Below are 72,089 nucleotides of genomic sequence, written 5' to 3' on the forward strand. Positions count from 1 at the left end.
GGCTCCACCCTCAGCACAGAGCCCCGGATGTGGGCCTTGATCTCAGGACCCTGAAAGCATGACCTGAGCTGAAATCAAGAGTCTGACGCTTAACCCACTGAGCCCAACCAGGCACCCCTTCAAGAAACTCTTGATGTAAGTCTTGCATAACCTTATACTACTGGCACATAAGTTTAAGGGACTAGGTCTTAATTGAATTCTAAGTCTTTGTGTTGTGATGAAACAGAAGATCTCATGTTTCTCTTTCTGCAGTTTATCAGACACAAGGGACAAAAGCAAGATGTTGAATTCCTTTTCTTAAGGATGAACAGAGCAGCTTCCTGGTAGAGGTAGCAGTAGAGTCCAGCCTGCTGACTTCCAGGCCAGTGCTCTTTTCTCTGTCTCACTTGATGCTTGTGCCTGATCTTCAGCTCATGCTCAGGGACTGTCCTTCTGCCAGGCGCGAGGCTGAGCCTGGAGGTGCCAAGCTATGAGATGTGCTCTTTGCACAGAATGAATGAATGAATGAATGAATCAATCAATCAATGAACGAATGGCATGAATAAAAATATTTATCTCTGTTTACCTGATAACTAAGTCAGTCTTTGTACATGTATTAGTCTAAAGCAAGTGAAAGGTGTTCGTGAGTTTTCCTCGCTCACGTGGAATGAAAGGTTGGGCAATGTCAAACACTTCATTTACTAAGGGCCATTTATCCACAGGGGTCTCCCCTTATTAGACGACGGCACTAGAAAGTGGTGAAAACATTCAGGTAAGTGTTCTACTGAACACCCAGGCATTTCATAAAGGAGCTCAAGAAGTCTCCGGCATTAGAGCTGTACCTTTCAGATGAGAGGGTAGGAATCTCAGGCATTTGGGGATGGGGGGCAGAGAGTGGAGAGCATAAAAACCATGGAGTGTCAATCCAATTTTACTCAAAGATGATTTGAAAGGAAAAGTCAAGTAAATTCAAATGCATAGTGAGAAAAGCATTATTTGTCTACTGTTCTAAATACAGTAGATATTGTAGAGAATGCAACATTTCCCCGATCTTAAAGATAAAAGATACAATTTCACAGAAACTGAAAAATTGCATTGGTGCATAACTTTCAAAAGTCCCAGAGCTTCCGAGTTTGCTTTTCTCCACTAGTAGAATTTTCCCTGGCGCCTCTGCATGCTGAGATGTTCTTAGCTAGTATATTTGGCTTTGAACGTCAAAATCCTTCTTGGTGACTCAAACAGGAAACCAGGATCTGAAAAGACATTAGTAAGTTGACCTTGTAGTTTATTGCCCAACTGCAATACTTTGAGAGTGAGAGTGTTTCAGTAATTACGTGGTTGCAAACAATATATGTGGTCTCTGAGCCCTTACTCACACATGTTCACTTTTTATTAAAGACTAACTTAACTTACAGTAAGTATTTTAGTGGCCTGTGAAATGTACACACAATTATTCACTCTTTTCCCATTGGCTTCCCAATCTGCATAGGATTTTCTTCTCTCTCTCTCTCTCTTTTTTTTAAAAGATTTTATTTATTTGTTTAGCAGACAGAGATCACAAGTAGGCAGAGAGGCAGGCAGAGAGAGAGAGAGGAAGGGAAGCAGGCTCCCTGCTGAGCAGAGAGCCCGATGCAGGACTCGATCCCAGGACCCCAAGATCATGACCTGAGCCGAAGGCGCCCTCTTCTCTTTTTGATGATGTGACAAATATCTGTTTCCTAAGATGGTGATAGGTTAAAAACTCCCTCACTTCTATGCACCTAAGCCTCTGATTTCCCTTCTCATAGAGAATTGTCACTGCTGACAGCTTGGGGAGTGCCCTTCCAGGCATTTCCAATGCTGTATTTCACAGGATCTCTCAAAGGAGAGACGGGTCCTTCAGCTTCATTGAATCTGATTGATGTCTATTGTCTGATGTCACAATAATATTGATAATAAGTATAAGTATATGGCAAGATTATTAGTTCGCCAGTCTTTCTCTTAGCTAAATGGCACCACGGAAGTGGCTTGAAATGACAGAAATGTATTGTCCTACAGTCCTGAAGGCTAGAAATCCAAAAGCAAGTGTTTGTGAGGCCATGTTCCCTCTGAAATCTGTTGGGGAATCCTTCCTTGTCTCTCCCCAGCTTCTGTGGTTTGCTGGAAATCTTTTGCAGTCTTTGGCTTGCAGCCACACAACTACAGTCTGTGCCTTGTCAACATATGGCATTCTTTCTGGGTCTCTATCTTCACATGGCCATCTTCTTGCAAGGACACCAGTTGCATTGGATAGGGGCCCACGCTACTCCAGTATGACTTCGTCCTAACTAATTACATCTACAACACCTTATTTCCAAATAAGGTCATATTCTGAGGTACAGGGAGCTAGGACTTGAACCTATCTTTTTTTTTTTTTTAGGAAACAATTCAGTCCTCAGCAGTCAATAAACTTTGTAAACCAAAAAAGGAAGGCCACTGTCTAATAGGGATATCCAGAAGCTTGATTCTCCTTCCTATGTTCAAGAGAATCTATGTGGGCAATTTTTAAAAAAGATTTTATTTATTTATTTGACAGACGGATCATAAGTAGGCAGAGAGGCAGGCAGGGGTGGGGGGAAGCAGAGTTCCCCACCAAGCAGAGAGCCCAATGCAGGGCTTGATCCCAGGACCCTGGGATCATGACCTGAGCCAAAGGCAGAGGCTTTAACCCACTGAGCCACCCAGGCGCCGCTATGTGGGCAATTCTTGATAGACATAGAGAATGAATGAACTGACTTCAGCTAATAGAACCCCCAACTGTTTGACAAAGATTTATTTGCACTAACCTTTTCAAAAGAGAAATCATTAACAAAAAAATAATCAGATATCATGGGCATAAATTTTTATTAAATATTGAATAGATACAAAATGGTAATTACAAATATGTGTCTGGTAAGAAGAATTCTAATATGATAAACACCCATGGCCCTACCACACAGGGTAAAAAATAAAAATTACCATATCTTTGAGGTGTCCTATATGGAATTTTTTAAATGATAAAACTTAATATACTGACACACTCTTTTTGTAAAAATTTGTGTACAATTAGGATTCTATGATGTAAAAATTTGAAGTCTTTTCATGTCAGAGGTACCCTCTGGACAATGTAACTTATTCTTTGTAATAAAGGAAGAGAGAGTTTCATGGTATGTCTTTACCCTAGTTGATATAACCAACGATTGATGGAGTTATTTCCATTTTTTGCTTTTACAATTAATGCTGCAGTGAACCTCCTTGTACATATAACTTTGCACACTCATACAAGTATATCTATAGGGTAAATTCCTCGAAGTGGAAATGTTGGGTAAAAGTCATGAATGTGTTTTTTACACTTACATAATTTGAGTTGGTTTTCTGATACATCGTATTAAAATGCTTCCAAGTAAAAGAATTGTTGCAACAGTCTTGAGAAAATGAGAACAAGTTAGAACTTAAACCCAGATTTAATATTGTGGACTGTAACCTAGTTGACTATTTTACATACAAAGATGATCTCAGTTCACCAAGGACATCAGGGAAAGCCCCATGATGTGAGGCCACTTGCTGGAATTTTCCTGGGGCAAGTACTCTACTATTATGATCACCAGTGAATTATTCATTTAACAAACACACCACCTATCTACATCATCTTCATATAGTCCATATTCTGAGTCTGATCCCTTCACTTGGGAACTAGACACATCCTCTCTCAAGAACTACTAAAGGACATAGCTCAGCAATTTTCTCTTCTGGCTCCTATAACATCTATTTTCTAGTTCTACTGGGATTGTTTGAATCAATGTACAAATATGTTATTTCTTCATGCACCATTTCTCTATTCACCTTAGTAGTAAGATCCCTAAAGTAATTTTCTGTACCATCTGTTTTAATTTTTCTCCTCTCATTCATGCTTGAACCCATTCCAATTGGGTTTTTATATCCACCTTCCATTAAAATAGCTTTTACTAAGAATGTTAGTGACCTCTGTATTTCTTGCAAAATCTTTCTCTATTGTACTCATCACTACTGACATACTCATATTTTAATTATACTAGTTTATTGAATATCTCTCCCTACTGAAAGATAAGCCCCATAGGGCAAGGATTTTATCTGTGTGGGGTTTTTTTGTTTGTTTGTTTTTCATTTTACCTCCAGCACTTAGAACATTGCTCATAGTAATAAATCAATAATACCTGTCCAATAAATATGTAAATTGATTTAGTTGAGCTTATGCTGTACTTAAGGAAAGACAGTAAGTAAAACAAGCATAGAAACATATATAGAGAGTGTCAGATGGTAAAATATGCTATCAAGAAAGAGCAGGTAAGAAGAATGGGAAATAGGGGTACTTGGGTGGCTCAGTGGGTTAAGCCTCTGCCTTTGGCTCAGGTCATGATCTCAGGGTCCTGGGATCGAGCCCTGCGTTGTCCTCTGTGCTCAGCGGGAAGCCTGCTTACCGCCCCCCCCCACTGCCTTTCTCTCTGCCTACTTTTGTTCTCTCTCTCTGTGTCAAATCAATAAATAAAATCTTTTTAAAAAAAGAATAGGAAATAATACGTCATACTTGAGGGTAAAAGCATTGTTATTTTATAAGATGATCTGAAAATGCTTCTCTAGTGAGGCAACAGTTGAACAGGGCCCTGAAGGAAGTAAGAAAATAAGCCATATGGGAGAAAAACAACCAAGGAAGAGAATACAACAAGTGCTAATGTCCTGAGGTGCAAATTTTCTTGGATTTCTGAGAAATATCAAGGAGACTAAGGTAGGAAGAACAGAGTAGATGAGACAGAGAGTGCCAGGAAATGTGCTCTAGAAGAATTGGGAGGCTCATTTACACCAGATCTTGTAAGATTTTAGCTTTGACTCTGAAGTGGGAAAGAATTCCATAGAGTGTTTTGAAAAGAATGACATGATCACAACACTGTAGCCAGAGGACTGAGAACAGACTGTATGGAACATGGTAAAAGGAGGCAAACCAGTTAAGAGGTTAGAGTAGAAATATAGGTAAACTGAATGCAGCAACATGTATAAATGATGATATACCATGACCAGTGGGATTATTGCAGGAATGCAAGATTGGTTTAACACCTGAAGATTCATTAATGTAATATATATATCGTATTGAATGAATGCAAGACAGAAGCGTAAGATCATCTCAATGGATGTAAGAAAAAAAACAAAACAACAACAACAACAAAACAATCCCACACCCTTTCATGATAAAAATGCTTAATAAACAGTAAGGGAAGGGTACTTCTTCAACCTGGTAAAAGATGTCTACAAAACACCCACAGCTAACATCTTAAACTATAAGAGAAGACCGGATGCTTTTCCACTAAGAACAGGAACAATACAGGATGTGCATTCTTACCACCTCGATTCAACACTGTACTGGAGGTTCTAGCCAGATGAAGTAGGTAAGTAAATAAAATAAAAGCTTCCAAACTGTAAAGGGAGAAGTGAAACAATTTCTCTTTGCAGATGGCATGAACTTATTTATAGAAAAATCTAATGCAGCTAAAAAAAAACTATTAGAACTAAAACCGAGTTATCAAGGTTACTGGATACACTATTAACATACAAAAATCAATTTTTGTAATGGACACTCTATTGAATGTTTTATCTACTTGCAATGAAACATCCATAAGCAAAATGAAGAAAACAATTTCATTTATAGTAGCATCATAAAGAAAAAAATACTCAGAAATAAATTTAATAAGTGTAAGATTCATACAGTGAAAACTGGAAAACACGGGCGCCTGGGTGGCTCAGTGGGTTAAGCCGCTGCCTTCGGCTCAGGTCATGATCTCAGGGTCCTGGGATCGAGGACCACATCGGGCTCTCTGCTCAGCAGGGAGCCTGCTTCCTCCTCTCTCTCTGCCTGCCTCTCTGCCTGCTTGTGATCTCGCTCTGTCAAATAAATAAATAAAATCTTTAAAAAATAAAAAAATAAAAAAATAAACTGGAAAACACTGTTGAAAGAAATTAAAGGAGACTTAAATAAATAGAAGGGCCTTCCATGTTCATGTTTTAGATTTGATTTTGTTAAGATGACAATAGTCCTGAAATTGACCTACAGGTTCAACACAATCCTATCAAAATTTCAGCTACCTTTTTGGCAGCAACTAAGAAAATAATCATAAATTCATATGGAAACCTAGGAGCCTGATATAGCCAAAACCGTCTTGGAAAAGAAGAACAAGTTTGGAAAATTCATACTTCCTGAATTTAAAACTTACTATGAAGCTACATTGATCAAGGTAGTGTGGTCCTGGTATAAGGATAGGCATATAGATCAATGAAATAGAATTGAGAATCCAGAAATAAGCCTGGTATCTATCATCAACTGATTTTAATTAATATTCCAATACCATTTAATGGATAAAGTAGAGTATTTTAATCAATAGTACTGGGATAAATTGAATATCCACACACAAAACCATGAAATTGGATGCCTACCTCATACCATCTATAAAATTTTTTTTTAAGATTTTATTTATTTATTTGACAGAGATAGATCACAAGTAGGCAGAGAAGCAGGCAGAGAGAGAGAGAGGAGGAAGCAGGCTCCCTGCTGAGCAGAGAGCCCGATGCGGGACTCGATCCCAGGACCCTGAGATCATGACCTGAGCCGAAGGCAGCGGCTTAACCCACTGAGCCACCCAGGCGCCCCCCACCTATAAAAATTTATCCAAAATTGATCAAAGACCTAAATGTTAGAACTGAAAATATTAAAATCTTAGAAGCATACATAGGGGTAAAGCTTCACAGCCTCAGGTGAGGTACTGTTTCTTAAATATGACACTAAAACATAAGCAATACAAGAAAAAAAATAAATTAGATTTCATCAAAATTAACTTTTATGTTTCAAAGGACACCATAAAAAAAGTGAAGTTCAACCCACAGAATAGGATCAAGTGTTTGCAAATCATGTATCTGATAAGGACTTATATCCAGAGTATATAAATAACTCTTGAAATAGTAATAAAAATAATCCAGTTGAAAAATGGGTCAAGGGGGACGCTTGGGTGGCTTAGTCAGTTAAGCCACTGCCTTCGGCTCAGGTCATGATCTCAGGGTCCTGAGATCGAGTCCCGCATCAGGCTATTCACTCAGCAGGGAGCCTGCTTCTCTCTCCCCCTCTGCCTGCCGCTCTGCCTACTTGTGCGCTCGCTCTCTCTCTCTCTGACAAATAAATAAATAAATAAATTCTTACCAAAAAAAAAAGGAAGAAGGATCTGAATAGATATTTCTTCAAATACACAAATGACATGAAGAGAGCTCATCATTCATCAAATGCAAATCAAACATGAGGTACTACTTGTACCCATTAGTATGCCTAGTAAAAAAAAAATCAGAAAATAAGTATATGAATTCTGCAAGAATATGCAGAAATTGGAAACTTTTTACACATTAGTCAGAATGAAAATGGTGCAGCTGTTTTGGAAGATAGCCTGACATATCCTAGAAAGATTAAACACAGAGTTACCATACCGCCCAGCACTTCCACTCATAGGTATATGCTCAAGAGAAGTGAAAACATCTGCTCACACAAAAACTGTTACATGAATGTTCATAGTAGCATTATTTATAATACCCCAAAGGTAGAAACAGCAGAAATGGATAAGCATATGCGGCATATTCATTGTTAAAAATAAGACAACAGGGGTGCCTGGGTGGCTCAGTGGGTTGAGCCTCTGCCTTAGGCTCAAGTCATGATCTCAGGGTCCTGGGATCCAGCCCCGCATCAGGCTCTCTGCTCAGAAGGGAGCCTGCTTCCTCCTCTCCCTCTGCCTGCCTTTCTGCTTACTTGTGATCTCTCTCTCTCTGTTAAATAAATAAATAAAATCTTAAGAAAAGAAAAGACAACAGGCCCAAAGAAAACGGAGTCACTTGTGTAAACCCCATATAGCCAAACCAAGACTTAATTAGTTTCAACTGTTTGGGAAATGGAATATTAATCCAGTCAATTACAAATCACCTGATCAGCACTAGTTAATTAATTTACAGGATAGAACTGGGACAGCCCCTAAAGGAAAGTAACTTTGCAATAACCAGCGGGCTTTTGCTTAGTATAACTTCCTTGTTCCTCCTGCTCTCCTCTGCTTATAAAAGTCTTTTGTTTTTATTTTCAAGTCTTCCCTTCAGGCTATAAGAGTCCTTTCTATCTACTGGATTAGATGTTGCCTAATTTGAATTGATTTTTTTGCTCAAATAATCTCTTAAATTTAATATGCCTCCATTTATCTTTTAACACCATGTAATGGAAGGTTATTTTTGGTCACAGAAAAGAGTGAAGTACTAACAGATGCCACAACATGGAAGAGCCTTGAATGTGTTACATCACATGAATGAAGCCAGTCGCAAAAACCACATGTTGCATAATTCAATTTATACGAAATGTCTAGAACAGGCCAGAGCGTAGAGACAAAAAAGAGAGAAGTGGTCCTGCAGGGCTGGGGAGTGTGGTGATGCAGGTAGTGATAGCTTAGGGACAGGAGGTTTCTTTTGGAGGTGATGAAAATGTTCGAAAAATAATTATGGTGATTGCAGCACAACTTTGTAAATATACCAACATCCATTGAATGGTACACCAAAGGGGGTGAACTGTGTAGCCTGTGAACTAAATCTTAATAAACTTGTTACAAGAAAACAAAACAAAACAAACAAACAAACAAAACCAGGGGCTTCTGGGTGGCTCAGTGGGTTAAGCCTCTGCCTTCAGCTCGGGTCGGGTCATGATCTCAGGGTCTTGGGATCGAGCCCCGCATCGGGCTCTCTGTTCGCCGGGGAACCTGCTTCCCCCTCTCTCTCTGCCTGCCTCTCTGCCTACCTGTGCTCCCTGTTTGTAAAATAAATAAATAAATAAACAAACAAATAAATCTTTTTTGAAAAAAACAAAAACAAAAAACCAAACAAACAAAAAAGCCTTTTCACCAGATAATCTAGGTTTAACTCCCATCTCTGCTCCCGACTGGCTGTGCAACTTCAGAAATGTTCACCTAACTTCCGTATGTCCTAATCTCCCATAAATAAATGGAGAACATAATCGTTCCTATCTCACAGGGTTGTTGTAAGGATTGAGAGTTAATACGAGCAGAGCACTCACAACACCGTCTGCTAAAAAGAAAAAGTGCTGTCATTTATTATACTCTTACGTGTAGATTCCCAAGTCAGTGCTCCTTCCTCAGGACCTTGCTCTCTGGTTCCATTTTCAGGCCTATTTTGAAGAGCAGGTGGTGGGCTTATTCTCTTGCGGGGTCTTTCGGGGAACTGTAGGAGAGCGGAAAGCAACCCGGTCGGAAAGCAAAGGCCGAGTCCCTCGGGCAGTTTTCGCCTAGTTTGACCCTCTAGGCTTCCCATTCCTTTCGCCTCAGCGCGCACGCGCGAGAGCCCGTGCCCTTTCGTTTTCCTACTTCTACTGCTTTGGCAATGGCGGCTCGCGGCGTGGGGATGTTGGCACGTTTACCCCTCTGTGCTCAGAGAGGTCAAGTCCTACGTCCTACCCACAGGCTTCTCAGTTGCCCAGGGCCTGTGGCCGCAGACCTTAAGAGAGAAGAGCAGTCCTCGAGGAACGTGGAGACAGGTGAGGGCGCCTTGTCGCCGGTCTGTATCGGCGCCCCACAGCGGGCCAGGGATGGGGGGAAGAGACTGGGGTCTTGGGCGAGCGCGTGGCTTGTGTAGACGTCCGTGGAGCCTTTGGCAAGAGGGTGAGGCCGTGTCCCACTAATCTCATTAGGGGTTCGCAGGGGCGCTCCTTGCTCATGGTGGGAGTGGGTTGGGTGATGTTTGCTTGAGGGCGCCTGACTATTTAAAAGCATTTAAATAGGCTTGCTAATATTTTATAATTTGGCAAAACAACGTTCCCAGTGAAAACAGCGATGCCACACATCAGTCAGTTGCTTCATTTACAGATGTATCTGATTTTACAAGTTGTTGATGGAGGACGAGGATAGTAAAGCAATAATGAAATAGCAGTATTCGCGGCTCCCAAATACAGTGTTCTGCTTGTGGAAATTACTGTCCTTTGGTTTATTCTTTTGGCCATTTTGGTAACATGGTAACAGATTTGCATTCACCGGAACAGGCTGCTGTCCAGCAGACGTTCTAAATTTATATGCTGCTTTCTGTATGGAGAAGCTCACTATTAATTGAACCCCTCTTGTGACCCAAGAGCTACGGTATCAGATTTACAATTTTAAAAACAATCTGGCAAAGAATGTATTAACTCTCGCCACTTAACAAGTGTACAGAGAGGCTCAAAGAGCAAAGTAACTTGTGCTGGGATACGTAGGTGAGTTCATTTAGACCTCGAGTAGAGTTAGTAAGCAAAATGTCGATTTCTGCTATAGTTTTAAGAGATGAAATTATTTCTGGGAATATTTTTATAGTAGGCTAAACAAGTAAAATGTTCCCTAAAGAAAATGGTAGGTTTGCTCTTCTCATCAGACTAGATAAAATGAAGATTCATATGGACAGGGAGCGGAGTTGTTACTTAATATGATATTTCATTGACATACTGATGGATTGTATTTGGTAGAAGGTGGTTTTGTTAAAAATTCTCTAGTTACTGAAAACTTGAGTAAGGATTCTGCCAAAGAAGCTATTGTAATTTAACATCTGTATAATGGTTTAGATTGGGAGGGTTTTTTTTTTCCTCCCCTCATGCTCTTTGAGAACTTAAACTCTGTCAGGTTGGTGTAGAAGGAGTTATTACAGCAGTTTATAGATGAAGAAACAGGCTAGTCCAAATGGCTAGTTCAAACTTACCCATCTGTTAAATAGGTAAGGAAAGAACCCGATTCCCAGGTTATACTCTTCATTTTATACAGCTTTGTTGTTTTTCTTAGGAAATGTGTTTCATTTTGTATCATAACTGGCTAAACAGCCAGACTCTTGTGGTGCCTAACAAAATATTCCTATGGATTTCTTTTCCATTTTTAAAAAAGAAGGTAACTGCATTTTATACTCAGAAATGTAACATTTTATAATTGGAAGGGACTTGAGAAATTTCCAATTGAGGTTTCCATTTAGTGGGAGAACTTGATGGAAAACATTTCTAGTCATATTTTGTAGTAACAAGGAACATACTAGTCCAAAATCAGTCAATTCCATTTTTTGGTCAGGCTCTAATGGTTGGAAAATGTTTGTAATGAGCTAAATAAGCTTAACATAGACATAGCTTTTATTTGAGTAGTGGAGAAGAACCTCAGTTTTAAGAATGAGAATATGCAATGTATTATTCATCGCTCTTTGGGGTCCAGGTGACAGAAACTAACTTAAATTAGCTTAAGTAGATGGGGGAGGACAAACCAAGCCATGTCACGAAACTTCAGAGAGAGCTAGGTGCAGTAAGGTCAGCTGGATGGATATGGCCAGTGTAGGGTATTGTTGTTTTCCTCAGCTGTTGTTTGGTGGCCTCCTGATCTCAGAATCGTCTCCATGGAGGCATGGCTACCGCAGCTTCATGTTTACCTGTTTGTAGCCTTCACCAGAAGGAAGAATAAGATCATCTTTTACCTGAATTTGTAGAATTTGAAGAAAGAACTTTTGATTGATCACATCCCGTGCGCCCCCCCTCCGCCCCCGCTTTGGACCCAGAGGAGCTTTCCAAAATAGTCTCATAATCTTAGACCATCTAATGGAGTGAGGGTCGGTGTCACAGGTAGGATAACTGTATTGACTGCCCCCCCCCTTATGCAGTGGTTTTCTACAAGCAGGGATGTCCTGTGCCTCCAACAAGGGGGACTGTTGCTGACTTCCAGACAACAGATTAATTCTATAAATGGCTACGTACCTTATTAGACATTGTATTTTGTGCCATTTTTTCACCAGTTAATGAGACCCGCTCTATCTCAGAGGTTATTGTGAGAATTGAAATATAGAGTATATATGTAAAAGTGCTTGGAAAACTAAAGTGTTGCGGTGAATGGAGGGCTCACTGTTGTATTTGAAGACAGCATTTGGGGTCTCAATAACTTTTTTCCAGGCTGTAAATCCCACTTTATTTATAGTAATTCTCTGTCAGTTTCTAGACCCTTTACTACTATTCTCCAGATGTTCTCTGGTTCTTTTTTTTTTTTTAGACCTAATTTATTTGATAGAGGGGGAATAGGAGAAGAAGCAGGTTTCCTGCTGAGCAGAGAAGAGAGTCTGATGCAGGACCGGATCCCAGGACTCTGAGATCATGACATAAGCCAAAGGCAGACAAAACCTACTGAGCCACCCAGCCACCCCTATCTGGTTCTTTAATATCCTTCATATCCAGTATGTCCAGAGGAGAACATATATTGCATATGTGGCCTGGCCAGTAAATAGTAAAGAAATGCTGTTATCTCTTAGATTTGGATTTTTGAAAATATTGATAAAGTTTGGAGTTTTATATATGTTTCTCTATTCTCTCCCTATTCATACCCCAGAAATTAAGACATTTCTTTGACTAATTCTGAGCTATGATCAAATCGAAATTTTGGGCCCTTTATATGCAACTACTCCTAGGTTGATTTTCTTCCCCACTATGTCATTGTATCTTTATGTTGTTTTTAATTTTAGATGTAGGACAGTATTTAGCCTTATTTTTTGTTTTAAGTTTATGCTTACCAAATTAGGTCATCAATACCATAAGTTGAGTCGGTCATAACACATTAGCGCTCACTGCCTTTTACTCTAAACTTTGTGTCATTTGTAGATTTGCTAAGCCTTTTGTGAGATAATAAACAACCTGAATTTTTTTTTTTTTAAGATTTTATTTATTTGACAGACAGAGATCACAGGTAGGCAGAGGCAGGCAGAGGCAGGAAGAGAGAGAGAGGGAAGCAGGCTCCCTGCTGAGCAGAGAGCCCGATGCGGGACTCCATCCCAGGACCCTGGAACCATGACCTGAGCCGAAAGCAGAGCCTTTAACCCACTGAGCCACCCAGGCGCCCCAAACAACCTGAATTTTTTGTCCCTTCCTTCACAACTTTGTCTTGTCCTCATCATTCTTACCTACTGTTGTTCAAGGCCAGAACTGTTAATTCTTTGGTTTCTACCTCTCCCATCTTCTCAAGCACATTTCTTGATCTTTTATCAGACTTCTCTATCAATCTTCTCCTCTTCCTAATGACCAGCTGCAGGGATATACTTGCATAAAAGTACAAAGACACTGTGTGCATTTGATACTGCAGTATTGTTAGTAGTAGTGAAGAAAGGCAAAGCATCTGAATATTTATCAGCAGAGGATTGGCTAAACTATGGTAAATTAACAAGAATATTTAAACAGTTACTTAAATAATGAGGTAAACATATACAAACACAGGTGTCCCCGATGTATTAAGTATAATATACTTTTCAGAAGTATATTATAAAACAATGTATAATATGATTTCAGGAATCTTTTAATTATGTAAAAAATGTTTATCTGTGGAGAGATACAAATGTATATGTTTATATGTGCCTTAAAAATGTCTGGAAGCTTAAATACCAAACTTAATGGTTGGGTGTTACTAGGGACAGAGAACAAGGGAAGGAGTTATACTTTTACTTTGTAAAATTTAACAATTTGACTTTACTTTTATAGTAAGCCCTTAGACATCAGTCTAGACTCAGTGAAAAACAGAGACGGGAATATATAGGTAGTAATTACAAAGGGAAGAGTTGGTGAGGTGATCTAGGCAGATCTGGTGTAAGAAAAAAAAAAGGAAATAGGAAAAATCGGAAGAACTGTCAGTAGACTGAGATCAAAATAATAATAATAATAGTCTCTCTCCTCAGTATTTTTCCATCTTGTTAAGTAAGTACAACACCATGAATTACCTTCTTTCACAAGTGTTGAAGTAAGGTAATACGGAGTGGAGGAGATTCTACCTGGAAAGTCAAAAGTCTTCACAGACCTATGGAAAGGTGAATAGAGTTTTCGAGCAGAAAATGAGAAAGTGGGCATTCCACTCAGAGACAGGACAATTTTAAAAGTTCACAGTATATGGCAGTCCTGTGTGTGGAGTAGCTTAAGTGAACAGAGCAGAAGGAGGAAATGGTAGAAATTGACTTTGAAAGGGAGTGGTAGGACAAAATGCCAGTAACTTGACCCTTGCTATTAGGGTTAGACTTGATCTTGAATGCAGTAGGGAAGCTACTGATGGGTTTGAAACAGAGGTCAAACAATGAGACTTTTAAAAGATTAATTTATAAAGATCACTTTGTCAACAAAGAATGGCTTGAGAAGGACAAGACTGGTGTGAATGAGACCAGTTTAGGAATCAGACCTTGAAATAAGTGATTGATGTTAAAAAGAGTTGGCATTCAGAATGGAGATGTGGACCCCTATTTAAAAGATGTGTTTTCAGCACCTGCTACAGTGAATGTAGGAAAGGTACTCAATATGTGTTTGATCAGTTGGAAATGTGGACTGTGTCAGGGCCAGGAGTTCTGTGGTGTGCCATTAGAAACTGCCTCTGGGTCTGTGCTATTGAACAGAATTTAGGGTTCAGCAAGCCCTTACTGGTATAAACGCATTTGTCTGTCTGGTCTGTGAGAATGTCTTAGAGTTGCTGAAATTAAGGTGTAGTGTGTTTGTACTATTCCTTGATCCATCAGTATTAGAATCTTCTGAAGGAAGACAGGTCTAAAACATCTGCCAATTTCCATATAACAATTCTATTTTCTGTACTATTTAATTTCTTTGGAATTTCTTTGGAGTATCGATACCAGACTTAGTGATTTATAATCTCTAGAATCTATCTCTCCAGATTTCTGGAAACACTTTTAAGCCACCCAACTAGAAGTTAAATGGATTGGAGGAAAAAGATGAGTTTCTAAAACTCAGTGTTTTGTTCTCATATGCTCTTAGAACTTGAATGATTTTCTTTTTCCTTATACTTAGTTGGCGATCTTTCCTTCTTGGTCATCAATTATTAATACCTAAATCTTGACTTTAACAGCTCTTGTCTTCATTTCCTTTGATTGTAAAACCCCTAACCCTTGGGGTGGTTCCCTTCCCCAGCAAAGATTTTATTTATTTGAGAGAGAGAGAGAGAGAAAGAGAGAGGTGGGGGAGGGGCAAGGACAGAGGGAGAATGAAAGGGAGAAGCAGACTTTGCTGAGCAGAGAGCCCAATGTGGGACCTGATTCCAGGACCCTGAGATCATGACCTGAGCTGAAGGCAGATGCTTAACCCACTGAGCCACCCAGGTACCCCCTGGAGTGGTTTTGATGAAAAAAGAAATAACCCTGCATTTTGTTAGTAAAATTATCATGAACTTTTATGGGCAGCAACTGGATTTTAAATTCTTTGATTTCCCTGTGATACACAGCATGGTAGTTGGTAACTCATTGTTAATTGTTTCAGCCAGATCAAGGCCCACGGCAAAGAAGGACGATAATAACTTACTTTAATACATTCAAGTTCTAAACTCATTCTCATTACACTCAGGCTTGTAATAATTTCCTTTAGGCTTTGGAATGTTACACTTTGTACAGATTTTGTATGTGTGCATTTGGGAAGGTGTTACACAAGTGATTTTACATTCCTGATTTTGCTTTTAAAATTTTGTGGATCTCTCTTTTCAGTGCTAGACATTGAATGCAGTAAATCAAAACCAGGAGAATGGTAAAATGAAAATTGGAAGTAGTATAGCTTCATTCTTACACAGGTAAAGAAGAAAGAAGATGAGATTTGGATTTAATGGTTTTGGTCAGCTATAAAATCTTAATGTACCTTTTCAAAATATGCTTTAAATTTTATATCTGTTTGTGTGTATGTGTGTGTGTGTGTGTGAGAGAGAGAGAGAGAGAGAGAACACGAGAACGTGCAAGCACACGCAGGCACTGGAAATGTTTTTGTCTCATTCATAGGCTCTGAAGACAAGATTCCCAAAAAGAAATTCTCTGAGGTGCAGAAAGAAAGACGAGAACAGGCACAGCGAACTGTTTTAATACATTGCCCGAGTAAAATCAGTGAAAAAAAGTTTCTGAAATACTTATCTCAACATGGACCTATTAGTAATCATTTCTTCTATGAGAGCTTTGTAAGTATTTGAAAACAATTTACCATTCATGCCTTTGAAAGAAAAAGGTTCTGTTTGTGATTTGCAATATGGTAAAGTTAGATTCTCTTTTGATATCCTTAAATTTTTTAAATGATTTTTTTGGTATGAGAATAGACATCCTTATGGCATTATTACAAAATTATAAGTAAGTTAAAGCTGACTGATTCCATCATTTGAATACTTTAAGTAGTCTGTTATCTTAGGGATAAAGGCCGGGGGTGAAGGATATTTGTTTAGCCTTTTGATTTTTTTTTAAATTTGATTTTATTTTTTCAGTGTTCCAAGATTCTTTGTTTAATGCACCATACCCAGTGCTCCATGCAATCCGTGCCCTCCTTAATACCCACCACCAGGCTCACCTAACCTCCCACGCCCTCCCTTCTAAAACCCTCGGTTTGTTTTTCAGAGTCCATAGTCTCTCATGGTTCATCTCCCTCTCTGATTTCCCCCAACTCATTTTTCCTTTTCTTCTCCTGACTGTCCTCCATGTTATTCCTTGTGCTCCACAAGTAAGTGAAACCATATGATAATTGACTTTATCTGCTTGACTTATTTCACTCAGCATCATCTCCTCCAGACCTGTCCGTGTTGATACAAAAGTTGGGTATTCATCCTTTCTGATGGAGGCATAATACTCCATTGTATAATATGGACCATATCTTCTTTATCCATTTGTCTGTTGAAGGGCATCTTGGCTTTTTCCAGTTTGGCGATTGTGGCCATTGCTGCTTTGAACATTGGGGTACAGATGGCCCTTCTTTTCACTGCATCTGAATCTCGGGGGTAAATACCCAGTAATGTAATTTCAGGGTCATACGGTATCTCTGTTTTTAATTTCTTAAGGAATCTCCACACTGTTTTCCAAAGTGGCTTGAGCAGTCTACACTTTCAGTGCCATCCTGATAAAAATTCCACCAGCATTTTTCAAAGAGCTAGAACAAACAATTCTAAAATTTGTATGGAACCAGAAAAGAACCTGAGTTGCCAAAGAAATGTTGGAAAAGAAAAACAAAGCTAGGGGCATCATGTTGCCTGATTTCAAGCTTTACTACAAAGCAGTGATCACCAAGACAGCATGGTACTGGCACAAAAACAGACACATAGACCAGTGGAACAGAGTAGAGAGCCCAGATATGGACCCACAATTCAATATGGTCCAATAATCTTCAACAAAGCAGGAAAAAGTATCCAGTGGTAAAAAGACAGTCTTTTCAATAAATGGTGCTGGGAAAATTGGACACTACGTATAGAAGAAGAATGAAACTCACCATTCTCTTATACCGTACACAAAGATAAACTCAAAATGGATGAAAGACCTCAACGTGGGGCAGGAATCCATCAGAATCCTAGAGAACATAGGCAGTAACCTCTTCTACATCGGCCACAGCAACTTCTTTCAATATTTGCCTTTTGATTTTCTGTTTCATCATTGTTTTCGGCTTCTGTTGACTAATGTCTCTTTATGGTGTTCCTTTTCTTAGTTTGCTTAAAATGATTAAAACCAGTGCTTGTGTTAGAAGTCTATAATTTTTAATGAATCTTTTTTAGTATTATGATAATCATTTGGATATTTGAACTGAAATACTATGTGAAATATATCCTTCTGAGATGTCTTCTGTTTTTCCTTATGATTTCGGCATAGGGTCTTTATGCTGTTGTGGAGTTTTGTCAAAAGGAAAGTATCACTTCACTACAGAATGTAACTCGCACTCCGAGTATGGACACAGAGGCTGCAATTCCATTCAAGTCACGTTTCTTCAATGTAAAGATGAAGAATCCATCAAACCAGACTTCAGAACAGCCCTGCATACGGTGCAGTAATCATACCCCTCCTTCAAGCAAGAAGCTTTCTGAATTACTTTGTTATGCAGAAAGTGTAAGTTTTTAAGTAGACTTCCCCAGTTTTTCCCAATTCCTGAAAATATGTGTGTGTGTGTATGACGATAGTTTATATATTATAAAACAGTCAGACTAGGGAGTATGTTTAGTGAAAAGTGAAAGTAATCCTTCCCCACTCCCTGCCTCCACACCCTTCTTGTGCTCCTCCCAAGTAACCACATTCTTCTCGAGTTTTCAGCCTTTGGTCTGTACAGGTTTTCTTTTTGCAGTCAGCATAATGACATACAGTTGTACCTGGCATTTTTCTAGAAATTTAAAAATATCTCAGAAAAGATATAATTTCTGATTTAATCTGATTTGCTGCCCTAACATTATTTATATTAGTTTTAGTTTTTCTTACAAAGTCTTGTCAGAAGTTTAGCTAGTTTACTACTTTCAAAGAACTAGTTCATGATTTTTATCGAAATGCTATTTTTGATTTGATTTTCTAATTATAAAAATTTTATTCCTAACCTTATACATTTCCTTTATTTTCTTTTACTTACTTTTCTTGAGTCAAATGCTTCTTAGTTCAATTAATTTCAGTACTGTTTCCAAATATGGGCATTTGAGGCTATGATTTTTATTTTAAATACTTCAGTACAGTTTCAAAATGTGATGCCTTTAACACCAGAGTTCTGGTGAAGATACAGGATTATTATTTGGAGGAGTTGAGGAATCATGGGTCTTCGTTACCTGAAGCATTGCTTATTTCTAGTGTTTCTTGCCTTTAACGTTGGTTCTTCCTTCCTCCACTTCATTTAAAATGTCTAGCTTTGTGGTTGTTTTGATCTCTTTCTGGAGCTTTTTACTCTTTTCATTTTCCTAAAACAATACTTTAATTGTAAAGTAATAGTGATTTTAGCTCTAGCCAACTTTGATTTTGCCAATGTTATCATCCCTCAGTTCTTTTTAAAGGACTATTTTTAAAAAATCTTTTTAAAAAAAATTTAATCAACTTTTACGATTGAAGAAAAAAAAGAATATGTTTTTGTGGTATGTCTCCAAAGCCATCAGATCTCTGGAAGTAAAATGACAGTTATTTTCTATGACCTGTACATTTCCTGTATTTTGTTGGTTTTGTTCTGGCCAGCTAGATAGATGATCAGCTGAACACTCTCCTGAAGGAGTTCCAGCTAACGGAGGAGGACATTAAGCTCAGATACCTCACCTGTTCTCTTATTGAAGACCTAGCAGCTGCATATTTTCAGGACTGTACAGTGAGACCCTTTGGCTCTTCCGTGAACAGTTTTGGGAAATTAGGATGTGATTTGGACATGTTTTTGGATCTAGGTGAAATTGGAAAATTCAACACAAACAAGGTAATTATATTTCATTAGATCACTAAAGATATTTTAAAAGTAATCTTTGGACTTTGTAAAATTATAACTGTTGGTTTCTAAACTTTAATAAACACTCTGACTAAAGAATATGATCTATTTGATATTGATTCTTCGGAATTATAAAGTCTTTCTTTGTATTGGTAAAATATATGAACATTTTTTTGTAAATATTCTACACATAATAAAATGAATTATTTTTTTCCAAGGATTCTGGAGTTTTTCCATTAGGCCAAGGTTATTTATTGTGTTACTCAGATTGTCCGTATCTTAACTAATTTTTTTAAATCTGTTTATCTAGTAATGAAATATTCTGAAATCTCATGATTTTTTTGGTTTTGTTAAGTTTCCCTGGAATTCTTTTGATGTTTGTTTTATTTAAAGGCTATGTTAGCTTCATGTGTGTATATAGGTACATGATTATTATATCTTCTCATTGTTCACATATCATTAAATTATGTCCTTTATCTTTTACGTATGCTTTTCCTTAAATTCTTTTTTGTCTGTTTAGATAACCACTTGTTATTTGCTTCGTGTGTCTTCTTCTGTATCTTCATTTTGACCTTAAATATGCTGTTATATTTTGGGTGTCTCCCTGATGAATAGCAGATCACTGAATTTTGTGCTTTAATTCTGAGCTGTGAGTCTTTGAAGCCAGTGTATTCATTCATTGTTACTGATGATTTTTGGATTCATTTCTACTGTCTTATTTTTTATTTATTTATTTTTTTGTACTTTTTCTTTTTCTTTCCCTTTCCCTTCTTCTTACTGGATTACTGCTAAAAAAAAAAAAAGAACTGAAATATAGCTGACACAGTGTTACGTTAGTTTCAGGTGTGCAGTGTTAGAAAAGTTTATGTTACTCTGTCCTCACAAGTACCTGTCTTGTCAGGTCTGGCACAGTACAAGGTTGTTAAAGTACCACTGACAATATTCTTTATGTTGTACCTTTTATTCCTGTGGATTACTGCTTTATTCCTGCCTCATTCCACTTTTTTCCTCTTACAGTTTGGAAATTATATATTCCATTTAGTTCTTATAAATATGCATGTCTATCAGGTAAAGTTAACCAGTATCTCTGCCATCCTCCCAAACAATATAATATAAATATAAAACTTTTTGGAAAGACTCCTGTGTGTTTATAAAATGTAGATTGTTATGTTTGTCTTTTCTTATGTGTTTCAAACTAGTACTCCTCTCTACCTGGATGTCCAGGTAGCCCTTCAGCCTACCATTTTGAAAACAAAACATTTTTCATTCTTGGCAAATATTCTTTCTAAGTTTTTATGAGAGTTCTTATATATGTTTCATATGTTAATTAGCGACATTTTAGTTTCCTGACATTTGCTATCTTAATTCTGTTCTAAGTTATCTTCTTTATCTCTGCCTTTACGTATATCCTCAAAGCTGTAGTCACACGTTCCTTGTAAACTCTCGCAATATCTTGCTCATATTTCTGTCTCTCTCCAAATTCTTCTGTGTTAGGTTTAGTTAGGGGCTGATACATTGCTCCCACCATGTCATAAGCTGGGTTGGGGCAACAGCCATATTGGTTCATTTTCCTGTCCCACACAGTGCCTGGCATAAGTTAATATGCACAGTATATACTTACTGAATTAAAACTGGCCAAGGAAGGCAGAGTACCTCAAAATGAAATGGCTCATCCCTCTAATAAGACTAGCATGTACTTGATATCATACTGAATTCCTGGCAGGGACACTTAAATTGTGCTTTGTTATTTTTAATGTAGGTAAAAAGACTTGGCGAAATAATCGAGGTACATGATAATTTATTGTTAACAGTTAAAGCCTGTGCTCTAGAGCCAAGTTGCGGAAGGTATTTTTTTACTTACCAGTTCTGGGATCGTTCGTAAATTACTTGTCTTCTCTATGCTGACATTTTTCTAGCTGTGAGATTGGGGTCGTGCTCTAGCACCTGTCTTGTGGAGCACTGGAGGGGCCGACTGAGTTAACACACATCACACACTTAGGATGGAGCCTGGCATGTAATAAGTGTTCAGATGTTGGTCACTATCAGCAGCAGTATTCCTAGTTACTTAATTATTATGCAAATAGGAAAAGTTTTTTCTTTGAAAGTAGAGGTGTTGGAAACTTTTAGTTGGGTCTTAGATTTCTGAAATATAGAGGCATTCTGAAAAGACATTCTAAAAGACAGTGCTCCAGGGGTTAAGCATCTGACTCTGGCTCAGGTCATAATCTCAGGGTCCTGGGATTAAGTCCCGCATCCATTGCTGTGCTCAGCGGGGAATCTGCTTCTTCTTCTGCCCACCCCCCAGCTCATTCTGTCTCGCTCCAATAAATAAATAAAAATCTTTAAAAATAACTAAAAGACAGTGCTCCAGTCTCACTAAACAATTTCACATTGTTTGGTATGTAGGTTTAACTAATGCAATGTGTTATAAATGTGTACTTTGAAATATGTGCTTGTTGAAGATTATAATAGCTTTGCTAATAGAAACATACAAAATGAAATATAATGAAAAAGAAGCACTTTTCTTTAAAGATTTTATTTGAGAGAGAGAGAGAGCGTGTGTTCACAGGAGTGGTAGGGGGAGTGGAGGGAGCAGGACAGGCGGAGTGGCACTGAGCTCGGAACTGCATCTCAGAACCTTGAGGTCATGGCCAGAGCCTAAACTGAGGCAGACCCTTAACCGCCATGAAGGTGCCCCCAGAAACACTTTTAAATTCATCAGCTTCGTAAAATAGCCTCTTGGTTCGTGTAGTTGTGAGCTCTCCTTCCTCTTCCTTCTTGGTATGCGTACACCACCTTGCTCTGTAGTTCAGGTGCTTGCTTTATTCGACCCTGAGACTGAGGGGGGTTAGGAAGAGGGTGTTAGACTCTTGTACGTCTTTCAGCCTGTGTAGATATTCTTGTACCACAGGCACTGAACAGCTGATTTACTAACGAATAAGTCAAAGTTATTTACCAACTAAGCTTGTAAACTTGTGTAAGTTTCCTAATGTGTGGAAGATGCTTACAAGGGAAATGTGCCCCCAACTTACCACAAAGATCATTTTAGCACAAAATTTTAAGCTAAAATCTGCCTTGCTCTTTCTTTTAGTTTTTCTTTTTCTAAAGGGTTCACATCTGACGGGGTTTAGGTAACAGAAGTAAAAATTGGTGGCGAAGTCCTATTCCATTGTCTAAATCATTGCTGTGGACAAGGTGCTTACCCTCCCTGTGTTTTATTTTTATTAGATACTGGCCTAATACCAGAGTAGTCATGAAGAACATGCAGTAATGTTTTAAAAATTTATCTGAAACAAAGTAGTGTCAGGTACAGCAAAATTAGTAAATGTTTATTGATAAGGTGTTTGTGAAGAATTTCTCCAAGTTTTATTTGTAAGAGAAGAGTAATTTGGGGGAGGATCTTCATTTTGCTGATGATAGGTATGGTTTTATCATCTGCATCATCCCTAACTGCAGTGTTTTATTTCTGTGCAGAGTGCATTTATGTAAGTAGAATTACGTCATGTGGTTCTGTATCTCTTGCTTCTCACATTGGCCAGATTAGGCCATGTTATGCCTGATGATAAACAGCTCCCAAATCTCCTTAAGTTAGCACATCACTGATTATCTGTTGCTAAAGGCTGTGTGGCCAAAGCAGGTCAGCAGGGGGCACTCAAGCTCCCAGGCTGAGGAACTTGAACCACGGGGCCTGTGCTTATCCTGCTGAAGGCAGTGGAAAGGCACAGTAGAGAACTAAGCTCTGGTTTTTTCTTTCTTTTTTTTTTTTTTAAGATACTTATTTATTTATTTGACAGAGATCACAAGTAGGCAGAGAGGCAGGCGGGGGTGGGGCGGAAAGCAGGCTCCCTGCTGAGCTGGATGTGGTGCTTCATCCCAGGGTCTTGGGATAATGGTCTGAGCTGAAGGCAGAGGCTTTAACCCACTGAGCCACCCAGGCGCCCCTGAACTCTGGTTCTTAAAGCTCTGCCTGGAAGTGGCTTGTAAAGCCTCTTCGTATTTCATTGGTGACAGCAAGTCCCCATGCGACTGCGCTTAACTCAGAGGGACAGGATCACGATCATCCTACTGAATGTCAGGAAGGTGACGTAGGCTCTTTGGTGAAGAGCTTCAGTAACTGTCACATTCCCGCTTACAGTTCGGTTTGTCCAGTTTCTTGGCCCCAGTTCCTTTACTCAGATCTATTTTTCCCTGGTGTCATTTTCACTTGTTACTTCGGTGATTTTATTTTTCTCTCATTTATAGTATTTAATTTAAAAAAAATCTCATTATCTCCTTCTTTCTGCGTTACTTCTAACACTTCCCATACATCTAAGTTCATCATGACTCCTCTGTCATCCGGTCTGATCCCACTCGCCCAGGTGCTTTTCTTCTGCCATCCTGAGATGATTTGACGCCAGATCTGTCTCGTTCTCCTGGTACTGTTTAGTCCTAATGGAGGATGTTTCTCCTTCTTTGGTTTTCTGTGGAGGAGCCTGTGCTCTCTTTGTTGGTTACTCTTGTTTGGGTTCCTGCTTCCCATGTAAATTGGTATGAATCTTAAATAGACTAGGCAACCAGAAGTTAGATGTTTTTAAAAAAGAAGCTAAGCTAGATTTTTGAAGTTTTAATGTTTTTAAAGGAAATCCTTCTTTCTTTGAGGTAATTTTTCCTAGTAAATAAAAAAACCTGGATGACAAAAAGTAAAAAAAAACACAACATATTTATTTGTGGGCATTATTTGTAAACATGTCATATCTGTATATTTTTAAAGGGTTTTTTTTTCTGATTATAAAGTAGTAGTTACAAAATGTGTACCGTAAATATCTTTGATGGTTCCACCACCTCCAGAGGTAGCTATTGTAAATCGTTTAATGTATTTTGTTTTGGATTTTTTTCCTTTACATGTAGAAACTCTTTTTTGTAACAAAAACCTGTTAATCTTTAGATTTTAACTTGATCTCCCTCCCCCCTCCAGTTAATAGTGCCATGGTATTTCTGTCTCCTGCATCCTTTTCAGTGGCTGCAGGGTATTCCACTGAAAGAATGAACCATAATTTACTTAACCAATCCTTTGTTAGCTAGTTAGGGTGGTGTATTTTCCCCCCTTTTTTATTGTCAGCTGTATTAATTAATACTTTTTGGTTGTTCACAGAAACCAACTCAAACTAGATTAAACAAAATGAAGAAGATGTAGAGGAAGCATTCTAGAACCCAGGGCCAGGAATGTGGATGAGTCTTAGGAAAGAACTAGAAGTAGGAAGTGTAAATTATCAAGAGCCCATACAGTATTCAGTTTCTTTCTACTTAATTGCTTTATTTTTTTTTCCCCCTTCGTTACACTCTCTGCACCCCAACTGACTTTATTTACGTTGTTGGACCTTGCAGTGTAGAATGTGCCTGCCCCAAAGCTTCTGAGGTACATATTTTGGCCTTATGGTTGCCTCTGAACTGCCGTTCCAGTTCCCAGATGACTGTATGGTATGGTCCTCCAGTGCTTACATCAGCTGCCATGCCTGGTCCTCTCAGCTGAGAGTAAGGGGGTGGATTTCTATGATAAACATTGTTAGGACCTGAATCCTTGTAGTAGGAATGGGTTCTAGAAAATGTGTGCCTTATTAAGCAAAATAGAATTACCGAAGGGTGTGTGCCATGCAAATAATGCTGCAGTGAGTGAACAGCTTTGTAAATTGGCCTGTCGAAGCCAAGTGTTTTTTTTTTAAGGATAATTTCCTAGAATTTTAGTAGCTGGTCCGAGTAGACAGTAGAGTTTCTTTTTTTTTTTTTTTTAAGATTTTATTTTATTTATTTGAGAGAGAGAGAGACAGTGAGAGAGAGCATGAGCGAGGAGAAGGTCAGAGGGAGAAGCAGACTCCCCATGGAGCTGGGTGCCCGATGTGGGACTCGATCCCGGGACTCCAGGATCACGCCCTGAGCCGGAGGCAGTCGTTTAACCAACTGCGCCACCCAGGCGTCCCGACAGTAGAGTTTCAATAGATACCGCAGTTATCTACCAAACATGTCCCAGTTTACACTCCCACCGACAGGCTATACCTGTTTCCCTACGCCCACCAGTGGTGATCCTGGCAACCTTTTGTCTTTGGCAGACTGATAAATGAATAGTCCCAGTGTTGTTTTAATTTCTTCTTTAGTTTCTAGAAAACAAGAGCATCTTGGAGTGGGAGAGGGAAAAGCAGACTTCCCACTAAGTAGGGAGCCTGATGTGGGGCTCGATCCCAGGACCCTAGGATCATGACCTGGGCCAAAGGCAGATGGCTAATGACTGAGCCATCCAGGCACCCCACAAGAGCATCTTTTATTGTCTTTGTTAGCCATTTTTATTTCTTCTGTTATTTCTTATTTTTGTTTTTGTTTTTTATTTTGGCCTATTTTTAGAATTGGGTGATTTTTTTCTCCCTTTCATTTATATAAATACTTCATAAATTTGGGAAATTAGTCCTTTATATGACATACGTATTACTGTTTTATTCTTGTCTTTTATCTAATAGTGAATATATGCTTTACCTTGAGATGGTCTCACAAAATCATATTTCTTCTTTTGTATCTTCTGGAATTTTGTATTATGCTTAGGAAATCCTTCACTACTTGCAAAAAACATTCATTGTTTTCTAGTACTTTACTGATAAAACTTTTTGTGTGTAAATCTGATTTATGTTTAATTTACTTTGGTTAAGGGCTAAAGTCATGATCTAGTTTATTTTTTTCAAGGGCTACTTGACTCATTTGTTAAATAGTAATTTTAACCCAGTGATTTATGGAGTCATTTGTATTAAATTCCTATATATAGTTAAAGTCAGATTATAGTTTGTTTTCTTCGATTGATTTGCTGTTTGATTTGATTTGTACATGTACTTCGTATTCTAACTACTGTGGGCTTAAAACATTTTATAATGTAATGGTTAACTGGGAAAAGGTGGATAGATGGTCGCTGAATTTATAGAGTCAGTGGTTCTACATGTAGTGTTACTTCGCGTTACATGATACATAGTGGCATATCAGTTAATTGTACAAAGCCAGTGATTTTTTAATTTAGTACTTTATACTCTGAAGAAACAAAAGACAACTGAAGATTTTTTAAGTCTGCTGTTGGCTTTGATTTCATGAAGAACTTTTTGAGTGTGTGTTTCTTGTTTTTTTGGTTTCTGTTGTGCCAAAAATGATTTAGAGCATCCTTTTAGAAAGTTTAAGAAATTCCTTCTTATAAAAAGCTCCCATTTACAAATGTTTTTATTATGCAGACCTCTGGAAATTTTCTGATGGAATTTCAAGTGAAGAATGTTTCTTCAGAAAGGATTGCAACTCAGAAGATCCTGTCTGTGATAGGAGAATGCCTTGACCACTTTGGCCCTGGCTGTGTGGGTGTACAAAAAATCTTAAATGCTCGGTGTCCTCTTGTGAGGTTCTCACACCAGGCCTCTGGATTTCAGTGTGATTTGACTACTAATAATGGGTATGATCTCTTGAATTTATCATCTTAAATGTGAATATTATGAGGTTTTAACATAGTTTTTCTTATACAGAAACAGTAGCTTTGGATTCATATATGTTTTAATAATAATAACTTTTAAAAGTTTTGGACACTTATATTTAAAAATTAGAAATGTTTTCTCATACATATCTATTGGCTTTTTGGTCTTCATGAATAAAACCTTAGGATATTGTGTTTAAAGTGTTATCATACCTAACATCATCTTCTGAGAACTGTTTCATTGTTCTTAACTTATGTAGCCTGATAACAACAAGAAAGCCCTAGAGCAGATGTTCTGTATGTAGTCTTCCAAGTATATTTAGAAAATAAAGTAGCACCTTGAGTTTGACCTTTGAATTGGCTCCAGATATAGTTTGGGTCCTAAACCCGTATGGTGTTTGCTTAGGTCAGAAAGCAGTCTACGCAGCTTCAGACCGCATAGTTTCTTCTTTTAGCATATTTTCATTTCATTATCCTAGCAACCTGCTTCCTTAAAAAAATGGGGTGCAAATGACACGTTTTTTCATACTTTGATTCCTTTTCTTTCATTCTTAGTCTGGCGAACTTCTCAATTGAATTTATTTCAGAACTCTAGTATTCTCATTTCATGCATTAGATTTCACTATATCATCTGTTAGATAAATATTCTTTACCAAAAACAGATTTAGAAAATCCATTCCAGAGCTGTTTCGCTTCAACTCGTGTTCACTAACAAGTTAGTGCTGAGTGCTTTGGAATTTCTCTCAAGGATTCAGAGAGTAAAAATAAAATACATAATGCACTTCCTATCATTATTACATTTTTTTAAGTAACATGTAAACTAGAACAAAATGGCATCTTTGTTTGTAGTACTGTTATGTTTATTGTTTTGTCAGGACAGATTTTTAAAATTTGTTTTACTATCTTTCAGGTTTTTATACTCCTGCATTGCTTCTTTATATAAAATACCTTGCACTATTTGATACTTATTTTCAGCTTAATTTAGATTTATTTATATAGCTCATTTAATCACGTGGAATTTCTAATTTGCCGTTTCTTCTTTTTTCTTTAAACTCAGGAAGTAAATGCCATGATGAAACTTTATAGGCTGAAGTTGTTACTGTTAGTGGTCTTGTGCCCTCTGTTGGTTCTTTGGGAAATTACAAGACATGTTTGATCAGTAGGAGCTTAATTTTAAAATATTTTTGATTAATAATTTTTTGCATTGTAACATTATGACTAGGAAACTTACTGAAAATAGTGTCTGAGGAGCGGGTCCCATGGTGTAATGGTTAGCATGCTGGACTCTGAAAATAGGTTCTGAAATTTGAGTTCTTTTTTTATTTAAATTTTTTTATTTTTAAAAAAGATTTTAGTTATTGAAATTTGATTTATTTAAAAGACATTTTATCTTCATGGGTTTTGGTTTTTATAAATGTTAGACTTATGTAATTTTGGCTGAATTTTAAGACATATATATTCTTGATAAAATAAGTAGAATATTTTCCTTGCTTGCCAAAGGACTAGATAACTAAGGTGTGAAACTGAGGTGTAGAGCCTCTCATTTACAAATGTGTCAGTGTCTTTATTGGTAGTTTCTAAAGAGCACAGATGTAGTGTGTTTCCTTTATTATTTAAGTCATGTTTAGGAACTGATTAAAAATTCTGAATTTTACAACTGCATTAGGACTGTCAGCATTTAAAAGAGTGTTTTAATGTTAATGAATGTCTTTGATATTCAGCCATTCACATTAAATTTTATATTGCATATACATAATGCTTTTGATTATCTGATCGTGGTGTTCTGAGTATGCGTAGATAACAGTAAGATATTTACGTATGGTTCCAGGTATGTGTTTTTACTCTACTCTGGAGCCATAATTTGGGGTTTGAAAATTCTTTTTTTTTTTTTTCATTTGAAGGATTGCCTTGAAAAGTTCTGAACTCCTTTATATTTATGGTGCTCTCGACTCAAGAGTGAGAGCCTTGGTGTTCTGTATTCGGTGTTGGGCTCGAGCACATTCATTAACGAGTAGCATTCCTGGTTCGTGGATTACAAATTTCTCTCTTACAATGATGGTCATCTTTTTTCTCCAGAGGAGATCACCCCCTATTCTTCCAACACTTGACTACCTAAAAACTCTAGCAGGTAAGACTGGAAGCAGTCTCTTCTCTCTCTGACATTTTAAATGAATATAATTACCATGTGTTGTCAGACACGTGCGTTTGTTTATTAGTCATAACATTTGTCTCCTGTATTTTTAAAACTTTGTGAATCTAGAATTAAAGTGCTTTGTATTTTTTAATGCCCACAAGGGGTCATGAGAGTAGATGATTTGCGAAGCCGAGGCCCTTAGAGTTCTGTCCTGTTTGTGTCAGCTGGCAGGGTTGTTTACAGCTCTCATGAAACAGTTGGAGCTTCTCTCTTCTTGACCAAGCCTGGAATGATCTTGGGGAGAAAAAAACACATCCCAGATACAACTTTTGAGTGGATCAGAGTTTCGGTGATGGCTTTCCAAATCTGAATTTATTTCCAGATTTTTCTTGAAGTTGCTAAAAAGTTTCATCATGTTTTAAAGATCCTAAATGTGTTTTTTAGTTAAAAGCTTACAAGCAGTCTTGGGTGAATTATTGTAAAATAAGGATATTCTTTATGTCACAAATGAATTGACATTTTGGTAGACTACTTGCGGAGATACTAAAGGATGAATAGTTCTAAATTCTAAAAGGAAGGTAAGTACGGAATATGCTCACAGAGCACAGCCACTGTGTCTAACCCCCATCCTGTGTGCTGCGGCCCCAGGAAAGTACGTCTCTGAAGCTTCCTGGTTTAAAATAACCTTAAGGGGATTTTATTCCCTACGGAATAAATCTCCATTTACATAGCTTGGTATTGAAGATCTTCACTTATCTAGCCACACCAACCCCCCAGCCTCTTCTCCCGTCCCTCCTCACGCTCGCTCACGTTGCTTTCAGGACCGTGGTGCCTTCCCTCATGCTCCCATCTTAGCTCATTGGTTCAGACTCTGTTTTTCTGCCTGGACCGTGATTTCTCTCAGTTCTCTCTTCTGTGCCACCTTCTCTTGTTATCCAAATTAGAAGTAATTCTTCCTGTGAACCCTGTTAAGCACTGGTCTAGCTTGAAACCGAGCTTTAAAAACGCTCAGTGTGATAGGGTAAGGCAGAGTAGGACGTTTTCAGAAGGTAGGGTAGTGGTCATGAATCTCTCTCTTGAGGTTGAGCTAAAGAGGCAACATCCGTGGCTGTGCTCTTTCATTGTTGGGGGTCATTCATTCACTCAGTATTTCCTGGTTGCTTATTGTACATTGGCTTGCATTTTTGGTACAGTGAGGATATGGATGATATTCTTAGGTAACTTACAATCTGGTAGAGGCATAAAGCAGACACACAAACAGACAGACATAAAATGTGGGTATTTCCTCATAATAAACAACCTGTAAATAGCACTTCCTCTTCAACCTTTGCTGTGTGTGCTCATGCCTAAAACTGCCCTCACAGGGGTGCCCGGATGGCTCAGTTGTTAAGCCTCTGGCTTCGGCTCAGGTCGTGATCCCAGGGTGCTGGGATCGAGCCCCACATCCAGCTCTCTGGCGAGCAGGGAGCCTGCTTCTCCCTCTCCCACTCCTTGCGCTTGTGTTGCCTCTCTTGCTGTGTCTCTCTCTCTGTGTCAAATAAATAAATAAAATCTTAAAAAAAAAAAAAACTGCCCTCACAGAGACCATTTTGGGGGAAAAATCATGGAACTCTTGGAGTTTAGAAGCTAAGGAAAGCAGAAGCTATGAAAAGGAGGAAGAACAGAGGCAAGTTGACGTAGGGGGCAAACTGTTCTAATAGCCCGTTGCTCTTTTCCAGTTGCACGGGAACTGCCACTCCTGCCAGAGTTGGGCCCTTGACATACCCGTCCTGGGAGCAGTTCTACTACCTTCTCTCCTGAACTCCATTTGTTTCCCACCAGTCTATTTGTAACTAGCAGAATGATTGTCAAAAATTCATCTCTTACTGTATTATTCTCACTTGAAATCCTTAGGTAACTTCCTAAAATCTTTCTGAAAAAATTCTGCTAATTATTTTAGAAAAAGAATGTGATTAATGGACAAACTTAAAATGACATGTTGAGGTTTTATTCCAGATCTATCTTTTAAAACAATTTACCTTTATTCACATCTAATGGCATCAGAACCGACACAGCTAGTTTTGGAATTCTTTAATTTTCTATTTTAAAATACCAGATTGGTTGCTTACAATTTTTTGTATTAGTTTTTTTTTGTCTGTTTGTTTTAAGATTTTATTTATTTATTTGACAGAAAAATCACAATCAGGGCAGGGGCAGGCAGCGGGAGAAGCAGGCTCCCCACTGAGCAGGGGACCCAGTGTGGGACTCGATCCTAGGACCTGGGATCACGACCTAAGCTGATGGCAGCCGCTTAACCCACTGAACCACCCAGATGTCCCTTGTGATAGCTTTTAAACACTGTAAAAGAAACTTTCAGGCTGCTTTTTGCAGCTTCATCTCCACACACAGCACATTGTGGGTGTGAATTGCCAATAAATGAATACACGAATTTGATTAACATTATTGTTACTTTTTTATCTTTGATGTTTTGAAGTTCTGAAAATACCTTGAATTTGTTATAAAAGAATTTTTCATAAATGAATGTATATTAAGGATGTTAAGATTATTTTAAGGAGACTATATAAAAATATATTTTTTTATTCATTTAGGTATTTTTCAAATTCCATGTTTTTTATACTTTCTGATTTTAACCAGTGGTCCCACATTGGTATATATGCAACAGGACCTAAGAATAAAAACAATGTTAAACTCTGAAATCATCAAAACCATCTTGGGTGCTCTATGGTTGATTGGCTGAGTGAGTTAAGTCCTGTGTATAATATACATTGTGCCTCTGCCTCGATGTTCAGATAGTGGCTCTCAATTTGTCTTTTTTAAAAAAGAAAACTATTTGCTTGCTTGCTTGTTTATTAATAGAAGGCGGCATGAATTTCTGGAACACCTTCTATCACTTCTAGGGCCTTATACACCTGGTTGGAACTTAGAATAATCCAGAGGTCGTAGAGTTATATTTAGGGTCCCTTTGATCTTCCCTTTCCTCGTCTTCTCTTACTTCTGTGTGCAAATCTTCTCTTACTTACTTCTCTTACTTCTGTGTCTTCTTCACTTCTGTGTGCAAATCTGGAGGCTCAGTGCTCTACCCTCCCTGCTGATCCTCATATGTTCTGCTCTTGTGCCTGATACTGCCTTCTTCTCACTGCCTCCTCTTCTCCTATGGAGAGAAGCTCTTCAGGGTTCTGCCAGAGAAGGGAGAAGACGAACCCAGATCAAGATCTCATTTGTTAGGTCACTCCTGGCTGTCTCCCCGCTGCCGGCCTTCCCTGGAGGTAGCGCTCTGTTGGCTTCCAGCACCCGGTACACACATGTATTATAACAGCTGTCATGTTACCGACTTATTTACCTGCCTGTGTTGGCCCAGCCCTTTTAGGGCAGGCAGTCTTTGATTCATTTCTGCATCTTCCGTTCCTGGCATAGTATTGGGTTCGTAGGAGAAGTTCAGTTAAACAGATTTCAGAGGATAGGCTGAGCGTTTTACAGTTGAAAGCTTTTTGTACTGAGCATGATGGAAACTTTCATATTTTGGTTACTCTTGAATTTCTGTTTCTTTGTGTTTTCTTATAATCTCTGCTCCTTTCCCCATTATTTCTATTATTGTGTGTTCTCTCCTATTTTGGCTTTGCTGCCTTTGTTAAATTTACTTCTTCACTTAGTGCTTTCTGTGGCATTTTCCTTTCATAAACAGTTGTTAGATTATACCTTTTTGTTTACGATCCCTGTGCTTCCTTCCTGCGATGAATTAAAGGGTTGAGGAAGAAGAGACTGGGTATATTATCTTTGGCAGTTTTGATGCAGAAACCCCAGGTTGGAAGAGAGTTTTAATTGTTAGCTCTGTGTGATGCAGTAACAATTTATTGGATGCTGACTCTGTGCTGGACACTTGGCTAAAAAGTCATATACATCATCTCATTCAGTCCTCCCAGCAAATCTTACAAGGCACATTTACTATTTTCATAGGTGAGAAAACTTTGAGAGGTTTTTCAAATTTTTTAAGGTAACTGAAATATATTACATCTAGAAGTACATCTGTGTATATGTATCCGTTTTCACAAACTGAACACACCCATGGAAAGTCCTCCCTGAGTGAAAATACCACAGAAGCACTAGCTGTCTTCCCTTCGGGCCCCTCCACGCCCTCCTTCCACAGCATGGGTTCGTTTTACCTGTTTATGTCTCATAGAGAGTGTATTGTTTGGCATCTGGTTTCTTCCCTGTCAATATTGTGTTTAGGAGATTCATTCCTACCGTTCGTGTATTCGTGGACGACTCATTGTCATTGTGGCATGGTATTCTTCTATATGAACAAATCAAAAAATATTTTTAAATTCTACTTTTGGTGGGCATATAAATAATTTGTAGTTTGGGACCATTAAAGGTAATTACTAATATCATTCTAGTACATTTCTTTTGGTGAGCATAGGCTCTCCTGTTAAGTATAAACTAGGAGTAGAATTTCTTGAGTCTTGGGATTTGGGTGTATTCAGCTTCGGTAGATGCTGCCAAACAGTTTTCCAAAGTGTAAACTCCCACAGGCAGTATGGACAAGTTCTAATTGCTCTATATCTTTGCCAGCACGTGGTGTTATCTTTTTTTATGGTAGCTGTTCTAAATGTATGTGTAGGGGCATCATGGCGAGTTTTGGGTTTCTTTTCCCTAATGACTAATGAAGTTGAGTACCTTTTCATATCTACATCAGTCACTTGAGTAATTCTTGTAATGTTTCTTTAAGTCTTTTGGCAATTTTGTTCTTGGCTTGTCTTCTTCAAAGATTGATTCATTTGTAGGAATTCTTTATGTATTCCTTGTGAGTCCTTGGTCACACATTGCGGATTCATGTGTATGTCTTTTTATCTCAAATAAATACATACTGTGGTTCCCTTTTCATTCTCTTAATGGTGTTTGGTGAAAAGAACTGATTTTGAAAGTTCAGTTCTACCAAAGTACAGATGCACATAATAGATGAAGAGTAAAATATTCTACAAACTTAGTAACAATAACTCCCATTCTGAGCCTCTGCCTCCTATTCCTTTCGCCTCTCTCTGTAGGTAGCCCCTTTTAACTCTTTTAGCTGATCTGTTTGCTGTTATAAACTATATTTTCAGAAAGTATCATAATTTCTCTTTAACTAGGGAGTATAATTGGCATATACAACTTTATATGGGTTTTAGGTAATAGAGCATGATGATTCAGTATTTGTATATGTTGCAAAACAATGACCGTTTTTCTTGATTTTTAGTTTTAGACAGTATGTATAGCTTCCCTTTATGGGAGAAGAGGAATTACCTTTTTTCCTCACCACACACGCGTCTCTTCCGTGCCTCATCTTCTGAATGTGGCTATGGCTTAATTTTGCTACGCGCTCTTTATACTTTTATGACTGTCTACATGCTGTTCCTGTCTAATCCATGGAGTAAACGAAAATTAATTTTCATTCCTGCCCAACTTCTGTTCTTTGGAATTAATAGTTTTTAATACTCCTTATTTTCTTGTTTGCTTAGTTTTTAATGTACTTAACATTACTTGAATCTCCAGCTTGCTACTAGTTGTCTAAATCTTTTGTCAAAACAGCTAGTCATCATGTATTCTATTAATTAATTCTTCCTTATGTAGCCTCTGTTTTTCTAATTTTTTTTTTCATTTTACTCATTTTTCATTTTAAGTTTCGTGTCATGTTAGAGGCCTACCTCAGGTGTCTGATAGTCTTTGATTTTCTGCTCATGTTTGAGTTAGGAACTAAAAAGTCCAGTTGATGGGGTGCCTGGGTGGCTCAGTGGGTTAAAGCCTCTGCCTTCGGCTCAGGTCATGATCTCAGGGTGCTTTATGTCACTGTCTGCATCATTCCTCTTGAGCTACTCAGATTCCCCAGAACTGACTTTATTTTTCTGGAAGAAAAGACCCCATACTAGCATGCTGTCACGTAGACATTTACTACACTTTTGTTTACTTACTGTTCCCTTTTAGAACAATGTTCCTACTCTCAGCTGTGTCTCCTGTCTTCCTGTGTATAGATATCCTTTCTTTTACCCTGTCCAAAGTAAGCCCAAGGTTTTCTTTCCAGGAAGAGGAGATCTGGGGGAGGCTAACTGCTTTCTCAGCCATCAGGCTCCCAGTCTTGGTGCTTCCAGTTAGCCCTGGTGCTCGCAGCTCCCGAGTTGTTGGGAGGTCTGTCTCGTAGACCGGGTTTTTTCTTGGCTTTCTTTACTGCTTGTTCAGGATTCAGTCTTTTTAGATCTCCTAAGTCTTCGCTGCTTGTCCATCTGTTCAAAAACTGAAAAGTTTTTGGTTCATATTTCTTCTGTTCTCCATCTTTAAGATTTTATGTCATTTCATTGGTGTTTTGGTGGGGGGGAGATAGACGCTTGTGTTCCTTTCATCATCTTTACCCCATAGTATGTGCTCTTAATCAGAATATTGGCTCCCTCCTGGAGAGGCCGAGTGTTAGTGGAGCATACGGCATGGTGGGAGAAGCAGGTAAAACTTCACCCTGCGCGTTGATGAGCGTGAGTGATTAATAGGGAACAATCTGTATATAGATGTGTGTGTGTGTGTGAAGAATAGTATCTGAGTCACATTCTGGAGTTGGGTGGGCTATGAGGCAATAAATAAAGCTCCTTTGATAACAGGTACCACCATAACACATTCTTCACAAGGTTAGGTCCAAGTGCTTGGGAGGCAGTTGCTTGGATGGGCATTTCGGAAAGCATTCTGGCTGCGTAGGTTAGAAGGAAACAAAACGGCAATGTGTCTAAGTGAATAGCACCTCCGCCCCCTCGTGTTATACTGTCTGCATTAATTATACAGCACGGATCATCTGTTGGCTTCTCCCATTTAATTACTGCTGATCCATGGCATACTGGAACGTTTGGACCTCTTAATAGTTCTCCTAGAAGCTGAATATAGTTACGATTTTTAGCTCTTCAAGCTTTGTTCCAGTAAGCTCCTCTTACAAAAATGGGACATCACAGAAGACTTGTTATCAAAGAAAAAAATAGTAAGCCTTCAAATGAACTTTATTCCTGTTAACGCCCCTTACATATGTGCCTGTCAACTTCAGGTGACTTACTAGAAATACATGTAGCTGGCACAGTACAGATTTTGTTCGTTCGACCAGAAAGATTAACAAAATAATTATACAGCCTGTAGACATGATAATCTGGACTGCAGCCCCTCAGTAATCTGTTAAGAGTGCCAGTAGTGATCCCTGTTACTAATTATGAATTCCTATAGTGTGGATATTAATTGCCTGGAAGACTGTGGGTAAGTTATCAGTGTAGCTCTCTAGGAACATTACTCGGTGCATTTCATTTGTCATGTATACTGTGCTGAAAAAGAGTTATGGGTGTACCAATCCATGAGGCTCTGAGGTTTCCAAAAGAAGCAAGGAAATCAAATTTAGTAAATACGTAACCTCACTTTTTCATAGTTTCTAAGCTCACTTGTGAAGGTGGGGGAATGTGTCATCAAGCTCCTAATATGGGTTAATTAAGGTGCTTACCTGGCTCTTTTCCTCATGACCGGGAGTTTATATTTACTTAGAAATTTTTGTCACTATGTCATACAATACTTTTAAGAAAAGAGTACCGCAGGTTTAAACTAATAGTGATACGGTTCATGTGTCTGAATAGGTTGGGAATCATTTTTCTATTGCAGTACTGTCCAGTAGAACTTTCTGTGATGATAGGAATGTTTCAGATCCACATTGTACATAGGAGGGTAGGCACTGGTCACTTGTGGCTCTTAGGCACTTGAAGTGTGATTAGTGTGGTCAAGGAAGTGAATTTTTTATTTTAATAGCCACATGTGGCTGGTGGCTATTATATTGGATTGTGTGCATGTTGTCTAGGTGTGACAGCAGATAAATGGGGCAGAGATGATAGGAGGGGAAGGACTTGACAGCCAAGCTGCTAGGTGTGAATGCTTCAGGAATTTTGAAAAAACAAAGATGGCCCTATCTTAAATCAGAGGATACTTTTTTTTGTCCTTCAAGTTTTAATACACTCTGTTAACCCTTTTAGTGAAAAGTAGCGGTCACAGAGACAGTCTCGGTTTTTCATTATTATACAGTTCTTGAAATGTTTTAATGTGGACCTCATTTTTCTATAATGCTTTAATTGGAAATACCTTCCTGAAAAAAGACAAAACAGCTAAAAGAACATCAATATATGTGACTATCATTATGTCAGAAGAAATATAACTGTCGATAATTTGAAAGAGTAAAACATGTGCCTGGGTCCCATAAAAAATAGATCTAAGCGTGGAATGCCTTGGTGGCTCAGTCCGTTAAGCATCTGACTTCGGCTCAGGTCATGATCTCAGGGTCCTGGGATTGAGCAGAGCATCAGGCTCCATGGTCAGAAATCAAGGTTGTCCCTCTTCCCTGCCCTGTCACCACCCCCACCCCCCCATTCATGCATATGCTCTCTTGTACACACTCTCTCTCTCTCTACTTCTCTCAAATAAATAAAATCTTTAAAGAAAAATAGATCTAATATAACCGAGTTTAAGTTCTTCAGGGTACTTTAAGTAATGTAATAGAGGACATAAAATTTGCTATTAAAATAAATATCGGGGGTGTCTGGATAGCTCAGTTACTGAAGCATCTGACTCTTGCTTTCCTCTCAGGTGATCTCATGGTCCTGGGATTGAGCCCCACATCGGGCTCTGTGCTCAGTGCCGAGGCTGCTTCCCCTTTCCCTCTCACCTGCCTCGCATCATGCATATGATCTTTCTCTTTTTTAAAAATACATAAAATACATAAAATTAATATGTTAAGATCTAGAGTAACTTGAGAAATTCTATTAGTGACCAAGTCTTAACAGAAAATACAAAAAACGACCAAAAAAGGGGGAGACAAAAATTTGAAGGACCCTTATCTGTCTCTTTCTGATTTCTGTATTTAACCCCTTCAAAATATAAGTGATCATTCAGGTTACTGGTTATGTGCCTGCTGTATGCTAGACATTTGTGGCTAGACTGGTTGTAGAGAGGGGGAATAGTGAATGGGACAGCAACATTTTAATCCCAGACTGGGGTAGGGGCATGGGCAGCGTGCGTACACAGTCACAGGGCAGTCAGTTAGGTGCTCATGGAGTGTGAAATAACTAACGGAGGATGGCCAACTTGGAGTTGGGAAATGCTTTCAGATGAGGTGGCTGTTAATCCGATTTTCGAAGAGTGAGAATTTGCCTGCTTACTGTACAGTGGAAGGTAGGTTCGAATGGGCGAGGAATTTCATGCTGGCTGTATATTTATCATGAAGGGGGTGAATCCTTCTAAAGATACAGATATTATTAGAAGAGGTGAATGCTTAAGTTTAGGGTGCTGTTTACTTTGTGGTAGTGAATTCTAGTTTTGCCAGAATACTGCATGTTAGAAATCACCAGACGTTCTTCAAAACTCTTAGACCATTCAGTTTGTGTCGTTGTTGCAAATACATGCATGACGGGGTGATGAGGATAGAAATGGAGAGGAAATTCAATATTTTGATCAAAGATAGTGCCAACATTTGAGTTGGTGAAGGTTGGGAGCTATCATTTTCGTTTATAACTGAAAAACTGATGACCTCAAAAGATAGATTAAGAGTCGTTGGGTTGTTGATAGACAATTTTAGTATGCTAAAAAAAATGTAATGCTAATTTCACTGTACTGTAATTAGTCTCAAATCTTTGGTAAGGAGTTTTAAATCCTACTCACTGTAAATATGTATAACACTAATAATAGGATACATTAATCTGTAACTTTGATTTAGTTAATTATCATATCCTTTTCTGAAGTAGACAATATCTTTGAAATGTGAAAAGTTTCCATTTCTGTTTTTGGAAGGTGCAGAAGATAAATGCATAATAGAAGGCCACAACTGTACGTTTGTTAGTGACTTGAATAGAATTAAACCTTCAGGAAACACAGAAACACTAGGTAGGTGGTTTTTTTTTCCCTTTTCTTTGTTTTTTAATTGAAATAGACCTTTCTCTTATTTTCCTTGTTTTATTTTTCTTACAGAATCACTACTGAAAGAATTTTTTGAATATTTTGGCAATTTCGCTTTCAATAAAAATTCCATAAATATTCGACAGGTAAATATTTTAATATTTAATGACTAAGTGGTTTCTGCTGTACTAGTGTTTAATTAGTTTTCAAAGCACTCTTAACTTGTTAGTATATTTCAGCTCCACAGTAGTAGATACTAATAAGGACATCAATGCCTAAAGGAGCTATGTAAGATCATTCATCTAGTTATTTGGAAGAGCAAAACCCAGCTCTTTGAGCATCTAATACTGCCTCCTTCAAAATGTGGAGTATATTCTGAAAAATCTTCTGGAAAAGATAACTTTATATACACTTCTTATTAAACTGCTTTTGTGTTCATGGAAGAAGTAGAATACCCAGCCGTTTTGATTTTAGTGGTTCTCTCAATTTGAGCTCTAAATTTATTTGGGCAAACGAATTTATGGTTTGGATTCATATGAGTAGCTGGAATAAGAGACTTTTTTTTTTTTTTTTTTTTTTAAAGAAAATCCAGAGCAGAATCCTAGGCAAAATTTGTTACCAAATGAGGGATACTTGAGGTAGCTCTATGTTTGGGTTTATTCTGTTTAGCATTTGGGTACTGGTTACAACCATTTTAAGATTGGCTACATAAAACATATAATCAGATACTCTCTTTTGTGGTTTTATTTACCTCTTCCTTTTTTCATTCTTGCCTCTTATCCTTCTTAAGGAGATTTTGTTTAACAGCAACAACAACAAAAAAGTGTGGGGAATGGAGAAGGAGGGGACACAAAGCTCTGGAATGCAAGCTCATATGGCTTAGATTCCGTATGAGAAGAAGATCACTGATCACATGAAGTTCTTTATCCTTTTTGTCCTCTTACCCCTGGGCTTCAGGGGTCATAGATAGGCAGGACCCCAGGGCTTGAGAGCAGTTAGGGAATAAAGAGGTGCTGCTCACATTGGAGAATCGTGGCCCTGTGTTTTGTTAATATTTTAGTAGTATTTGTGATATCATTTGAAAGAGGCGATTATATATACTAATGCATCACTGCTGGTCGTATGAATCACAACTTTAGCTTTTCTTTTATTTCTATGGGATGTGGCCTTACCTGTCAGCGGCTTATAGAAGTTGGATCTTTAGGAATATAATAGAAAACTTGCAGTGTTTTATAATGAATAGTGAATAATCTTTTGTTCCTTCTCTTCCTTTCTGACTTTATTCTTGGGAAACATTAGTTACTGTATTTAATTTAAGGATTCTAATTTCGTGTGCTTCTATTTGTTTTTAGCAAGTCTCAAAAATGTGTGTCTTCATTTTATTTTTTGCTATTTTTCACTTTTTTCCCTTCCTTGCTTTATCCTCTTAGGTCAGTTGATACTTTAAAAATACTTCCGTTGATTGAGTTAGTCTAGATAACTCCCATCTGAGCATCATCATCTGTAGCTATAAACCTAATTTATATTTCTCTCAAGAAAAATCACAGAACTACGGTGGTAAAAAAACCCAGTCAGAAGTGTACACATACACACACACACACACACACACACACACACACACACACAACATGCATACATGCCCAGTTCTCTTAGGAAAGCACTTCTTTACTCTGTAAAGTAAATGCTGGGATTTTCCTTGTTTTTGACATTTTATTAGACTAAATTGTTCTTATAGCTGAGCCTTTCATATATTTATACATTTTTTTCTTCCTTATAACAATCTGCAGGGAAGGGAACAAAACAAACCTGAATCTTCTCCCCTGCATATTCAGAATCCTTTTGAAACTTCTCTCAACATCAGCAAAAATGTAAATCAAAGCCAGCTACAAAAATTTGTAGATCTGGCCAGAGAAAGTGCCTGGATTTTAAGTCAGGAAGATAAAGATCGCCCTTCCCCATCAAGTAATCGGCCCTGGGGGCTGGCAACACTGCTGCTTCCTTCGGTGGTAAATAGTGTTTCTCTTGCCAAGAAGAAAAGGAAGAAGCCTGCAAGTGAAAGAATTAAAAATTTACTGGAATCCATAAAAAGTAGCAGTCCAGAAAATGACACAAACACCAATGGGAAAAGAACAGTTAGTACCCAGGCATAGTGGCTGCTCCTCCGCTTTAAGAACTGGTTTCCCCCGAGAACATGCGCTTTGGGGCGTCTGGAAGAACGGGTGTGAAACTCTCACAGATGCCCACTGTCATCCGATGTCTCTTTTCATCTCTTCTCACTGGGTCTCCTCCTCGTCTGAAGTTCTGGGAGTGTGCAGCCTGATAAGGCTCAGATCCATCGGCACCTAGAACGTCCGCCACAAGGAATGGGTGACAGAGGATTGGAATGCACTTTAGATAAACTATACAAAGCAAGAGGTAAAAAATCAGTTTTAGAATCAAACCATTATTATTGATATCAACATTAGGCCCCGGATGGAAATCATTTAAAAGGACTTTGGGTATGTACATATGTAGTCATTAAATTTAATAAAGCTTCAGAATTTGCTATTACCCTTTAGTATGTAGTTTTATATTCTTCAAGCAAACTATTCTTACTCACATATAAATTAAAACAGGTTTTCCTGTTTTATTTCATATATAAAATTAAAGCAGGTTTCCAAAAAGGTTCGTGTTTTTAAAAGATACGAGTGCGGATACTTTAGTACATTCACGGTATTCTAAGCCAGATACATAAAAATATTGGTACATTGTATTCTAGAATGTTAGGTACTTTTTCTGTTTTCAAAAATAAAGCCCTGTTTCTACTATATGATATTTGCAGTATTCTTTTTCTTATTTTTTGAAACCTCCTTTCTTCCTGTTCAAAGCAGATACGTATTGAAATATAATTTCCATACATTCCCTGTGGACTTTCATGTTTAGAAGCCAGCAGAGTAGTGCTTGAAAACAGGGGACTTGAGCCAGACTGGCTTCCTGGTAAATTACTCAGCCTCTCAGGGCCCCCTGTTGTTTTCTCTGTAAAAGGGGGACAGTAATAGTGCCTGCTTCTCAGATTGTTGTTGACAATTACATGAGGTCCATAGGAAAGTTTGCTAGGTCAACAGTCTGACACATTATACTTGCTACTTTTATTTTTTATTTTTTGTGATGTGTAAATTCTTCTTGCTACTCAGAATTCAGATTTACAGTGTAGGTCAGAAACTCTAACGAGCTCTGCTTGGGATATTTTGGGGGGCTCACTAATAGAATTGTTATGAAGCAGCGGGGTTCTCGGAGCGCTCATGTGGCTCTGCTGTTTTGATTTGGCATCCGAAACCAGCAGACAGATAGCCGTATTCTTGCATATATATGTATGGTGTGCTTTTATACGGACAAGTAGCAACGTTCTTTTATACAGTGCTTTGAAAAGCCATTTTTCATTTGTTCTTCAGTTAGGTTGATTCTGTTGGGCTAGAATCTGTACTAGGAATTGAAAATAATTACATTAGAGTTTCTAAATGAAATGATCCCAGATATTTGATCGGACGTTTTCTTTTTTAGGTTGGTGTTAAGCCTAAAATGATCATTTAGGCACATAAAGTGTGTGTTGGCTTTTTTTTTTTTTATAATCTATACAACAATTTCGACACTGTAGGTTTGTGTTATTTTTCAGGCTGAGATTAAATTATGTGATGAATTTTAATTACAAAGATCTTTTAATCTAAAGTTTCATTCAAGTCAACTGAACGTAGACTACAAGCAAATTTAATGTTTTCTCATAAGTTCTTTGTATCATCTCCCCAATTCTTAAAACGTGGTTTTTATTGCATATTAGAGATAAACTGCACTTGTCATTGCCACTTCTTAAAACTGATTGTAGCGATAAGGTCAGGAAGAAGTTTTGTTCAGGGCGTTTCTTTTCTAGCTGTTTGTTACTCAGCTTCCATTGGGTCGCCTTCATCTAACTTTTGCTAAGTGTGTGAAAGAATTTGGATATGAGCCTACCTAGATCAGATCGATTTCACTTCTACTTCATTCTGGATTTTATGGTCCACTAGTATAATTCCAGTCCTTAGGAAATTAGAGAATTGGCCAGAGGCATTCTAGGAAAAAAAATCTGTAATCTCTCTCATTCACAAATCTTTAGGGATCATAGAGGAGAAGAGAAAATACAGTCGAAGTAGGACTTCCTGCTGTCATTACTACGATCCTCTTCTTCCTTTTGCTCAGGGGCTCTAGTCAGGTGAGAACAGAATTAGAATTGTTTCAAGTTATGTCATGTTCCTAGAAATTCCTTGGCCTTTAAAGTACAGCTCTGTTCAATTCCTTACAGCCTGCTGGTGCCACAGTAGGGAAAAGCTACATTTGCCTGTGTCTTTTAAGCCAGCACAGGCAGCATCGCAGCAAAGCCATCAGGAAGAGCAACCAAGCAGTCACAGCTTGCCCATGTGGCCACTTTGCACTTGCCAGAGTCTGGCATTCGGTTGGTGAGTAGCTGTCCTCAGTCTCTGTTCAGTCCCTTCGAGAAACCTTGTAGGAGTGCAACATTCAGAATGCCGTAGAAACAAGTCCTTTTTGCCTGAAATGATCAGAGAAAGCCTCACTGATGAATGGCTCAGGTAGATCTTGAAAGTACAGGTAGACGGAGAAGAGCATAGGGCTTATGCTGGGAAATAGCAGGACGGCCCGAGAAAGAGTCCGGAAGAAGGAAGAGTATTCGGAGAACTGGCAGTTCGGGTGGGTTAAGATGCAGTTTTTACCGGGACACGCAAAAGATTTAAGGTTGGGTGAGATCCTGAAGGACTGCCAGTGGCAATTTAAGGAAGTTGAGTGTGTTTTCAGCGGTAAGCTGCTGAAGGTTTTTGTGTAAAAATAATAAAAATTAAGGCAGTGCTTTTAGATGATTCATCTGTTCATACCAAGTAGTTTTAGAGCACTGCTTCTTTTTTTGCAAGTTTCAGTTCCATGGATCTCATCATTAAGTCAGATAAAATTTGGCTGTTCAGTTTTCCGTGAATGTCCAGAAGCTGACCCCCATATACCTCAGAAGAGGTTTTCTTCTTAATATTTAATAAGGAAGTAATGTTTAAGTTAGTTTTTAAAGTTATCAGGAAATATCAGGTCGTGACACACAATTTCATGTAAAGCCTTATTAATGAAAAATTCTTTGCAATATATACTTGGAATGAAAGTATAACCAAAAATCACTTTTCACCTCGGGATGATGTTGGAAAATTTATTTTAAATACTTGAAAGGCTTATTTTGGTTTCATGCAGAGTTCAGTTACTTGGGATACATATTCCAAAGAATATAAACATTACAACGTTCCTCTGGAATTCCCATGGAACAGCTCCCAGAAAATGTCTATTTTATATAGGATCTTTAATCTGTAATATGTATCATACAGGATGTATAAAATCACCACAAGTTATTTAAAAATATACTGTTCATATGTTATCTGTGGTATGTGTATCCCACCCACCTGTAAGAACTCAGTGGAGTCAAAGCTAGATTAAAGGCATTACTCACTTTCTCTGTCCAGTCTTAGATAAATGCACTTAAACTTATCCTCCCCCTGTGGTGAAGTTTCGAAGCTGTTAGCACATAGAGCTAAAGCATTGTAAAAGAGGGTATTGGAAAGATTCACCTTTAATAATAAATGTTCTACTTTGAAGCCAGGAGAGTATGGCAAAATACCTAATTTGGAATAGGCCAAGGCAAAATTAACAAAACATATAGGTTACAGATTGAAAACCTACTGTGATGGAATGCTGTCCAATAAAATGGCTTCAAATGAATGACAAGATTACAAATCAGGTCTCTATTATGTTTTGGGTTACCAAAATTCTTTAACTTGCTAAATTGTTAGGTATGGTGAAAGTCTTACATTTTTGAAACTTTTCCTGTTACAAAATTACTGGTATTTGGCTTAAATTAGTGCGTTTTAATGATTAGGGTTTTAATGAATCGTTGCCAAGTTTACACATGGACTTAGAGAGTGGTGTAAAATAACACACTGATGTGTTCTCTGCCTGAAAAATTAATAGTAAAAGATGGATTATGAAGCTGACGGGTGTCGTGAGATGGAATTTGAAACTCAAAGCCTGTGTTTTTTTGTTTTTTTATTCCATCTAAAATGTGTATTGTAGGACGCCTGGGTGGCTTAGTTGGATAAGCAAATGCCTTTGGCTCAGTCATGATCCTAGAGTCCCGGGATCGAGTCCCACATTTGGCTCCTGCTCAGCAGAGAGTCTCTTTCCCTCTGACCTCTCATTCTCTCTCTCTCCCATTCTCTCTCTCTCTCAAATAAATAAAAAATCTTTTAAAAAATTTATCGTAAATTTATAAATACACATATCAATATAAAACTCGCACAAGCTTCACCTAAATTAGGAGAGGTAATCAAGACATGAACTAAGCTAATGGCAACAGAAATAGAAACATTTAACCAAACAAAGGGGGAAAAAAGAGAGTCTGAAAGGATCCCAACATTTGAGCCAAGCTTCACCTTGCTATTCTTCATTAACAATTAATTTTGGTGATTAGGGCTGTTGGTTAATGATTTATGTGATAATGTCCCTTCATATCCCCTTCTTTCCCATTCTGTAATAGACCCAACAGTAAACATTTTTGGAGTCTCCCTGCTTGATTTCTTGGGCATTACTGATTATAAAATTCAGTTATCAATATTGACTGGTTAACTTTGTGTAATTGAGTTTTTTGAAAAGAGAACCATAATATCTTTTGCATATTTTTGTATTTGACTCATTCACCTTTTTAATTTTTATTTATTTTTAAATTTTTCTTCATGCACCCTTTTTTAAATAAAGATTGTTTGAGAGAGAGAAAGAGAGAGAGAGAGAGAGCGCTAACACACGAGTAGGGGTAGGGGCAGAGGGAGAGAGAGAAGCAGGGCCCCCCTGAGCAGGGAGCCAGATGCAGACTTGATTTCCAGACCCTGAGCAGAAGGCAGATGCTTAACCGACTGAGCCACCCAGGCACCCCATCATTTACCCTTTCTTTCTTTTTTTTTTTAAAGAAGTAATTACTGGGGCGCCTGGGTGGCTCAGTGGGTTAAGGCCTCTGCCTTCAGCTCAGGGCATGATCCTGGGATCCTGGGGTCGAGCCCCGCATCGGGCTCTCTGCTCGGCTGGGGCCTACTTCCTCCTCTCTCTCTCCCTGCCTCTCTGCCTACTTGTGATCTCTCTCTGTTAAATAAATAAATAAAATCTTTTAAAAAAATAAAAGAAGTAACTACATTTGTATTAATGGTGAGCAGTAGCACTTCGCTTATCTTTGGTTAACCAGTAAGATGGGTTCAGATAAACAGTTTTCTGGTTTCCATAGCTTCATCATCCTTTGTGGTCACATGACCAGACCAGCCGTGGTTGTAGTCCCACCTGCTCATACTTGATCTTGATTGTGCACTGGGCTTTGTGTCCTGCGTCCTCACCTCCAGTGCAGCTTGCATTAAGTTAAAATGATCTTCTTCCTTAAAATTGACTTAACCTCATAATTTGCCTTTTTCTGTGGTTCATGCCATTATTCTCTGCCACCACAGGCCAAAGGCTGGGACCTTTTAGGCTCTGTTTTTTCCCCTTTACTTGGTCCATCTTTTTCTATTCCTGTTGCCATTAGCTTAATTCATGTCTCGATTATGTCTCCTAATTTAATGCAATAATCTGTTAGCTTGTTTTTTAACCTAATGATTTCCTTCTTCTATCTATCCATTTGAACTGTTAATTTCAAATGAGTAGGATTTAAGAGAGACTTGTTATGATAAATGAATATTAAATTTTGGGTGTGTATTTGTTATGTTTCTGAGAATACCTTGGAATTGTACTTAAGGTCATTCTGAATATTCGTGCAAATTTTTGTACAGGTGTACCAAAAAAGATAGTGATTAAATGTTTTAATTAGGGCTTTTTTCTGTAACATCCAAAAGGTATTCTGTTTATAAGCTCCACTGATTTCTTAAAGTTTTCAGACTTCTCTAATAATGATACTTAATCCCCAAATACTGGTTCAGTAGGGTCATTCATTCAGTAACCATGTTTACTATGTACCAGATACCGTAAATCAAGACACCCTGCTTACTAAGAGATATGAGAGGTTTGAATTACTGGAAAAAATGATTTTTGTTCTTGAATAGAAAGGCTTAGTATAAAGGTAACAGTTTTACTCATATTTATCAATTAATAATGATGCAATCAATTAAAATCCTATAAGGATTTTTAAATGTGAAAGTCATCAGAAGTTCTCAAAGAATAATCATATAGGAATAGCTAGGAGAAATTTTTAATTTGGTAAATAACTTACTGCAGTATAAGACATAAGTAAGTGAAACACAGTGCTGCTGATTTGTGATAGACACGTCAATGAAACAGCCCAGAAATATATGTGGGATATATGTGGGAATTCAGTAACCTAAGCACAGCATTTCAAATCAGTAAAAACATGGATTATTCGGATAATTTGTGTTGGGACAGCTGATAGCTATTGGGGGAAAAGAAAAAGAAACCAGCTTGATCCCATTCTCACTCTTATAAATTCCAGATGAGTTGGGATTTAAATGTGGAGGTGGAGAAAGTGAAATCCTAAAGTACTAAAAGAAACCGTGGATGAACATTATGAATGTAAAGTAGGGAAGTATGTCTTTTCAAATATGACATGCACTGATAAAAGAATATATTGATAAATTTGACTACTTTAAAATAGAAGCTGTGCCACAAAACAACCATAAACAAAATGAATTCTGGCAACTACTGAGAAAGGACTAATCTTTGTAATACATAAGATATACAAATCTGTAAGTAATGGGCAAAAACAAAGACGCCACAGAAGCAACGGAAATGCACACGTAAGTAGTACAGATGATCAAGTGTACTAATAATTCCAGAAGACTTTATTGTGGAGAATTTTGAACAAAGTACAATGAATTTGCATGAACCTGTCACTTATTTCAACACTTTTGGCAAATTGTGTTTAATTTATAACCCTGTTACTTGCCCCCCCCTTTTTTTTAATGAGTCTATTTATTTATTTATTTATTTATTTTTCCCAATTTATTTATTTTCAGAAAAACAGTATTCATTATTTTTTCACCACACCCAATGCTCCATGCAAGCTGTGCCCTCTATAATACCCACCACCTGGTACCCCAACCTCCCACCCCCCCCTGCCACTTCAAACCCCTCAGACTTGCCCCTTTTGTATGAAGCAAATTTCAGTCATTCTACCATTTCATCTGTAAATCTGTATCTCCAGAAGATACTTTTTGTAACAAAATCACAAACCATTTTAAAATCTAAATGGAACAAGGAAAAACAATAATTCCTTAGTATCATCACATCCAATTAGTGCTCAGGTTGTCTTATAGATCTCGCAGTGGTTTTCCCGAAGGACATTTGTTTGAGTCAGACCCAGTTGTCCACTTACTCTGGTTGACGGGCCTGGTTCTGGAGTCTCTTTAATCTTTAATTTCCATTTCCTCTCCCTTTGTCCTTGCAAGTTACTGAAGATAATGGTTTGTCTTAAGTTTCCCACAGCATAGATTATGTGGATTATGTCAGCACATATGATTATGTGCTGTGGAGTTGTTCAGCATGAACTTAATGACCTAAAAATAATTTTCACCAGTTTTAGAAAACTTCCAACCATATTTTATTCTGTATTTTCTATCCTTTTCTTTGTCTTCATTCTGGATATTTCTTTCTGAAACCGTGTTACAGTTTACTGTTTTTTTTTTTCTTAAGCTGTGTCTAATTTTTAAAATCCATTCACTGAATTATCTGTCATCTTTAGTAGGTTTTGGGTTTTGTTTTTTTTTTTTTTTTTTCTAGTTCTAGAGTATCCACTTGGTACTTTGAAATTTTTTTTTCTAATTTTCTGAAAAAAATCTCTCTTGTCTGCTTTTCTTGTATTAAACACTCACTTTAAAGTCTGTGAGTGGTAATTGGATATCTGCTGCCCTGTGTTTCTCCGTCTTCCATGATGTGGATTTCTCTGCTTGTACACCTAGGTGTTATTTTGTGTGTTGACATTGTATGTGAAAGAACAGAGATTTATTTCCCAGAGGTTGGTTTCATCCTTCAGAATTGATTTAGTTTTGCTTTCAGAAGGAGGGAGGGATACTTAGGATCTTGAATCACCTTAGTCAAGAAAGGGCTTTGAGATTTTGAAGTTGGTTTCAGTTCCTGATTTTAGTTACTCTTTACTCTCAGAGCGTGTCCCCAATCCAAAGCCAGAGCAGCCTTTACCACTGTCCTTTGTCCTTGGTAAGCCCTGAAGTTCAGTTTTTGTCCCCTTTCCTGTGAGTCTTTTGAAAGCTCTACTCCGCTTACCTCATCAGCAGATGCCCCTATGTGAATAGTAGCCCCAGATGCTGGGCTTCCCTGTCTGTGTACGTTCACTTCTCTACTGTCCTGTCATTTTTCACTGCCGCCTTGGCATTCGGTGCTTTCAAGTAACTGCCCTCAGTTTTGCACACCTTTTTTAATGTTCAGAGTTGATGTTTATTACCTGGTGTGCCATTACATTGAATTCTTTGTGATTCCAGCTTCCCATCCGTGTGTGTGTGTGTGTGTGTGTGTGTGTGTGTGTTTTAACCTTATAGAAATGATAAATACTATTCATTTCAAACGCTTCCTTGTAAAAAGCCTCCAAATGCTGTCTCACTTAACAACATGTGTTGAGCTGGGCTTTGGGTAACAGTGTGAACACCTGTCTGCAGTGAATGCCTAATGCACCAGTAAGGAAACCGGGCCCTGCAAATGCTGTTTCGTGCTGTGCTTCAGAAATTGCTTTTGTTTCTGGTCTGTGATTATTTCTGGACTGTGATTTCCTCATACAGGATTTTGTACATGCCAGTTCAAAGTTTAAACTTAGGCCATGTGTGAATGTGTGCAAAATGCCCAAATAAGAATGGGGAAAATATCTTCTTTTTCCAACCGTCTTGAGACACCTCAGACAACTATGAAATATAATTTTTCTTCCAGTTTTCCAAAACATTTCTCTGGGTTGAGACCAAGAATGAGGCAATTTTGGCCATAATGCTTCTTAAAATTTTTATGATTCTTATAAGAAGAAATTTTCTTTTGAACTTTGAGCCTATGTTATTATCATATCTTACACGTGAACATAAACATCTCAGTGCATCTTTATGTCAGTGAAATAATATAGGTGTTCTGTCTTATTATGAGTCAGTGCTCTCATGTTCAGCCATTTCATATTTGTTGTTTTTCAGCTGTCTTAGCCTGTGTTTGCGTAGGTAACAGAACCTGCAATTAAAAATAACCGTCATTATTTTGAGTTTTCATTATTTTTGGTTTTCAACTTGTGTTTGTGATTTGCTACATATATTCTAACATTACTGTATTGCCAGAGACATTCATACAGGTCTTTAAATATTTAATAAAACCGTTTTTGTTGAAAACTGAAATTATTTGATGTTTTTATCTTGATCGCTCTGCACAAAGACCGTACTTCAAACTTCCCCTTGATGCTTCAGGATGAAAGTCAGGTTAAGCAATATTTGAATTTAAATGTGGTTTAAATGTTTTTTAATTCTGAAGTCCTTTGTAGTTTTTATTTTCCAAGCAATATTAGCTGTATTTGATCTTCTAGATGAAGAAAGATTTGACTGGGATTAAATATGTGCAGTGCCATTTTGGAGTAAATTTTATTCATAGATTAATAAAATCTGTCCGGCATGATTCAGGAGAAGGTATTTTAGGCCATTAAATTTAGTTACATAAGGTACAATCTGTTTTAAATTCTGTGCAACTAAAATCTGGTTTGCTTTTTTAAAAAAATGTTCATTACGCTGGGAAATGTGGAGTATTTGTTTTTCCAAAACCATCAAAAGCATGCTCAGTCACTCATTTAGGAAAATTTGGAAGTACTAGTTTTAGCCTTTCAACTTAATCACAGTTACTATCATTGTCTAATTTTTTTTCTCTGTACTTAAAAGACTTAAGAACATGCTGATGACTGATTTGACTACAAGCTTTTTTAAAGTGCCTCTGTGGTTCAAATGCTGTTCTTTTTCAGACAGGAAGTAAACTATAAAGAAAGGAATCTAGCACCCTACCTGACATATATTTAGTAATCAGTAAATTCCTCCTACCCCCTTTCGCAAACCTCCACCACGCACGCATTTTTAGCTCATGATTTTAAATGTGTTAAGATATAAAAACAGTACAAAGAAGAGTTTAAGAGCTCAGCTTCCATGTCAATCTTTAAATTTTTTTTTCTAAAACAAAGATTCAACACTAATACATGATGTTGTAGGCAGAATTCTGTGTGGCTCCCAGGATTCCCGGGCCCTGGAGTATACACCCTGTAGAACCCTGTGTCCTGTGTGATCAGACCTGTGACTGGGATGGAACCCTCACTCTCTTGGTTTGGTTGCATTAAACACCATAGGTGATGGTTGCATCATGCCTGTGATTATGTTATGTGATCTAAGATCCTTTTGCTGACTGGGGAGAGATTCCTGCTGGCCTTCAAGAAGGAAGCTATTGGGTTGTAGAGGGCCACATGGCTGGGATTCAAGGATGACTTCGGAGAGCTGTAAGCTCTCCCCAGCCACCAACCAGCAAGAAATCAGGGACCTCAGTTCCAGACAAGAAAAGACTGTGAGATAATGAATGAGTAAGCTTCTAGGAGGACCCCCAAGCATCAGGTGAGACCACATCCTGGCCAACACCTTGATTTTATTGAGCCTTCTGAGACCCTGAACAGAAGACCAGTTAAGACCAGTTAAATCAGTCTCTGAACCCTGAGCCACAGAAACTGTGAGAAAATAAATACATTGTTTTAAACTGCTAAATTACTGGTCATCTGTTAGACAGTAACAAAAGATTAATATATTTGGGAAAATCTCTCCTTTTCTTTTTTTTTTTTTTTTTTGGTGAAAGTTAATTATCTTAACATTGCAAGTATCTGTGTTCAGGATCAGCAGTGAAATGATGGAGACGGAATAGGTGGACTCCTTGGTAAACAAAGGTTACTAGATATGGTAGACCGTGTAATGGCCCCAGCTGTGTCTACGTTCTAATCTCCAGAAAGATTATGTTCCTTTACATGGTAAAAGGACTTTGCTGCTGTGGTTAAGTTAAAGGTCTTGAGATGGTAAGATTATTCTGGATTATCTGGGTGGGTCTAATGTGATCCAGGGTTGGCCCAATATAATCACTTACTAGAAGAAGAGAGAGGGAAGAAGATGTGAGGATGCAGTCAGAGGCATTTGAAGATGATAGGCTGCTGGCTTTGAAGATGGAGGAGGGGGCTGTGAGCCAAGGAGTGTAGGTACTTCTAGAAGCTGGAAAAGACAAGGAACCAGATTTTCTTCTAGAGCCTCCACAAGGAATACCGACCTGCCAACTTAAAGAAGTCCTAAAACCAGAACTGGTTTTAGGACTTCTTTATGATTGTGCTGCTTTAAGCCAGTAAGTTTGCAGTAATTTGTTTGGCAATAGGAAAATAATACACAAGATATCTGAGAAACACTTCTAAAGTGGGAGAAACCAGAACAATGATTTATAGAACATATTCCCCTCCAAGAGGAGGGACGCCTGAAAGATAGAAACTTTCCCTAACATGCTTGTAGAAACAAGCGAATGTATGGATCCCTGAAAGAACAGAATGACACATATACATATAAACACTCAAAGAAAAACTTAAAAATATAATAGAATTTTAAAATTCAGTATAAGGGTTAGTAGATGAAGTTAAAGAAATTGCCCAGAAAGATTTAAAAAAAAAAAAAAAGGAGAAAGCAGTAGGTCTGAAACCTGAAGAGTAGAACTTCCATTGAGAGGAAGGAAGAAACAGATGGAAAAAAAATTCATTAAGAATATTTGCCAAAGTTAAGGATATGGGTTTTCAGGTTGAAGGTGTTTGCTGAGTGACCAGCAAAATGGGTACATGAACTCGTCCTAAGCCATATTATCATAAACTTTGATGGAAGCAATTAGAAAATTCTACAGGCCTCCGGAGAGAGAGGGAGTGAAGAAAAGGAAAGATCAGTACAAAAAACAATGTCTACCTACAAAGGAATATTATCAAGAGTAAGAATAGCTTTGATCTTTTTTTCTTTTTTTCAAGATTTTATTTATTTGACAGAGATCAGAAGTAGGCAGAGAGACAGGTAGAGAGAGAGAGAGGAGGAAGCAGTTTCTCTCTGCTCGATGCGGGGCTCGATCCCAGGACCCTGAGATCATGACCTGAGCTGAAAGCAAAAGTTTTAACCCATTGAGCCACCCAGGCACCCCATCTTTGATCTTTTTAACAGTAACAGAGAAACGAGGTAATAGCCAATGCCTTCCAAGTTCTGATAGACAAGGAATTCTGACCCAAAATTCTGTGCCTCGGCAAGCTGTCATATAAATACTGTTGAGGTTATTTTACAGAAATGTCATTTCTCACAGTATCCTTGAAGGATGTCTTCTGTAACATCAGCAAACCAAGAAAGAGGAAGACAGGATTCAGAAAAAGAATAAAAAGAGGAGAAAAGTGAAGAGAATACCTAGAATGATTGTTGGGGGGGAGATCCAAGAAATGATCCAAAGCACAATTTTTAGAATTCTTTTCTGTCAATAAGTAATCAAGGTGAAATATTCAATCTTTTTTTAATTTGAAGCACAATTTCCATATAAACCACTGCACACATCTTAAGTGTAAAATTTCATTAAGTTTTGACATAGGCATGTACCCATTACCAAAATGAAGATACTGCATATATTTATCATTTCCAAAAGTTCCATGTTGCATTCGTGCATTCCATTCTTCCTGTGTCTCCCCACCAGCACCTGTGTTTCATTCCCAAAGTGGTCTCCTTCCTGCATTCTATCCTGTAGATATTTGCAAGTAGAAATTATATAAATGGGAAATTAAGTATGTACTCAGCTTTTGATCTGCACAATTTTTTTTTGAGATTCATATTTTTGCATTTATTACCTGTTCAGTTTTTTTTTAAGTTGCTGAATAGTATTCCATTTTATAAACTAGTTGGTTCATTTCCAGCTTTGGACTATTGTAAATAAGGCTGCTATGAACATTATTTGAGCATATGTTTTCTTTTCTCCTGGCCAAATGCCTGAGAGTAGAATTTCTGGGTCATATGGCCAATGTCTATTTGGCTTTGTAAAAAACTGACAAGTTATTTTCCAACGCAGTTGTATATTACTTTCTCATTATATGTGTTGGTTCTACTTCCTCCCCATCCCCAACAACATTTAATATAGTCAGGCTTTCTAATTTTAACCACATTAATGATGATTCGGTCATCTGGTACTAGTAGGATGGACCCCCAGCTAGTTTGGTTTGGATTTCAACACTGATGATGTCATACACGGACAGACCAAGGAGGTATGAAAAGGTTTATCACATAATAAGACTCTCTGAGTCTTCAGAGAGGGCAGGCTTCCTAAGCTGCTTTGAAATCAGCTTGAGATAACAAGAAAGGGAGAATGGCTTGGGGTTTTAGTGAGGTTAAGGGGTGAGGTTGGAGTGAACGTTTCTATAGATGGGCTATGGTTGTGTGTTTTAAACTTCTCACTGGCACTAAGGCTGGGAACACCTGTATTGTTTGTGTTTTTGTTTTTAAATCCACTTTGCCAGTTGTGGGCAGAAAGGGAAGAGGAAAAGATGGGCTTGAAAACTTAGCAACCAAACATCAAAATTGGAGCCAAGTATTTTATTACAAATGATCACGTAGAATAAATAAAATCTTTTAAAAAAAGGCAGGGCTGGGCGCCTGGGTGGCTCAGTGGGTTAAAGCCTCTGCCTTTGGCTCAGGTCATGATCCCAGGGTCCTGGGATGGAGCCCTGAATCAGGCTCTGCTCGGTAGCAAGCCTGCTTCCCTTCCTCTCTCTCTGCCTGCCTCTCTGCCTACTTGTGATCTCTGTCTGTCAAATAAATAAAATCTTTAAAAAACAAATGATCATGTAGTAGGGTCTTATTTTGGTGTTCGTTTGTATTTTCCCAGTAACTAATGATGTTTAACATGAGCTTACATGACATATTTATATATTATTTTTAAAATTTGGTGAGGAATTTGAATGTACAATAGATTTTATGCTTGAAGTTGGACCCATAATCCCTGGTGAAGTTCCTTTAATATGACCTCTTTATTTTCTTCTTTTTAAACAGTTTTTTTTTTCTTTATAACTCATTTTATTCCCTTCAGCTTTTTTGAGATATATTTGACAAATAGAATTTTATATATTTAAGGTATACAATCTGATGTTTTGATGAGCATGTGCATTGCAAAAAATCACCACAATCAAGCTAATTAACATACCCATCCCCTCACATAGTTACTATTTCCTCCCTCCCTTCCTTCCTTCTTCTCTCCTTCCTTCTGTCTTTTCTTCCTTTCTATCCTTCCTTCCTTTTTTGTGGTGAGGATATTTAAGATCTACTTTTCCAGAAAATTTCAAGTATACCACTCAGTATTAATTATAGTACCACTAATGTACACTGTATCTTCAACACTTACTGACCTTGCATAACCGAAACCTTGCACCCCTTGGACATCTCCCCATTTTCTCTTCCCTCCAGCTTTTGAGAACCACCATTCCACTCTGCTTCTGTGAGTGGGACTGTATGAGATTTCACATATACGTGAGATCACGCAGTATGTGTCTTTCTGTCCGACTGACTTCATTATTAGTGTTCTCCATGTTCATCCATGCTATCACAAATGACAGGGTTTCCTTTCTTTAAGGCTGAGTAATATTCCTGTGTGTTTGAGTGTGTAATTGTACTTTCTTTATCCATTCATTCATGGATGGACATTTAGGTTTTTTCTGTATCGAGGCATTTGTGGATAGTGCCATGATGAATGTAAGAGCACAGATATCTCTTTAAGATACTGATTTCATTGTATTTGACTATATATCCAGAAGGGGGTTGCTGGATCGCATGGTAATTCTATTTAATTTTTTGAGGACTCACCGTACTGGTTTACATAATGGCAGTATGAGTTTATATTCCCATCTGTGTACAGGGGATCCTCTTTGTCCACATCAACTCCAACACTTACTGTTTTGTTGTTAATAGCCATTCTAACAGAGCCCTCCCAGACCTTCATTAATCTATGAGTAGTTGTTAAATGATCATTTTTATGAAGAGTTTGGGTTGGAACTCCTAGTCTGCCAAGTTGCTGATATCCTATTTATATCTTCTTTATTCTTATTCCTAAAAAATATATACTTTATGTATGTTATTCTTTATTAAAGTGTTTGACCAAATATTTTATGATTAAAAAATTAAGTTCTTTATTTTTTAAAAATTGGGGTATAATTGACTTATAACAACATTATGTGAGTTTCAAGTGTACACACAATGATTTGATATTAGCATATATTGCTAAATGATCACTACAATAATTCTAGTCAACATCTGTCACCAAACATACAGTTTTTTTTTTCTGTGATGAGAACTTTTAAGATCTTCTCTTAGCAGCCTTCAACCTTTTGTTTCTTGTTACTGAGTTTTAAGTATTTTATTTTTGTATTCTGGGCATAAGTCCTTTATCAGATACCATGAGCTGCTAATATTTTCTCCCATTCTTTACTTTATGTTTACATTATTTCAACAATGGCAAGATCCCATTCTTTTTTTATGGCTGATATCCTGTGTGTGTGACACATACCTTTTCAATCCATTTGTCTGTTGTCCATCAATAGACGTCCATCGTCAGATGGACACTGGGGTTGCTTCCGTATCTTGGCTATTGTCAATAATGCTGCAATAAACATAGGAGTGCTCATATCTTTTTGAATTAGTGTTTTTGTTTTCTGTAGGTAAATATCCAGTAGAGGAATCACTGGATCATATGATAGTTCTATTTTTAATTTTTGAGGAAACTCCATACTATTTTCTATAGTGGTTGAACCAGTTTACAATTCTTACAACAGTGCACAAGGGTTTTCTCTACATCTTTACCAACACTTATCTTTTGTCTTCTTGATGATAGCCATATTTAGAGGTGTGAGGTGAGCTCATTGTGGTTTGATTTGCATCACCCTAATGATTAGTGATGTTGAGCAGTTTTCTGGTAGATGTTGGCCATTTGGATGTCTTCTTTGGGAAAATGTCTAATTAGTTCCTTTGCCCATCTTTTAAATTGTATTTTTTAATATTTTTGTTACTGAAATATAAGGGTTCTTTATGAATTTTGGTTTTTAACCCCTTATCTGATACATGGTCAGCAAATATTTTCTTTCATTTTGTAGATTACCTTTTCATTTTATAGATGATCTCTTTTGCAGTGCAGAAGCTTTTTTTTCTGTCCTTGTTGCCTCTGTTCTTGGTTTCTCGTCCAAAAACTTATTGCCAAGATCAGTGTCAAAGACTTTCTTCCTCACTTTTTCTTCTAGGAGTTTAGTTTTAAGTCTTATTTTTAAATCTTTGATTCATTCTGAATTAATTTTTATGAATGATGATGGTGGGAGTCTACTTTCATTTTTCGTATGGGATTTTCAGGTTTCCCAGCACAATTTGTGGAAGAAGCTATCCTTTCTTCTTTAGTGTACCTGATTCCCTTATCAATATTAGTTGACTCTACATGTAGGGCTTTAATTCTGGGCTCTCTATTTGATTCCGTTGGTCTGTGTGGGGTTTTTTTTTTAATGCCAGAACCATAATGTTTTAATAATTATAACTTTATAGTACAGTTTGAAATCAGGAAGTGTGATGTTTCCAGGTGTTGTTGTTGTTGTTTTCTTATGATTGTTTTTGCTCTTTGGGGTCTTTTGTGGTTCCATATGGATTTTAGTGGGGTTTTTTTTTCCCCTCTCTGTGAAAATTTCTATTGGGGTTTTTATAGGGATTGTACTGAATCTATGTTGGCTCTGGCTGGAATGGACACTTTAACAATATTAATTTTTCCAGTCCATGAACACCGGATGTCCTTACATTTGTTTTGTCTTCTTCAGTTTCTTTCAGTAAAGTGTTACAGATACTTCACTTCCACGAATAAATTTATTCCTAGGTATTTTATTGTTTTGAGTCTGTTGCTCATGGAATATCTTTTTCTAATTTTTCACTTTGAGTCTAAATGCATCCTTAATTCTGAAGTGGGTCTCTTACAGCTAGTACTAGATAGTTGGGTCTTATTTTCTTAAAACACATCCCAGCCACTTTATGTCTTTTAATTAGTGATTTCAGTCCATTTACATTTAGAGTAATTACTGATATATAAGTACTTACTAATGTCATTTTATTAACTACTTTCATTTTTTGGTTACCATGGAATTTACATAAAACATTTTATAGATAAGACTGATAACATTTTAGATAGAAAACAACTAATCTTCAATCACCTATAAAGGCTTCAGCATTTTACTCTTTGTGTTTGTATTAATGATGTCACTATTTACTTATTTATGTCACTATGTTGTGTTTTTGTTAATTTATATAGTTAGTTTTACTACTATTTTCCTTTAATATTTAAACTACAGTTGAGTGGTCAATACACTATCCTAATAAAGAGTTGCATTTTTCTAAGTCTGACTGTATATTTTTCACCTTTACCAGGGCGTTGTGTACTTTTATATGTTTTCTCTATGTTGTTGCAAATAAATTTCATTGTTTTTTCATGGATGAGTAACATTACATTGTATATATATACACCACATCTTCTTTACCATTCATCTATGGATGAATGAGTTACTTCTATAATTTGGCTATTGTAAATAATGCTACATAGGAGTGCATGTATCATGAAACTTCTGGATCATGTGGCATTTCTGTTTTTAATTATTTGAGGAATCTTCGTACTGTTTCCCAAAGTGGCTGCTCCAGTTTGCATTTCCAACAATTGTGCACAAGTATTCCTTTTTCTCTACATTCTTTCCAGTGCTTATTGTTTCTTGTGTTCTAGAGATTAGCCATTCTGGCAGGTATGAGGTGATAGCTCATTACGGTTTTGATTTGCATTTCTCTGGTTATGGACGTCAAACATCTTTTCATGTGGCTGTTGGCCATCCGGATTTCTTCTTTGGAGAAATGCCTGTTCATGTCTTCTGCCCATTTTTAAATTCAGGTTTTTTTTGTTTTTTTTTTTTTTTTGGTATTGAGTTTTATAGATTCTTTATGTATTATGGATGCTAACCTTTTATCAGATATGACTTTTGCAAATATTTTCTCCCATTAAGTAGGTTGTCTTTTAGTTTTGATGATTGTTTCCTTCCTTTATGCAGAAGCTTATCTTTATATAGTCCCAATAGTTTATTTTTACTTTTTTTTCCCTTGCCTCTGAAAACGTATCTAGAAAAATGTTGCTATAGCTGGTGTATGAGAGATTACTGACTGTGCCCTCTTAGGAGTTTTATGTTTTCAGGTCTCACATCTAGGTATTTAATCAATATGGATTTTATTTCTGTGTACGTGTAAGAAAGGGTCCCGTTTCATTCTATTGCACATCACTCTCTAGTTCTCCAACAGCATTTTTTGAAGAGACTGTCTTTCCCATTTTATTTTCTTGCCTCCTTTATCAAAGAACAGTTGGCCATATAATCATGGGTTTATTTCTGGGCTCTCTATTCTGTTGCTTTGAGATATGTGTTTGTTTTTGTGCCAGTACCATACTGTTTTATTACTGCAGCTTTGTAATGTATCTCAATATCCAGGTTGTTCCTCGTGAATGATTTTTACAATGTGTTCTTAGATTTGGTTTGCTAATATTTTGTGAGGACTTTTGCATCTATGTTCAACAGAGATATTGGCCTTTACAGTTTTTTGTTTTGTTTTGTTTTATAGTGTCTTTATCTGATTTTGATATCAGCCAACTTCTAGAATGAATGTGAAAGCTTTCCTTCCTCTTTTATTTTTTGAAATAGTTTGAGAAGACTAGGTATTAACTCTTCTTTAAATGTTTGGAAAATTCAGCTGTGAAGCCGTCTGGTCTTGGACTTTTGTTTATTGTGAGTTTTCTGATTATTGACTTAATTTCATTGCTGGTAATTGGTCTGTTCAAATTTTCTAATTCTTCCTGATTCAGTTTTGGGAGGTTATATGTTTCTAGGAACTTATCTGTTTTTTCTAGTTTGTCCAATTTTTTGCCATATAATTTTTCATAATATTCTCTTACAATTCTTTGTATTTCTTTGGTGTTGGTTGTTATTTCTTCTCCTTCATTTCTGATTTTATTTGAGTCTCTCTCTCTCTCATTTTGATGAGTCTGACTAAATATTTATCAATTTTATTGATCTCTTTAAAGAACCAGTTCCTCATTTCATTGATCTGCTCTACTGTTTGTTTTCATTTTTATTTCATTTATTTCTACTCTAATCTTTATTATTTTCTTCTACTCGTTTTGGGATTTGTTTGTTCCTCTTTTCTTAGCTCCCTTGGGCATAAGGTTAGGTTGTTTATTGGACATTTTTCTTGCTTCTAGAGGTAGGCCTGTATTGCCATGAGATTCCTTCTTAGAACTAAATCTTTTGTTGCATCCCAAAGATTATGGACTGTTGTGTTTTTCATTTTCTCCATGTGTTTTTAGATTTCCTCTTCGAATCTTGGTAGAACCATTCAATGTTTAGTAGCATGTTATTTAACCTTCATATATTTATATTCTTCTGCTATTTCTTCTTGTGGTTGATTTGTAGCTTCATATGGTTGTGGTCAGAAAAGATGCATGATAGTAACTAAGATCTTTTTTGAATTTGTTAAGTCTTGTTTTGTGACCCATTATGTGATCCATTCTGGAGAGTGTTCCTTGTGTCCTTGAGAAGAGTTTGTGTATTCCTGTTTTAGGATGGAATGTTCTGAATATGTCTGTTAAATCCATCTGGTCTAAATGTGTTATTCAAAGTCACTTTTTCCTTGTTGATTTTCTGTTTGGATGATCTATCTATTGATGTAAATAGGATGTTACAGTTCCCTATTATTATTATATTACTATTGATTACTTCCTTTGTGTTTGTTATTAGCTGCTTTATGTATTTGGGTGCTCCCCCATCGGGTGAGTAAATATTTACAGTTGTTACATCTTCTTTTTGGATTGTTCTCTTTATGATAATGTACTGTCCTTCTTTGTCTCTTGTTACTGTGTGTTTAAAGTCTGTTTTGTCTGATGTAAGTATTGCCACCCTGGCGTTCTTTTCACTTCCATTTGCATGGTAAGTGCTTTTCTGTCCCTTCACTTTAAATCTGCATGTGTCTAGGGGCCCCTGGGTGGCTCACTGCATTAAAGCCTCTGCCTTTGCCTCAGGTCCTAATCCTAGGGTCCTGGGATCAAGCCCTGCATCGGGCTCTCTGCTCAGCAGGGAGCCTGCTTCCTCCCCCTCTCTGCCTGCCTCTCTGCCTACTTGTGATCTCTCTGTGTCAAATAAATAAATAAAATCTTTTTAAAAAATCTGCTTGCGTCTATAGTTTCTGAAATGAGTCTCTTGTAGGCAGCATATAGATGGGTCTTGCTTTTGTATCCATTCAGTCACCTTATATCTTGTTATGGGAGCATTTAGTTCATTTACATTCAAAATAATTTTTGATAGGCATATACTCATTGCCATTTTGTTACTTGTTTAATGGTTGGTTTTGTATTTTTTCTCTCCTTTATTCTCTTGCTTTATTCTGTCACAGTTTGCTGGCTTTCTTTAGTGATACAGTTGGATTCCTTTCTCTATTTTTTGCATATCTAGTACCAGTTTTTGATTTGTGGTTATCATTAGGGTTATATTTATCATCTTCTGCATATAGCTGTCTATATTGAGTTGATGGTTGCTCAAGTTCAAACCTGTTCTTTACTCCTCTCCCCCACATTTTAGGTATGTGGGGTCATATTTTACATCTTTTTATTTTGTGAATCCCTTTGCATCTATGTTCAACAGAGATATTGGCCTTTACAGTTTTTTGTTTTGTTTTGTTTTATAGTGTCTTTATCTGATTTTGATATCAGCCAACTTCTAGAATGAATGTGAAAGCTTTCCTTCCTCTTTTATTTTTTGAAATAGTTTGAGAAGACTAGGTATTAACTCTTCTTTAAATGTTTGGAAAATTCAAACATTTTTGATTTTTATAGGTATACTTACTTTTTTTTTTAACTGCTTTTTACTGCTTTTGTGCTTTCTACTTTTCTTACTCCTATTTATGGTCTTTCCTTTCCATTCAAAGAGTTCCCATCAACATTTCTTATAGGGCTGGGTTAGTGATGATGAACTCCTTTAACTTTTGCTTGTCTAGGAAACTCTTTTATCTTTCCTTTTATTCTGAATGATACCTTTACTGGTTAGAGTGTTCTTGGCTTCAGGTTTTTCTGTTTCAGCATTTTAAATATATTATGGCACTCCCTCTGGCCTGCAAAATTTCGGCTAAAAAATCAGCTGATAGCATTATGGGGTTTCCCTTCTATGAAACTGTTTTCTTTCCTCTTGCTGCTTTTAAAATTCTCTGTCACTACTTTTTGACATTTTAATTGCTGTGTTTCTTAGTGTGGATTTTATTGGAGGCTCTCTGTGCCTCCCGTATCTGGATTTCCTGGTTTCCTTCCCTGGTTTAGGGAAATTGTCAGTTATTATTTTTTCAAATAAATTGTGTGCCCTCTTTTCTGTCTCTTCCCCTTCTGGGACCCCTGTAATGTAAATGTTATTATGTTTGATGGTGTCACAAAGTTCCCTTAGTCTGTTTTCATTTTTTATTATTACTTTTTCTCTCTATTGCTCAGCCTGATTGCTTTCCATTACTCTGTCCTCCATGTTCACTGATTGGTTCTTCTCCTTTCTTTAGTCTACTATTTATTTCATCTAATGTATTTTTAATTTCAGTTACTAAGTTCTTCATCTTTGATTCTTTTTAATGTCTTCTTCTCTTTGTGGAGGGTTCATTGAGGTCTTCACTCCTTTTTCAAGCCCAGTAAGTATCTTTATGACTATTACTTTAAATTCTCTATCGAACATATTATTATCTCCATTTCATTAGCTTTTTTGCTGTGATTTTGTCCTGTTCTTTCATTTGGGATATATTCCTTTGTCTCCTCATTCACTCTAAATCTCTGTGTCTGTTTCTATGTGTTAGGAAAGTCAGTGAGGTCTCCTACTCTTCAAAGTAATGGCTTTATGAAGAGTTCCTATAGTGCCCTACAGTGGAATGTCCCCTTCTGCAGAATTGGTGTTTCAGGGCTGTGTCCTGTGTGTGTAGCCTGTGCCCAGTGTGTGGCTGAGCTGCATCTGCCTTCAGTTCAGTCATCTGCAATGGCTCTCTTTGCCTTTTGTGGACAGTGTTTGGTCCCTATGTCATTAGCAGGTCCGTTTGGAGCCACCTTGGGCTTGAGTTGTATCAGACTAGGCATTTGCCAGTGTTGCGGTAGTGCTGATCTGCAAGGCACTTTCCCTGTGTTGTCCCTCGAGAAGCTTTTGTTGCTGGGCAGGTCCTGCAGTCAGACCACTGTCTGCCCCCAGCCCACTGCTGGGGCCAAAGTTGGATGGTGCCTCGTTATCCTCCCCTCTCCCCAGGGCAGGAGTCAATGTGGAGCGGTGCTAACTCCTGTCAGGGCCGCTTGTGCACTGCCAGCCTTGTGGCACTGCTTTAGATGGGCTCCAGCCAAAGGCCTATTGGAGGGGAGCAGGTCTGCAAGAGAATGTGGGGGCGGGGGGTGCTGTGCCAGCAAGCTGCGCACTGGTGCATTGTGGGAGTGGACCTGTAGCCTCGGGCTGAGGCGGACAGGGTTGGAGGGGGCAGATTTGTAGAAGCGTGTGTGGCTGGGCTGTACTATTGGCGGGGTAGGTGGAGGTGTTCCCTGTATCTAGGATGGGGCGGGGTGGAGGAATGAAGTGACCCCCACCAGCTGTTTTGTTCTTGAAGAAGTCTCCCAGAGATCCCTGCCCTCCAGCGCACAGTCTAAGATGAGTAAATAAGTCTTCCCAGTTACCACGGGTGCTTTCCAAACCGCTGCCTCTAGTGCTGATCTCAGCGGGGCTGTTCGTTGTGCTCCCTTCAAGGGCATGGACTCTGACGTCCCAGCTCTCTCCCCGCTGGACCCTCTGATTGTTTTCAAAGTCCCAGGTGCGAAGCTTCACTGATTATTAGACCCCTTGGGTTTTCGAAGCAAATGTTATGGGGATTCGTCTTCCTCCTGCGGGTCCCCTGCGGGGTTGCCCCCCTCCGCTCTCTGAGACGGCCGCATCCGTCCTTCCCGCCGACGGTCCCCTGGGTCTGTTCCGCTCCCCCCACATCTCCTCCTTTCCTACCCTCGAAGATGTGGCCTCTTCTCGGCTGCGGAGAATCTGTTCTGGGTTCGTTACACGGATGTGGGAGTTAGCTAGCTGTATTCGTGGGAGGAGGTGAGCTCTGAATGCTCCTCCTCAGCCATCTTCCCCCGATCTCACCTCAGCTGTTAGTTCTTTAAACGGACCCTCTGCCCACTTCCCCTTTCTTCTCCTTCTGGAACCCAGATTATTATTATTTTGTCTTTCTGGTGGACGCCCATAGCTCTTGTGGGCTTTCTTTACTCTTAAAATCGTAGTCCCGTTTTTTCTTCTATTTGTGTTATTTCAAAATTCCCAGTCTCCAAGCCGTTTGTGTTTTTTTTTTTTTTATTTATTTGAGAGAGAGAGAGACCGTGAGAGAGAGCATGAGCGAGGAGAAGGTCAGAGAACGAAGCAGACTCCCCATGGAGCTGGGAGCCCGATGTGGGACTCGATCCCGGGACTCCAGGATCACGCCCTGAGCCGGAGGCAGTCGTTTAACCAACTGAGCCACCCAGGCGTCCCAAGCCGTTTGTGTTTTGCTCCCTTCTGCTCTGCCCTGCTGCAGGCACTTGGTGTTACGTTTGTCGTTTCACTCAGTACATTCTTCAGCTACAGATTCGTTGTTGGGTTCTCTCAAATAATTTCGGTATCTTTGCTTAAGAACTCATTTTGTTAATCGACTTCATTCCTGATTTCATTGAATTGTCCTTTGGAGTTTTCTTGCAGCTCATTGAGTGTCTTCGTAACGACCTTTAAAGGTAATTCAGGTTATTTAATCGTTTCTTTTAAAAAATTTTTTTTAAATTTTAATTCTAGTGTAGCTAGCATACAATGTTGTATTAGTTTCCGGTGTACTATATAGTGACTCAACACTTCATACATCACTCAGCGCCCATCACCTATTTCACCCATCCCTGCTACCTACCTCCTCTTTAATATTTTCTAATAGTCACATTAAAAAGATAAGAGAAGGGACGCCTGGGTGGCTTAGACAGCTAAGCCGCTGCCTTCAGCTCTGGTCATGATCCAGGGTCCCAGGACTGAGTCCCACATGGGGCTCCTTGCTCAGTGGGGAGCCTGCTTCTCTCTCTGCCTCTGCCTCTGCCGGTCTGCCTGCTTGTGCGTGCTCACTCTCTCTCTCCTGTCTCTGACAAATAAATAAATAAAATCTTTAAAAAAAAAAAAGATGAGTGAAATTAGTTTTAATAATATATTCATATGCATATTTTAAAGATAATTCATTTTTTAATTTCATTTTTACATAGCTATGCATCACATACATTGTAGGTGCTGGGTGATATAATGGTGGTAAAAGTAACATGGCTTCTGCTGTCAAAGAACTTACAGTTTTGGGGGAGAAGATAGACATTAGTTGAAGATCTACAACAGAAAAAAGTCCAAATATCTAAGTGGAAGAATTTCATTCAAAACCATAGCAACTATTTTGAATTTTTTATCAGTTAGATCACAATATTTTATGTCATTGAATTTGTTTGCTTAAGAATTATCATTTCTTGGGACGCCTGGGTGGCTCAGTTGGTTAAGCAGCTGCCTTCGGCTCAGGTCATGATCCCAGTGTCCTGGGATCGAGTCCCACATCGGGCTCCTTGCTTGGCGGGGAGCTTGCTTCTCCCTCTGCCTCTGCCTGCCACTCTGTCTGCCTGTGCTTGCTCTCGCTTCTCTCTCTATGACAAATAAATAAATAAATAATCTTTAAAAAAAAATTACCATTTCTTTTGTGATGCCATATTACCTTGATTTTTCATATTCTTTGTAGTTATGTGCTTATGCTTTTGTACTGGAAGTAGCAGACACCTTTAACTCTTTGCCCTTTTCCTCAACAGATGGAGTGTTATGTTCTATGGTGTTGTTATTATCTAAGGGTTTTTTTTTTTCTCTTCTCTGTGAAAGTTATCTGTCTCACTTTTCTTGTTCCCTCTTGTGGATGAATTTTTAAACTTTTATGTCTACTCTGATTCTTATAATTCACCCTGCTGGATATTGGAAGCCTTTCTTCCTTCCCATCAAATGGCCCCACAGTTGAAGTTTGTGGTCTGCCCCTTGCCCACAGCCTTGGCCTTTTTCCTTAGCCAACTCCTTGTGTACTGGACCTTGTTCTCCCAGGTGCATGCCTAATCATACACAAAGATCTGGTAGCAGAGTTAGGGGGGTGTGGGTTTAGCACTTCATGCATTGGGGTGCCCCTGGACCTAATAGAGAGATCTCCAGGGGTGGTACTCTGAGAGGCATGTGGGTGGACTTTCTACTGAGCACAATCTAATATTGTTTGAAATTCCTATCTGCCTCTTTCTCGTTATGCTCCCTTCCCCATTGCAGAGCTCCAACCACAGTACTGCAGGTATTGATGGGGAGAAATATATCCCCCAAATGGTATATTTCAGCTGTCACTCACCACTTTCCTATTTCCCTGTGGGAGAGTTGGCTTCCTGTTAATTCAGTCTGTGTCAGTGTTTCCTTGAGAGAGGCGCGGCACTGGGAAGGTTTCTCTTACTATCTCCACTGCAACCAAATTGGCATCTCTTCTCTTTCCTTTTTTCTTTTCCTTTTTTCTCTTCTCTTTTCTTTTTTTTTCCCCAGTGGTGTCCTGGAATCTCCCTTCAGGAAGTCCAGCCTCCCTTTGGGAAGTCCACTACTTCTGCAGATTCTCTCTCATGCATCAGTACCTGTCCAGGATGGCACTCACCTGGTTTTTGTCGTGACAGCAGTTATAGGGCTCTAGGCAATCTCACTGGCTCTGTGTTCTGCAGCCCTTACAGAGTTCTGTCTGCATCTTACAGGCTGGGCTGTACTCAGGGGCAAGATTCCTAAAGAGCCTCTTGGGGTAAAGTACCCGGTCCAAAAATAACCACAAAAGTACTTTTGTTAGTGTATGGATGTTTAATCGTTTTACTAAAAAGGGTGATAAAAAGCAGGAACATATCCTACCATGTTGTTGACATCACTCCCTATACTATGTAACAATATTGAAGAGCAGAAGTTTTAAATTTGATAAAGTCCAACATACAAATATTTCCTTTATGGATCATGCTTTTGGAGGCACAGGTAAATAATCTTTGCTTAATCCACGGAAATAGATTTTTCTCATTTGTCTTCTTTTAACTGTTGTTATTTTACATTTTAAATTTAGTTTATCTTTAATTTTGACTTAATTTTTATATATGGTATAGAGTATGCATTGAAATTCATTGTTTTGCATACAGATATCCATCAAATTGACTTTGTATCTTGGTCAAAAATCAGTTGTCTCTGAGTGACATTACTCCTGATCAGCCATCATTAAAATGTTTTAGTAGGGAACTCCAAAATTCCATCCCTTTCCTGAAACAGTGATTAAGCTAGAGACAATTTTCAAAATCAATATTTCTGGAAGTTTGCAGTCTAACACTTTATACAATGTACTGAAGGATACATAATAAAGAAGGAAGCTGATGAATTTCAGTAAGAGAACTCTGTGACATTTTCATTCACCTGCTTACTATTCCCTAGTCTTCAGCTTGACAGTGGCTATGAAAACAGCAGCCTGCATTCATTGCGTAGCTTCCTGATGCAGAGGGAATAATACAGACCCTATTCTCAAAGAAATGTGTTACATGTTTTGACTTGTTTGGTGACTCCCTGAAGAATCAACTCAAAGGCTTGGCTTTCATTTGTTTTCCTCAGAGTTTATCAGAATCAAAACAGAGTCTGGGAAGCATTTGTCAAAACACTTAATAGCAAATATACTAGCTGCAATTGCCTGGGGCAAGAGATAACAGTTACACCAAACAGTAGATATGCTGAAGAATCCTGGGGAAAAGGGGGAAAGAGGATAGATATGTAGGGATGTAAGAGCTATGGGAAGCTCTCAGGTATACAGAAAGTCATACACACAGGACTGGAGGCTTGCTCAGAAAAGACCTGAGCAGATCCTGAACTTTTATCTCTGGCTGACTTTTAGGCTCCTGAAAGCAGAAAATGAAGTTGTACACAGCTTGGCTAAGAATCGAAGGAGTGTCCAAGTGGAGCCAGTTTGCAAAGATTGGGAGATGATGAGAATGAGGATGATGATTACTGGCTGAAGCCACTTACAGAAGTCTTTGGCAAGTCAGTAGCTGACCAGTAAGCTTATATAACAGAGACTAATGTGTGTACTACCAAGAAAGAATAGAGTCTTTACAAAATTAGTTTAGGAAGACTCACTAAAAAGCCAATAAAATCCTCCTGAAACAGCAACGCCAAATCATGGGGAGGGATAAAGACCTGATTTCCAGCTACCACACTATAATATTCAAAGTGTCCATGTTCAAAAAATTATGAGGCATGTAAAGAAACAAAGTAGCACCACTATTAGGAAGAAAAGAAATTAACAGCAGTGTCCCCAGGGAAGCAGAAATTGTACTTACCAAAGTCTTTAAATCATCTTATCCATGCTGAAAGAGATAAAGGAAATTATAGACAAAGAAGTAAAGAGAACAAGGAGAAGTGTCTTACCAGGTAGAGAATATCAAAGAGATTAAAGACCTTAAACAGGAATCAAATAAATGGAGCTAAAAATTTTTGGATCTAAAAAATCATAACAATTAAAATAAAAATGCATCAGAGGGACATAACAATAGATTTGATCAGGCAGAAGAAAGAATCCATAAACTTGAAGATGGGTCAGTTGCAGTTATCCAGTCTGGAGACAGGGGGAAAAAAATGAAGAAAAGGAGACAAAATCTGACCAACTTGTGGAAACTTTCCGTGCTTGCCAACCTATACATAATAGAAATCCAACACGGAGAGGAGAGAGAGAAAGGGGCGCAAAGATTATGTGAAGAAATAATGACTGAAAATTTCCTCAAATTGGTAAAAGATATGAATCTGTGCATCCAGGAAGGTCAACAAACTTTGGGTAGGATAAACTCAAAGAGATTCACACCAAGACACATTACAGTGAAACTGTCAAAGCCCAAGAGAGTCTTGAAAGCACCAAGAAAAAAGTGACCTATTGTGTAGATGGAATCCTCAATCGGTTTAGCAGCTAATTTCTTACCAGAAACCGTGGAGACCCAAGGTAGTAGATGGTTAATTTAAAGTGTTGAAAGAAAAACACCTGTCAAACAAGAATACTGTATCTGGCAAAACTACCCTTCAAAATCAAGGAGAAATAGTACTTTCCTGGATAAACAAAAGCTTAGGTAGTCACCTGTAGGCCTGCCCTATAAGAAATGCTAAGGGCTTAAATGAAAGGATACCAGACTTAACTCTGAGCTATATGAAGAAATAGCACCAATATAGGTTAACTACGTGGGCAAAAGAGAAGCCAGTGTTAAATTATATTTTTTTGTTTGTAATCCTGATCTTATTTTATATATGATTTGAGACAAATGCATAAAATAATAATCATAAAATTATGTTATGGACACACAAGAAAGATACAATTTGTGATATTTATAAACATAGAGAACAAAGCTATATAAGAACAGAGATTGAAGCTACTCTTCTACTATTGAAGCTAAACTGGTGTTAATTCCAACTAGGTTGTGTTATTTTTATTTTTTTATTTTATTTTTTAATAATTTTTTAAAATTTATTTTCAGTGTAACAGTATTCATTGTATTTGCACCACACCCAGTGCTCCATGCAATCCGTGCCCTCTCCAATACCCACCACCTGGTTCCCCCAACCTCCCACCCCCCGCCCCTTCAGAACCCTCGGATTGTTTTTCAGAGTCCATAGTCTCTCATGGTTCCAAGGGTTCCTCCCCTTCCAATTTCCCTCAACTCCTTTCTCCTCTCCATCTAGGTTGTTTTATTTTTAAGATGTTAATTTCAAACTTCAGGATAACCACTAAGAGAACAACTATAAAGTATACAGAAAAGTAAGTAAGAATACAATAAAAATTTTATCCTACAACAAATAAACACAAAAGAAGGCGGTAATGAAGGAATTGAAAAAAAAAAAAAGATATGGCATATATAAGACAAATACCAAAATGGCAGAAGTAAGTACTTTATCGGTAATTGCTTTAAATGAAAATTAAAAGGCAGAGATGGCAGAATGAATTAAGAAACATGATCCAGCTAGATGCTGTCTGCGTACCAACATCCTAAGTATTCTGCACTGCAAAGTGCAGTGCCTTGGTTCAGGAAGTCCTCTTCATTCTGCCTGACTGCCCTTGCCTTGAACTTCAGCTGCAAACTCTCAAGACAGGAGACTGGGAAAAACTTAGGGTTCATTTCATTTTTTTCCCATTTCTCAGAGCTCACTTGCTTTTTCCTTTAGGTCCAAAGTCATAAAAACTATTTTTTTCATTGTTGTTTTTGTTTTTCCCCATATAGCTTGTTTGGTAGTTTAGTTATTCTAGGGGAGGAAACAAGTCCTATCCCTGTTACTCCATCTTGGCTGGAAGCAAAAGCCATTATTAATTAAAGTTTATTCATTCATGAAAGTCACATAATGGGTTAGGGTTATAATTTTTTCACCTATTCAATTTGGATCTTATTAGTAAACTTGGGTTTTTACCAATTATTCTATAAACTAGACTAATACTGATAACCTTATAATTGTTCAAAGCAAAAGTATTTCTTTGGCCTTTAAAAAATCATTTTTAAAAAGATTTTATTTTTTCAGTGTTCCAAGAGTCATTGTTTATGCACCCCACCCAGTGCTCCATGCAGTACGTGCCCTCCTTAATACCCCCCACCAGGCTCAGCCATCCCCCCACCTCCCTCCCCTCCAAAACCCTCAGTTTGTTTCTCAGAGTCCACAGTCTCATGGTTTGTCTCCTCCTCCGATTTCCCCCAATTCACTTTTCCTTTCCTTCTCCTGATGTCCTCTATGTTATTCCTTCTGCTGCACAAGTCTGCAAGGGTCAGAGGGAGAGGGAGATTACCTTGTGGGAGCTCGATCCCAGGACTCTGGAATCAGGACCTGAACCAAAGGCAAATGCTTAATGGTTGAGCCACTCAGGCCCTCTTCCCCTAATTTTTTATTACTAAGCCCTTGTTCTTATTTCTGGTAGATAACGTCCCATCTCACCCTCAGGAATGAACTTTTATGTTGTTGGGGGTTTCAGGGATGCCTTCATAGGAACAGAGAAACCCCAGAGGGATCCATACATTTCTTTCTTTCTTTCTTTTTTTTTTTTTGATCCATACATTTCTGTCCTCTATTCTAAAACGAGATGCTAACAAGAGTGAGAGAAAAAATAAAAGTTACTTCTAAATAGGGATAAGGTGCATTTTAAGATTAAAATAACTGAACATGTAATACAAGTATTTGTCTTGAACCCAATTTGCATTTCTAAATTTTATTTTTGATATCAGTAGTCACTCTGGCACCCAGTTCTTTGTTGTAGGAGGATCTATAAGTGTACTGATGTCACTGAAACTTTTTTTTCCAAAAATGAAAATCCATATAAGAAGTTAGGTATTCTTGTTTTATAAAGACTGCTAGTAGTTAAAAGTAACTAAAGTAGTTCCTTGGTGTAATAATTTCAACCGAATGAATTTTAAGCAACAATTTATTATGCATCAAAAATATTTATTTTGGGGGTGCCTCAGTGCTCAGTTGGTTGAGCATCTGACTCTTGGTTTTGGCTCAGGTCATGATCTCAAATCAAGTGCTATGTCAGGTTCAATGCTCAGTGTAGATCTGGCTTGAGATTTTCTCCCTCCCCCTCATGCTCACTCACCTCCTCTCTCTCTCAAATAAGTAAATAAATAAATCTTTTTAAAGGGCATTCATTTTTTAATATAATAGTATTAAATCCCAAATATAAAAATATAATTTTCTATGATCCTTTATATGGCACTTAAAACTCTGTATTTCAGAATGTTTGAGCAAATATTATCAGTCTACCTCTAATTCTAGGCAAAGTATTACTGAGTGAAAGAAATTGATATAATTGCTGACTAAGCATTATTATTAAAGTTGACAGGAATGTAACATAGATTTTAAAATGTTTTTCCATTGATAATTTTCCATTAATGTGTTTTCAAATGGACAAAAGGAAAAAAATGACAAATCCTTTGTGACCACAAACTCCAATTAGTTTAGTTTATTCAGCTTTCAAAATATTGAACACCCAACTTAACCTTCTATTCAATCTTTAAGAACCTTATCATTTATGTTTTACCAAATACCAAAGTAATCCCCATTTGTGTCAAACCGGATCATAGACAACAAAGTC

General features: G+C 37.9%; 1 protein-coding gene across 2 annotated transcripts; it reads left to right on the top strand.

Moving 5' to 3' along the window:
- The first annotated feature begins 9,384 nt into the window (after positions 1-9,384).
- LOC122891111 (mitochondrial poly(A) polymerase) lies at positions 9,385-41,283 on the top strand. 2 transcript variants are annotated; one of them, XM_044226557.1, is made up of 9 exons: positions 9,385-9,562; positions 15,808-15,980; positions 17,644-17,877; positions 18,977-19,201; positions 26,446-26,657; positions 28,577-28,803; positions 38,629-38,721; positions 38,806-38,879; positions 40,521-41,283. In XM_044226557.1, exons 1-9 carry the CDS (start codon positions 9,409-9,411, stop codon positions 40,881-40,883), a joined length of 1,755 nt encoding a protein of 584 aa, XP_044082492.1. In that variant the 5' UTR covers positions 9,385-9,408; the 3' UTR covers positions 40,884-41,283. The 2 variants fall into 2 exon arrangements, with proteins under 2 accessions (XP_044082492.1, XP_044082493.1); XM_044226558.1 differs by having other exon boundaries at positions 38,635-38,721.
- The last annotated feature ends 30,806 nt before the right edge of the window (positions 41,284-72,089 follow it).

The sequence above is a fragment of the Neovison vison genome, chromosome 12, assembly GCF_020171115.1.
Source record: "Neovison vison isolate M4711 chromosome 12, ASM_NN_V1, whole genome shotgun sequence".
NCBI classification, from domain to species: Eukaryota; Metazoa; Chordata; class Mammalia; order Carnivora; family Mustelidae; genus Neogale; species Neogale vison.

Coding starts and splice junctions, on each gene's coding strand:
- LOC122891111 (XM_044226557.1), top strand. CDS start 9,409: ATGGCGGCTCGCGGCGTGGGGATGTTGGCACGTTTACCCCTCTGTGCT. Junction 28,804..38,628: donor CTACCTAAAAACTCTAGCAG/GTAAGACTGGAA, acceptor TGTTTTTGGAAG/GTGCAGAAGATAAATGCATA. Junction 38,880..40,520: donor ATTCCATAAATATTCGACAG/GTAAATATTTTA, acceptor AACAATCTGCAG/GGAAGGGAACAAAACAAACC.